At 35.0% G+C, this 72089-nt stretch overlaps 1 long non-coding RNA gene across 11 annotated transcripts; it reads left to right on the top strand.

Moving 5' to 3' along the window:
- The first annotated feature begins 9411 nt into the window (after positions 1-9411).
- Positions 9412-30994, top strand: LOC145101271 (uncharacterized). 11 transcript variants are annotated; one of them, XR_013705563.1, is made up of 17 exons: positions 9413-10045; positions 10288-10348; positions 10473-10662; positions 10753-10858; positions 11030-11131; positions 11524-11911; positions 12007-12049; positions 13606-13826; positions 13921-13983; positions 14424-14515; positions 14687-14813; positions 14953-15056; positions 15835-15906; positions 15978-16020; positions 24112-24213; positions 24704-24774; positions 30645-30994. It is a non-coding gene; the product is annotated as an uncharacterized LOC145101271 (long non-coding RNA). The 11 variants fall into 11 exon arrangements; XR_013705562.1 differs by having other exon boundaries at positions 9414-10045; positions 13686-13826; XR_013705557.1 differs by lacking the exons at positions 13606-13826; positions 30645-30994 and adding an exon at positions 26275-26550 and having other exon boundaries at positions 9412-10045; positions 24155-24213.
- Positions 30995-72089: the final 41095 nt, after the last annotated feature.

Below are 72089 nucleotides of genomic sequence, written 5' to 3' on the forward strand. Positions count from 1 at the left end.
GTTAAGACAAATGGCTATGCCAAAAACACATGGGCAAAAGGCATGGCCATGCCAAAAACACATGGCCTCATGGAATGCACGTGAACATTAATTAAAACAGGAGGAGACGTCATTTTTTTGCAGGGGACGGTTTTTGGAGCAACTAGGGGCGATCTTGGGCGATTTTGGGAGAATTTTAGGAGCTTTTGAGAAGACCTAATCATTGCAAACACTTTTGATTTCATTTTTGTAAGCATTAAAAATTCCAATTCCATCTTTATTCTTGTTTGATTTGTTCTTAGCCATGTGTGGCTAAGAAACGCTAATTTCTAGTTCTTTTTTCAAAACATGTTGATTGCTTGTCTTGAAGCATATGATTTGATTTTTGATTTGTGATTCTACTATAGTGATTATGTTTTTGTTTAAACTAGAATCCTTGAATTTGATTTGTGTTTGATTGGGCACTTTCATGAATTGAATTTGTGTGCAGTTAATTAACTTTTAGGGCACCTAATCATTCTATTGCGTTAATAATTGGTAACAAACAATAAGTTTTCTTATTTTAAAACTTATATCGCATGTTTTCACACTTCCGAGCGTACGAGAAGAAATGAACACTGTTGGGAAGCTTGTACAAAACTTAATGCAATTTTTCAATACAATCTAAGAGCGTGTTTAGGTTAAATTAGTAAAGCTAGGTCTAGTCGAAGAGCGTGTTTTGGTTTGATAATTTGGCAAGCGAGAGGTATTAGAGCGTGTTAATACCTTTCAGTATCAACTTAGAATAGTAATCACAAATTACATCAAGTCACAATCAGGTTAAATGACAACATTGAGAACTAGAACTAGAAGCACTTTTACAACTTGTTTACATATCTATTTCATTTTCTGCACATTCCAAAGTTGATTTTTATTTTCATTATTTGACTTTTGCAAACAAAACCCCCTTTGTGACCAAAGTACCTTGCGCAAAGAGGTATAGACTTTTATCCCGTGTCTCTATGGATCGACCATGCTTGCCTTGTACTACTTTTTAGTGCGTTAAAGCAGTGTATTTGGAGTCTATTGTACCCCTATCATTTGTTGGGTTTGACATGCCTAACATTGAACTCGAGCCACACCTGGAACCCCAACCTGGTTCCCCAAAGCCTTCTATCTAGCACCAAGAGAACGTGACCTCAATGTTTGGTGAGTTTCACGATCTTCCAACTCATATTGTCCTCAATCCAAATAGCGACTTGTGTTGCCTTCCTCCCCGACGGTGATGCAAAACTCATCCTAGATTCAGAACCACTTCTGTTCTTGAATCCCTAAATAGAGCTGACAATGGGTCGACCTAGGTTGGCTTCGTGGTCAACCCATTTATTAATTAGGTTGAAAATATCAACCCAACCCAACCTGTTTATTTAAATGGGTTGATATTTCCAATCCAACCCAACCTTACAGATAAATGGATTGCCACCGGGTTGACCCATTTATGTAGTTCTCGATCAAACCTATTAAATAAATGAGTTAAACTTAGGTTTACTTATTTAAAATCAAAAAATTAAATACATTAACTAAAGATTATACTATATAAATCAGTTTCAAACATAAATAAAATTTCAAAGTACAACAAAAACACAATCACAATTTACAAATTTGAATAAATTGATCAAATAACATAAAAAATATTTAATTTCAAAAGGATTTTGGAGAGTGGCTTGTATTTTTGGGGATAAGAAAAAAAGATGAGAATTAAGATTACATTTTTTTATAACACAAATAATAATACAACATTTTAATTTATAAATTAATACTTCGATTAATACATGATAATATTCAAATAAATATTAAATTAAGCATATACTAAAGTTAAATGGGTTGGAGGGTTGAAAATGGGTTGATAATTTTTACCCAACCCAACCTATTTAATTAAATGGGTTAGAAGGGTTGACCCATTTAACTTAAATGGGTTGAAAATCTTAACCCAACCCGCTAATTTTGGGTTGGGTTGGCAGGTTGGGTCGATTTTTGCCAGCTCTATCCCTGGATGATTCTCCCCCACTTTGATTCGACTAAATTCTCACAACACACGAGAATTGTAGAATTCCCAATCCTTCTCACTTCCCAACTATCGATCCGCTGACAACCAGCGCTTATTCTTTCTAATGATCCCTCACTAGCCAACTCAAAAGATTGTACAACCCCTGAAGACCAGCTAAACACTTCCTGAATCCCTACAACGCTGATGATCCCAGACGCTTAACCTGATATCTCACTCAAATCTTGAAGTCCAAATGACGGATGCTCCAACCAAAATCTCGGCAACAAACCACCTCCCTCAGCAACTCCAAAAACCAATCCAAGCATAATTGCTAAAACCACTAGATCATGCCGATATTATACAACTATCCCGCTGAATCATGCCCATAAACCTTCCACACAATGCCCCCAACTGATTCCGACTACCACCGAGATAACATAGCATAGTCCCAACCTGCTATAAGAGAAACAAACCTTTACAAAAACACTAACGATTCATGGTATGCAAATGGCATATGACATTTCTTGAAGATATAACTCAAACATAAGTAGAGAAATAAACCAGAGATACACTTACCCAAACCGATGCAAGATTCCAATCAACAAAATGCAGAGAAAATTGAAAGAAAGCAAAAGATACATACCCGCAATGTCGCCTGGAGAAACCCCGAATGCCTCTTTTTGCTGAAGTACCTACGATGAAACCTGGGTTGCCCCAACCACTAAGCATTGGTAACTCGCACCTGCCACACTTAGACCTGTTGCACTCATCCCCATGCACCCCTTCGCCCTTTGTGTAACCACTATGACCCCTCAGGCCTCTGACACCAGCAATGGCAGCGACCAACTACTCAGATCGTCGAGCCAGACTGGAAGTCTGCTTCCTCTTTCCCAACTGCCCATCTAAACTAATCTTCTGCTCCTAGGTTACCTCAACCACCCCATGAACCGCCTGAGTAACTGAGGCTCGCTCCTCAAACCTGGTGACCACTCTATCAGTGACACGCCCAATGATGTCGGGTAACTCCTCGCGTAGGGCTTGCGAAACTTCCGCGATAATCCATTCTTGTGGTTGACCCTTCTGAAGACATGGTGCACTATTCAACTCCGATCCCAAATGACAAGAGCTAACAATAGGATCCTCCTGCATGTAGGTTCCTAGGATTCCACAAGCTTTGGGCTCTATGTGAGCCCCCAACTTGTTTCCAGTGTGGACGCTGAAGCGAATCTTGAATGAAGTTGTTGATATGACAAGTCAGTATTGGTTGGAACCGGTTATGTCGTTTGATCTTCAAAATTCTCAAGACTTGCAACTAGACCTTCCAATTACTCCAAAAGCTTTTAAGTTTCGCAGCTTTGTGAAAGTGTTGAATGCCCCTGTGATAGATAGTGATGTTGATCACTTACTCTTCTCCTTCTACCTCAAGCATATGAAGCAACAATATGAGACATGGAGTGCGAGCAAGATTACGGCAGTGAAGGTCACTGGTCCAATCGAAACTGATAGCTTCCCAAATGCGAAGTTTAAGGTTACTAGAGGTTCGTCCAGTCAGGTCTGTGAATTCACTCTTGCTGATCTGCCATGCCTTAGCCCATATGATTGGATCGTGCTTTACTATTATTTGTTGAGGGATGATCAGAAGTATGAACCTATCATTGCTCACCTCAAACATATGATAATTTCTTACATTTATGAGGTTGGGCAGATTGATGTTGAAATAGATGTTGTGTTGCGAAGGAAACCGAGTATTCTTCCCAATGATAACCCCGATGGTTTTGACAAGATAAATCTTGGGAAGATACATAAGAATGGATGGTGCGTGGCCTTTCAACTGCAGGAACGAAATGATGCAAACTTTCAAAAATTTTGTTTCTTTTTGGACGACAAACACTTGTACACCACTTTGTATCTTGAATACGTTTTGGACCTCGTCAACAGATACAAGGGCAACATAAAGGGCGACAAGAAGTGCTTCTCAGATATGATTCAATAGTATATCCAGGTTCGCATGGTTCTGTTGAACATTATTCCGAAAGTCTTTGATATACAGAAGCGAACTTAGCCTTGATGGACTCTCGCCTCAATTGATGCAAAGGGGGAAATTGTTGGGAAATTAGTGTTGCGTTATTGTGTTTTATTAAATGGTCAATTTATGTAAACATGCTTGGGCTTGTCCACCCGTCTTTAATTATTAGGGTTATAGTATTTAAGGTGCATGCATGCACCGTGTTTTTGGAATCTTGGAAATAGCCTTGTAACCTTACACGCCTCTACAGTTGCAATTCTTCATCGAGTTCTTCTGAGGCGTGACTTTGAATCATTAAGCATATTTTGATCAATTCTTGTGTTCTTGTTTTCTATTACCTGTTTGAATCTTTCGATCTTTAAAGATTTTATCTCAAAACTTCTCATATCTCATCTATGTATTTTACTTTGAAAAAATTGCCCTTTACATTTAATTTTCAAAAATTATCCCATTTTTAGCATTTATCTTTAACTTTTTTTTCAGTAACATCATTATTGAAACATCAAACTCCTTTTTTTCTCATTTATGTATTTTACTTTGAAATATCTTACGATTAAAACATTCTGCTTTCAAAAACTTTCCATTTTACATTGATTTTTTTAAAAATCATCACATTTTTAGCATTGTACTTTAACTTTTGCTGAGGCGCCATATCACCTTGCACCACCAAAGATGCAGGATTTGTCCTCTCAGCTTCAGGAGTTGTTGGGCAAGAAGTTTATCAGACCGAGCAGTTCACCATAGGAAGTACCGATTTTGTTTGCGAAGAAGAATGATGGGTCCCATCGTATGTGCATAGATTATCGGGAGTTGAATAAGCTGACGGTAAAGAATCATTACCTACGCCCTAGGATTGATGACCTCTTTGATTAGCTACAAGGTGCATCTTGGTTCTCCAAGATTGAATTGAGGTCAGGTTGCCACCAGATGAGAGTCCGGAAAGAGGATGTGGAGAAGAAAGCGTTCTGAACTTGTTATGGTCATTACGAGTTCGTGGTGATTCCGTTTGGGCTCACCAACGCACCTGCAATGTTCATGGATTTAATAAACTGGGTATGCATGTCGATGCTCAAACGATCGGTTATTGTTTTCATTGATGGCATTTTGGTCTGATCCAAGACTAGGGAGCAGCATAAGGAGCATCTTAGATTAGGGTACCGAGACAGGAGGGGCTTTATGCCAAGTTAAGGAGCAGGATGAGGAGCATCTTAAATTAGGGTATTGAGATAGGTGAGGCTTTATGCCAAGATCTCCAAATGTGAGTTGTAGTTACGAGAGGTCCAGTTTCTAGGACACATTGTCAATCAGAACGAGATTCCGGTCGATCTGGCCAAGATCGAGGCAGTGATGCAGTGGGAGGTCCCGAAGTCTCCGTCTGAGATTAGGAGTTTTCTGGGGTTGGTTGGTTACCATAACATCCCAAAAATCATGGTAATTAAAAAAATAAAAACCATTTTCATAAACCTTACGTCATACAAAACATTATTCCAAAACATAATCATAAAATCAAAGTATCCTCTTCTAGAAAGTGTACGCGTTGTACCTTTGCTGCACACACAAAATTTTATTTTTCTTCTAAAAATCATATATTTTTTATACGACCTCTGTTTTTGACGTTCTTTATATCCACATGTAGCTATCATCAAGTACTACAACTTTCAATTTCTACTTTGTTTTAGACTTTGTTGACTAATTCTCACTTTATTTTTGATTTTATATTTTAAAAGTGATTAGACTGTTAAAACTCGTATAAAAATCATAATTTTTTCATACGAATTCCATTCTCGACTATTTTATATTGATGGAATTGTGTTCACCATATCTTTAACTCTCATTTACATTGTTTTGGATAACACTCAACCAATTTTAGTTTTAATTTCAGTGTCCACACTATTGCACTGAAACTTTGAAAAATCATAACTTCCTCATACGAAGTCAAAATTTGATATTCTCCATATGTACGCTTTCACTTTTATGATTACTACGATTTCATTTAGATTGTTTAGGCTAATAAACAACCTATCTATGATTTGTATTTTACGACACACTTATTCGTAAATGACTGAATGCAAAACTTTAAACAATCATAACTTGTTCATACGAAATCTGATTCGAGCGTTCCTTATATCTTTGGAAACCTAAACAGAAACCCTTTTTGATCATTGAATTAGTTTGTTTTTACGTGTTTTCAGCTTTTTCGTTGAGTAGTCAAGTTGTAGTTAAGTTTCTAGTCTTGCAAAACTAGAGAAACCCTTAATTTATATTACTTGTTTTTAGTTAATTCTAGTTTTTAGTATTAATTTTCCGTTCCCTGAGTTCGATACCCTACTTATTTAGTTTTACCACAATTGATAGGTCCACTGCCTTTGTGTGTCAATTTATAACTAAAAGTAGGATTAAAACTAGTTGAGTAAACACACATCACAATTAGTATGGTAACAACCTCATCACATTATACCTAAATTAAACCATTGGTTTTAAGGTAGTTATTACTTCAGTAGTTAATACAAATAATACTGCACTACACATACATATTCCCATTATATTCAAATTGTGATCTTCTCACATAAAGGGTAATATAAAACTATATTTTGGTAATGATAGTCATATTTAGGAAAAGCATCCACTTTTACAGAGAAACAAACATACAAAATAGTCAGGTCTTGGTAGAAGACTTATTTTTATACTAGTAGAAAATATAGGATTTCTAGGAATTTTCAAACACATAAAGGGTAATATAAAACTATATTTTGGTAATGATAGTGATATTTGGGAAAAGCATCCACTTTTACAGAGAAACAAACATACAAAACAGTCAGGTCTTGGTAGAAGACTTCTTTTTATACTAGTAGAAAATATAGGATTTTCTAGGAATTTTCAAACATATACAAACATTTACATTGAACATTTATAAACGTTTTTAGTAAACTTATACAAATATTGACACTAAATACTTATGAACTCACCAGCTTAAATACTAATATATGCTTTCAAAATAACTTGTATTCTCAGGTCATCAGTAGACAGGTACAATCGACCAGGTTTTGAGAAGACGGAGCATGTTCAAGAGTCATCTTTTATTTTGATCACTTGTTTTGGTGTCTTATTACTATGAATGAACATACTTGTATCAAATTATACTAGTAATGCAATGGATGATGTTGTTGCTTGTTTACTACTTTGCATTGTTACGATACTGTACATGACGTCCTCCGCCCCCGAACGTTTCCGCCGTTCCGGTTTTGGGGTGTGACAGCAGACGTAATAGACGATGTGTGATAAAATGATGAGAGGCCTCGATGTTGTTGTTGTTGATTCTGTCATTTAGCGGAGTATGGATGACGACCATAGACTCTTCTAGACAGTCCAGTGGAACACTAGTAGGCTCGCAACCTGTAGGTGTTTGTGAACGATGCGTTCACCGGTGTACTCCATCCCTCTCATGGTTGCCTTAAGGACATTTATTGCTGAGGAATCCCTTGGTAGTAGTGTCCATCCTGATGATGATCCTTAGGCTAGGTCCCTTATGATAGGTGTTTAGGGATGTAAGGTGAGGATAATGGGAACGGGTAATCGGGTTATTGTTGGTTGATGAATTTAAATAACTTATTTATTGTGGGTTAAAAACCTTATGTGCTCACCAGGCTCCCAAGCCAGACCCACTCAATTTCATGTATTATAGGTAGTGGCGTTCGAGCATAGATGTGATGTTTTGGATGATGGATTGCAGATATAGGCCTGTAGATATGAAAAAATGTGATGTTTTTAATTAGAGCTCTCTGGTTTAGCATTCTCGACATACATCCATCAACCGACATTCCAAGGTAATAGAAAGGGAGAGTCCCTTCCTCACACCCTAAAAAGGTAGCCATATTCATCACCTCTTCCTTATGCACGCCAATACCCATAACTCTACACTTGGCGATGTTGATCTTTAAACCAAAACAAATATGAAAACATCTCAAAAGCCTCATAAGATTTAAGGCGTTTGATATATTCCATTCTCTAAGGAAAAAGTATCGTTCGCAAACTGGATGGTTGAAAGATTGGCATCATTGTTGGTAAGGTTTATGCCTTTGTAAAGGCCTTTGTCCAAAGCTTCCGCCAAAGCAACTTGAAGCCCTTCTGTAGCAATAATAAATCGGAAGAGGGAAAGCGGGTCGCCTTGGCACACTCCCTTTTGAAGTTTGAATTGTTGTGTGGCAACCCCGTTAACTAAAGACTCTTGAAGAAGATATATATAAGCGATATCCATTTTCTCCATTTCTCGCCAAAACGCCATTTGTCTTATCACATCGTCTAAGAAGTTCCAATTTAAAGTATCAAACACCTTCTCAAAATCAACCTTAAAATCAACATTTTTTTTTCTTAGCCCAAGTAATAGCCTCAATGACCATTAGAGGTCCATCAAGAATGCTTCTACCATTGACGAAAGTTGATTGCGCCTTACGAAGGCATGACATTTTTAAGTCGCTCGACAAGGCATTTAGATATAATTTAACTAACACTCCCAATAAGGTTTATAGGATGGAAATCAGAGATGTTAAGAGGGTCATTGCAATTAGGAATCAATGTGATAAAGGATGCATTGCTACCCGAATTCAAAACAGAGTGCCCTGCAAATTAACGAACAATCATGAAAATGTCTTCACCAATCTTATCTCCACACCTTTTTATGAAGGCAAATGTGAACCCATCGGGCCTGTCCAAACAACTTTTTCCGCAATATAGTAACACTTTTAAATTTAATATTTATGTATCAAATTCAAATAAAAGTTTAAGTACAAATTTTTAAAAAAGTAAAACACACTAATTTCAACCGACATATATATTGCAGTTGCAAAAAAAGTGCCACCAAATGATTATATAAGTCTTGGATGTTAAATATGATTATTACGTGATATAAATTATCAAACGAAAATGAATGTCATGAATAGAATGATAAATTTTACAATATAAAAGCCATAAAAAAATTTATTTAAAAAAAATTCCAAAGTTTGATTATAATTACAATTTTCATGCATAAACTTATTTCCTAATCGAGTGTTATTTACTATATAAAATTTTAACCAATCAAAAATATTACTTTTCAATAACTATATAAAATTTTCAATCAAAAAGTATTAGTTTTCAATAGCTGTTTTTTATTAATAAAAAATAAAGTAAAAGATAATTATTAATTTAAAATACCTTCATAAAATAATAAAGTAACCGATCAGAATAAAAGAAAAAGAAAAAACTATTATTAAAAACAAAAATTATTGGTAAATAAAAATAATTCAAAAAATTCAATGTGATCGGCTAATAACAGGAAATTAATTAATGCATAAGATTCTAATTAAACTCATGATCTTGACACGGTTAGTCCCAAACGGTTCATTTGACTACAAATACAAAGTGAGGGCGACTTAATCGTTTGGAGCAAGCTTAATCGTCTTCCTCTTCGCATCAACTTTTCCAATGTGGTTCCTCCGAACACTTGTTTTCCTGACATTAACAGGATCTTAACCGTTTTTCTCTGGTGCTCCAAGAATAAATTAGATTGATTTCCAGAAATTGGTGATAGCGGGAAGAAGACGATGATGTTGGAGGGCAAGCTTCATGGCCGTTCTCCTTCTCATGCTCTCCATTTTTTTCTTCAGTTATCTATTCTACAAACCCACATTATCCCTACTCATAATTTCCATCCGATGATCAATTGCACCTTCACTGTTCATCTCATCCCATCTAGCCTGCTGCTTCCCTTCTTTATCGAACGCTTCACTTGTCTGAGTAGCTTCTCCTCTTCCGTCTTTGTTTCTTGGAACCGAAACCTCTCACCCCCAATATCAACCCCTCTGAAGCGAACACTTGAAATATTCTTTCGTCTGATCTCAGCAAATCAAACGCCCGGAATCTCGAAACAAAGCAGAGAAATCAAGAATGATGTTCTTCGTGGTTTTCCCATATATTAGTGTATTCATCGGCATCTCTGCGTTCACCCTAATCGACACCTTTCTCCTGCTCTTGCGCAGGTGATGACCACAGTGGACAGAGGGTTTCTTTTTTATTTTTTTGTTTGATTCCACTATTTGTTTCCTAATTTCACGATCTTGAGGTATTTTTGAACCCTGTTGGTTTTAATGTAACATTTATTTGAGGTGTGAAGTTCATCTGTTTCATTAAACTTACAGTTTTATTAGGTTTGACCAGTTTTTTTTAATTAGATTATGGATTCGGTTATGTATGAGTTATGTTTTGTGGTATGTGTTTGTAGGACCTGTCATCACATGTTATGGGAAAGAAAGAGAAGAAATTTTGTTTATATTCAGTTCTGGGTATGTTCTGTTGCTGTTATTTTTTTTTTTTTTTTTTTCAATCTGAATTATATCATTGTGATTGTAAGATACAATTGAGTGATACTAAATTCTTGTTGTAACTTCCCATTCTCTGTCATCCGAGTGATGGAACTACTCATGGAAGAACACACACTCTGAACCACAATTCTCAGGGAGTATCATCATTGCTCTCACACACAAAGAATAAAAGCTTTTCTGTATATGAATGAATAATGATTCAGTCAAAAGTAGCAAAATAAACCAGAAAACAGCTGATGGATGAAATAGTTGGAGAAACTTATGAAAAGTGCAAGGTATTCATTGATGGATTTAAATATGGTAGACAAACCTGGAGTAATTAAAAACTGTTTGCTGAAAAACTTATTGATCATTTACTTTTGCAGGGTGCTTCCAATGGTAGTGGATAAGGCAAGGGTATTAAAGAAATAGTTTCTACTATAAATATTGTCGAGAAGAGTGTTTCAAGCAACAATGGCACTTGTTTTAAAGGTGTCATTCTCATTCAGTTAGTTCTTTTTTTTTTTTTGAATCCTCCAAATTCTGATGAGAACTATATCCATACTAGCTTGACATCTGTCTTATATTACTAGCAAGGTTCATTGTTAAACATTTTCTGTTTTGTTCATGTGTGATTGATTGTGTATTATTTTCATTTTTCAGATAAGAAACTCTCAATACCATGGTTTGAATAATGCAAGTGGATCCCTTGAACATGCCTTCATTGAGAAGCTTCTGTTTTGGGTGTTTTATGAATGTCCAAAAGTTAGCTATTTATTTGCTTATAATCGTCTGATAAGTGCTAATATTATTAGACTTCTAAAAACAAAAGTTGTGAATATATTTATTTAACTGTACAAGTTTTTTCCATTTATAATCACAGCTATGGTTTTAACTATTATATGATATGATATGATGCATAGGGGCAACAACATAATCTTTTATCTCTCTTGTTGAAACACTGAAGATGAGTGATGCACAGGGGCAACAACATAATCTTTTATCTCTCTTTTGTTGCATTAAACTTACACTTTTATTGGGTTTGACCTATTTTTTTTTATTAGATTAGGGATTCTGTTATGGAATACTATAATTGTAGGTTGTTTGTGCCTTTTTAATTTTCATGAACACAAACTAATGTTTTACTCTTTTTACAGGATGTTGCCCTGAAAGCATGGTGGGCCCCTTTAAACCCAACCTCATCTTGAAACCAACATCTCCAAAGGTTAATTTCTTGAAACCAATTACATCAATATTTATCCAAATATATAGAAACCAATTTTGATAAGACTTATTAGTTTTCTATTCAAGAAAAAAGATTGCACTGTTGCATTGTGTTTTCAGTTTTTCCCTTATTAAAGTTATGCTTCCAGAACTCTTATTTATTACAACATTTTAATTTAGAAAAGTTTACCCATTACATTGATTATGTACGGCTTTTGACTTATGTTTTGTGGTATGTGCTTGTATGAGCTGTCATCACATGTTATGGGAAAGACAAAGAAGAAATTTTCTTTTACCAATTATATTCATATTAAGTCTAAGGTATGTCATTTCCTGATGCTGTTATTCTTTTTCAATTTCAATTTTCTTTTACCAATTCTGTGATACTAAACATGTGTATATTTCCACTTTTATAGTGGGGATCCAGAAATAGCAAAATACTTTCATTTCTTACTCCAGGTATTTTCCACCACTAAACACTCTATATTTTGTTGTGTGTCATAAATTCAGTGCTCATGCTCATGTTCATGTCCTGCTCCTCTTATTCTTTTACAATTAGCATGGTGCTTTAATTTTATTTTGAAAAAATTTCCCATTAAATCATTGTACATTCAAAAAACATCCGTTTTGCATTGAATGTTCATCAATGCATTTTATTTTTGAAAAAAAATCCGATTAAAGTATTCTTTTGTCCAAAACTTTCATTTTACGTTGATTTTTCAAAAATCATTTCATTTTCAGCATTGCACTTTCACTTTTTCTTTGTTTAACATCATTGAAACTTCACTTTTTTCATCTATGCATTTTATTTTGAAAAAAAAATCCAATTATAGCATAATCATCCTATTTTTAGCATTATACTTTAACTTTTCTTTTTGTAACATCATTAAAATATCAAACTTCACTTTTCTTATCTATGCATTTTACATTGAAAAAAATTGCAATTCAAGCATTTTATTTTCAAAAACTTCCATTTTACATTGAATTTTCAAAAACCATCCTATTTTTAGCATTGGACTTAGGAATGGCAACGGGGCGGGTTCGGGGCGGGACGGCATATCCCATACCCGAACCCGATATTTATATTTGTCCCCGAACCCGACCCGAAACCCGATATAGACCCGAAACCCGACCTGAAAATGGTGGCAGAAAAAATTAGGAAAACTACAATGAAACAATTGAGAAATTAAAACCTTACAAATGCTTAAAATACAAATAAGTTCTTAACATAAGTGAACCAAATAGAAATTACTAAAGTCTAATATCGTAACTAAATTCATCACAATAGTGAGAAATTGGGAATACGTGATGGGATTGAAGGTTAGAGTCTTCGGGTGGCTGAAATGGGTTAGAGGGATGAAATCTCATTTTATATATATATATATATATATATATATATATATATATATATATATATATATAATTTTTCGGGTCGGGGCATGCATACCCCACTCCCTGACCCGAACCCGAACAAAAAACCCGATAATGACCCGAAACCCGATAAGAGTGACCCGACCCGCCCCAAAATCTTCGGGGTTCGGGTTTTCTCGTTGGGTTCGGGTTTTTTTGCCATCCCTAATTGAACTTTAACTTTTCTTTCTGTAACATCATTGAAGCATCAAACTTCTCTTTTACTCGTCGAAGCATTTTACTTTGAAAATCTTCTAATTAAAGTATTCTACATTCATTAACGTCCATTTTATGTTGAGTTTTCAAAATATCATCCCATTTTTAGCATTGTACTTTAACTTTTCTTTCTATTACATCATTGAAACATCACAGTTTTTTTATTAATCTATACATTTTACCTTGAAAAAAACTTCCAATTAAATAATCCTACTCTAAAAACATGCATTTTACATTGAATTCAAAAATCAGCCCATTTTAGCATTGTACTTTAACTTTTTATTAATCTTACGCCCAGCTAGCCTGCTGCTTCCCTCTTCTTTTCCCTTCTTGAAACAACGCTTCACTTAACTTCTCCTCTTCTGCCTTTTTTTTTCTTGAAATCGAAGCCTCACACCCCAAATATCAAACTTATACGCTCCAACCCCACTGAAGAGAAGACTTGAAATATTCTTTGGTTTGATCTCAGCTAATAAAACGTCCAGAATCTTGAAGCAAAGCAGAGAAATAACGAATGATTTTCATCCACTTTTTTCTTCGACATCTCTGCTTTCACCCAAATCGACGCCTCTCACAGGCGATGTCCATAGTGGACGGAGGGTTTCTTTGTGTTAGTCTGATTCCACTCTTTGTTTCCCAATTTCACAATCTTGAGGTATTTTAGAACCCTGTTGGTTTTAATTTGTTATTTGGGAATGCAACAGGTTCTTCTAAGTTCTGAGCTGATACAGATAGGTTCTGAAGAGCGTTTATTGCTAATTATAGAGGTATATTTTTTTTTCATCTTCTTGACTTAGGTGGGATATGGGGATTCTTGGATTAGTTGCTGAAATACATGCAATGCCAAATCTCAATTCTCATGTTTTCAATTGAAGTATGTTTGAATCTATGTATGTGTAGCACATGTACAATTGTGATTTTGTACATATTCTCATGTTGATTTTCCCTTTTAGATGTTGTTTCATCTCAACAAAATACTGTAAATCAAGGTGAATTACCACATATATTATACCAGGTTAATTTGTTGTGTATATACTTTTTTTTGTTTTTAGAGTATTCTAGCTATTTCACCATCTGATTTTCTGGTGTCTTTTATTTTGGTGGACATCATGCATTTCCCTACTTTTCCTTTGGTTGAAGATATGAATATGCTTTTATTTTTCTCTTTTTATTTGCTGAAAAACTTATTGATCCTTTACTTTTGCAGGGTGCTTCCAATGGTAATGGATAAGGCAAGGGTATTAAAGATATATATTGTCCAGAAGAGTGTTTCAAACAACAATGACACTTGTTTTGAAGGTGTCATTCTCATTCAGTTAGTTCTTTTTTTTTAATCCTCCAAATTCTGATGAGAACGATATCCATACTAGCTTGAAATCTGTCTTATATTACTAGCAAAGTTCATTGTTAAACATTTTCTGTTTTGTTCATGTGTGATTGATTGTGTATTATTTTCCTTTTTCATATAAGAAACTCTCAATACCATGGTTTGAATAATGCGAGTGAATCCCTTAATCATGCCATGCAACGTGTTATTGATGACAACCTTGAGACTTGAGTTGTAATGTGCATCAATTGAGAAGCTTCTGTCCAAAAGGTAGCTATTTGCTTATAATCATTTGATAAGTGCTAATATTAGACTTCTAAAAACAAAAGCTTTTAATATATTTATTTAACTGTACAATTTTTTTCCGTTTATAATCACAGCTATGGTTTTAACTATTATATCAACACAGGGGCAACAACATAATCTTTTATCTCTCTTGTTGAAGCACTGAAGATGAGTGATGCAAGAGTAGTATTGTCTGCTCTTCACAATGCCATTCACATTTTATTCAAGGTCATTGATTTTGCTCCTAATTGCTACAATCCACCCGTGTCATCAATTTTTTTTTTACATATGTTCTATGCATATGGTGACATGGGGTCTATGCATTTGACAATTCTATGACCTTTATTATATTTACCTTTGATGACGTGTCAAATACATGCCATGTCACCTCACCGAAACTTACTGGTTAAACTGGGAATAGAGCATTTTCCAGTGGAACCAATTTTCAAACAACCTAAAGAAAGAAAAGCTAAATAGTATATGATTCTTTCTTGTTAATGATATTCACTTTATGCTCTCTAACCTAATACTTATTCTCATCTTATTACATCATATTTCTTCATTTTTAAGACCTTAATTGATCAATCTAATCACTATTATTTCATTCTTGTAAAACCTTAGATTCTATGCTTTATTCGGTTTGACCTATTTTTATTTTTCTTTCGGTTATGGAATACAGTTCTAGGTTGTTTCTGCCTTTTTTTTTCATCACACAAACTAATTTACTCTTTTTACAGGATGTTGCCACCTGAAACCATGGTGTTTAAAAAATTTAATCAATTACATCAACATGTATCCAAATATATATAGAAAGCAATTTTGATAAGACATCTTAGTTTTATATTCAAGAAAAAAGATTGTACTATTGCATTGTGTTTTCAGTTTCTCCCTTATTAAAGTTATGCTTCCAGAACTCTTATTTGTTACAACATTTTATTTTAATTTAAAAAAGTTTACCCATTACATTGATTATGTATGACTTGTGTTTTGTGGTATGTGTTTGTAGGACTTATCACATGCTATGGGCAAAGACAAAGAAGAAATTTCTGCCACCAATTATATTTATATTCAGTGCTGGGTATGTCATTCTTTTTGAATCATTGACAAAATTGTGTGATACTAAACATGTGTATATTTCCACTTTTATAGTGGGGATCCAGAAATAGCAAAATGCTTTCATTTCATACTCCAGGTATGTTTACCACCAAACCACTCTATATTTTGTTGTGTGTCATAAATTCAGTGTTCATGTTCATGTCCTGCTCCTCTTATTCTTTTACAATTAGCATGGTGCTTTAATTTTACTTTGAAAAAACTTTCCCCATTAAATCATTGTACATTCAAAAACATCCATTTTGCATTGAATTCTCATAAATCATCCTATTTTTAGCATCCTACTTTCACTTTTCTTTATCTAACATCAATGAAACATCAAGCTTCTCTTTTTCTCATCTATGCATTTTACTTTGAAAAATTTCCAATTAAAGCATTCTACATTCATTAACGTCCATTTTATGTTGAGTTTTCAAAATATCATCCCATTTTTAGCATTGTACTTTAACTTTTCTTTCTATTACATCATTGAAACATCAAACTTTTTTGTTCATCTATGCATTCTGTTTTCACTTTTCTTTCTATAAACGTCACTGAAACGTCAAACTTGACTTTTCTCATCTATGCATTTTACTTCGAAAAAAAATTACAATTAAAACATTGTACTTTAAAAACTTCTATTTTACATTAAACCTTCAAAAATCGTCTCATTTTTAGCATTGCACTTTAACTTATTTATTTATGTAACATCTTTGAAACATTAAACTTCTCATTTCTCATCTATGCATTTTATTTTGAAAAAACTTTCAATCAAAGCCTTTTATTTTCAAAAATTTCTATTTAACATTCGCTTTTCAAAAATCATTCCTTTTTTAGTATTTTACTTTAACTTTTTTTATATGTAACATCATTGATACATCAAATTTTTCTTTTTCTCATCTACGCATTTTACTTTTAAAAAGCTTCCAATTAAAGCATTCTATTTTCAAAATTGTCCCATATACATTGAATTTTACAAAATCATCCCACTTTTAATATTATACTTCACATTTTTTCGTTCAGTAGCTTTATTAAAACATCATACTTTTTTTTTCTCATCTATGCGTTTTACTTTGAAAAAACCTCCATTTAAAGTATTATATTTTAAAAAAACTTCCATTTTACATTCGATTTTCAAAAATCATCATATTTTTACCATTTTACTTTTGCTTTTCTTTCTATAACATCATTGAAACATCAAACTTCTCATATCTCATCTATGTATTTTATTTTGAAAAAACTTCCAAATAAAGCATTCTACTTTCAAAAATATCCTATTTTTAGCAATGTACTTTACCTTTTTCTTTCTGTAACATCATTGAAGCATCAATTTTTTCTTTTTCTCATTTATGCATTTTACTTTGAAAAAACTTCTAGTTAAAGCATTCTAAGTTCAAACTTATGCACTTTACCTTTCTCTTTTTGTAACATCATTGATATCAAACTTATTTTTTTCTTATATATGCATTTTACTTTGAAAAATCTTGAAATCAAACATTCTACTTTCAATTACTTCTTTTTTACATTAAGCTTTCAAAAACCATCATTCTTTAGCATTGTACTTTCACTTTGCTATCTATATCACCATTGAAACATCAAACCTTTGTTTTTCTCATCTATGCATTTTATTTTGAAAAAACTTCCAACTAAATAATTTTTCTTTCAAAATCTTCCATTTTACATTGAATTTTAAAAATCATCCGATTTTTAACAATGTACTTTCGATTTTCTTCCTGTAACATCAATTAAACGTGAAACCTCTCTTTTTCTCATCTTTGCATTTTATTTTTAAAAAACTTCCAATTAAAACATTTTTCGTTGAATATCTTCAATTTTACACATTGATTTTTCAAAAATGATCAGATTTTTAACATTGTACTTTAGATTTTCTTTATATAACTTCATTGAAACTTCAAACTTCTCATTTCTCATCTATGCATTTTACTTTGAAAAACTTCCAATTAAAGCATTCTCCTTTTAAAATTATCATGTTTTTAGCATTATACTTTAACTTTTTCTTTCTGTAAAATCAGTGAAACATCAAACTTCTCTTTTTCTCATCTATGCACTTTACTTTGAAAGAACTTCTTATTAAAGCATTCTACTATCAAAAACACCCATTTGCATTGAATTTTTAAAAATTCAACCGATTTTTTGCATTGTACTTTAACTTTTCTTTCTGTTTTTCTAATCTATGCATTCAACTTTCAAAAACATCCTGTATACATTAAATTTTTAAAAATCATCCCATTTTATAACATTCTACTTTCAGTTTCTTTTTACTGTCAACACATTGCATTTTCAAAAATCATCCTATTGTTAGCATTGCACTCTCATCTATGCATTTTACTTTGAAAATACTTGCAGTTAAAGCATTATCTCTCAAAAACTTCTATTTTATATTGAATTTCTAAAAATCATCACAAATTTAGCATTATACTTTACCTTTTTCTTTCTATAACATCATTGAAACATCAAACATCTCTTTTTCTCATTTATGCATTTTACATTGAAAAAACTTCCAATTAAAGCATTCTACATTCAAAAACTTTCATTTTACATTCAATTTTCAATAATTATCTAATTTTTAGAATTGTAAGTTACATTTTTCTTTTTGTAACATTTTTGAAACATCTAATATCTTTTATCTCTCATCTATGCATTTTACTTTGAAAAAACTTACAATTAAAACATTGCACTCTCAAAAACTTCCATTTTACATTGAATTTATAAAAATCATCACAAATTTAGCTTTATACTTTAACATTTTCTTTCTATAACATCATTGTGACATCAAACATCTTTTTTTCTCATTCATGCATTTTACAGTGAAAAAACTTTGAAATAAAGCATTCTACATTCAAAAACATCTTTTTTTCTCATTCAAACATCTTTCTTTCTATAACATCATTGTGAACTCAAACATTTTTCTTTTTGTAACGTCTTTGAAACATCAAACATCTCTTTTTCTCATCTATGCATTTTACTTTGAAAAAACTTACAATTAAAGCATTATACTCTCAAAAATTTTCATTTCAATCTGAATTTTTAAAAATCATGGCAACTTTTGCATTATACTTTAGCTTTTTCTTTCTATAACATCATTGAAAGATCAAACATCTCTTTTTCTCATTTATGCATTTTACATTGAAGAACATTCCAATTAAAGTATTTTACAATAAAATACTTCCATTTTGCATTCAATTTTCAAAAATCATGCCATTTTTTGAAATGTACTTTACATTTTTCTTTCGGAATCATTTTTGAAACATCAAACATCTTTTTTTCTCATCTACACATTTTTATTTTGAAAAAACCTACAATTAACTCATTCTAAATTTAACTACTTCCATCTTACATTCAATTTTCATAAATCATCCTATTTTTAGGACTATAGTTGAACTTTCCTTTCTGTTTCATCTTTGAAACATCAAACATTTTTTTTTCATCTATGCATTTTACTTTGAATAAACTTACAATTAAAACATTCGACTCTCAAAAACTTCCATTTTGAATTGAATTTTTAAAAATCGTCACAAATTTAGCGTTTTACTTTACGTTTTTCTTTCTATAACATCATTGAATCATCAAAAATCTCCTTTTCTCGTTTATGCATTTTACATGGAAAAAACTCATTAAAGCATTTTACATTCAAATACTTCCATTTTACATTTAATTATCACAAATATCGCATTTTTAGAATTGTACTTTTCTTTTTTTCTTTTTGTAACATCTTTGAAACATCAAACATCTATGTTTCTCAACTATGCCTTTTACTTTGAAAAAAACTTACAGTTAAAACATTCTACTTTCAAAACCCTCCATTTTACATTCAATTTTCAAAAATCATCTCATTTTTAGAATTGTACTTTACATTTTTCTTTCTGTAACATCTTTGAAACATCAAACATCTTTTTTTTTCTCATCTATGCATTTCACTTTTAATAAACTTACAATTAAGGCATTATACTCTCTAAAACTTCCATTTTACATTGAATTTTTAAAAATCATCACAAATTATACTTTACCTTTTTCTTTCTATAACTTCATTGAAACATCAAACATCTCTTTTTCTCATTTATGCATTTAACATTGAAAAAACTTCCAATTAAAGCATTCTACATTAAAATACTTCCATTTTACATTCAAATTTTAAAAATCATCTCATTTTTAGGACTATATTTTAACTTTCCTTTTTGTAACATCATTGACACATCAACCATCTTTTTTTTTATCATCTATGCATTTTACGTTGAATTTTTTTCCAATTAATGCATTCTACTTTCGAAATTGTCCATTTTATGTTGAATTCTCAAAAATCATCCCATTTTTAGCATTGTACTTTCTTTAAGATAATTGAAACATCAAACATTTTTTTTCTTATCTATGCATTTTACTTTGAAAAAACTTGCTTTTTAAGCATTCATTCTACTTTGATAAACTTTCATTTTACATTCAATTTTCAAAAACCATCATATTTTTAGCATTGTACTTTAACTTTTCTTTGTGTAACATAATTAAAACATCAAACTTTTTTTTCTCATCTATTTGTTTTACTTTGAAAAATCTTACAATTAAAGCATTCTACTTTTAAAAACTTCCATTTTACAATGAGTTTTTTTTTTTTTTTTTTTTAAAATCATCACATTTTTATCATTGTACTTTATTATTTAATATCTTTAAAACATCAAACTTCTCTTTTTCTTATCTATGCATTTTACTTTGAAAAAAACTTACAATTAAAGCATTCTACTTTCAGAAACTTCTATCTTACATTCAATTTTCAAAAACATCTGATTTTTAGCATTGCACTTTAACTTTTTGTTTATGTGACATCATTGAAAGATCAAACGTTTCATTTCTCATCTATGCATTTTACTTTGAAAAAACTTTCAATCAAAGCATTTTATTTTCAAAAATTTCCAGTTTACATTCAAATTCGATTTTCAAAAATCATCCCATTATTAGCATTGTACTGTAACTTTTTCTCATCTATGCATTTTATATTGAAAAAACTTACAATTAAAGCATTGTACTTTCAAAAACAACCATTTCACATTCAATTTTCCAAAATCATCCCATTTTTACCATTTCACTTTAAATTTTTCTGTATGTAACTTTATTGAAACATCAAACTTCTTTTTTTCTTATTTATGTAATTTACCTTGAAAAAACTTCTAATTATAATATTATACTTTCAAAAACTTTCCATTTTACATTGCGTTTTGTAAAATCATCACATTTTTAGCATTGTACTTTGACTTTTTTTATGTAACATCATTAAATCATCAAACCTCTCTTTTTCTCATCTATGCATTTTACTTTGAAAAAGCTTCTAATTATAGCATTCTACATTCAAAAATATCCAATTTTTACCATTGTACTTCACCCTTTTCTCTATATAACATTATTGAAACATCAAACTTTTTTTTCTCAGCTACACATTTTACTTTAAAAAAACTTCGAATTAAAGCATTCTACTTGTAAAAACTTCCACTTTTACATTCAATTTTGAAAATTCATCTCATTTTTAACATTGAATTTAACTTTCTCTTTATGTAACATCATTGAAAAAACTTTCAATCAAAGCATTTTATTTTAAAAAATTTCCATTTTACATTTGATTTCAAAAAATTGTCCCATTTTTAGGATTGTATTTTAACTTTTTCTCATGTAAACATTTTACTTTGAAAAAAACTTACAATTAAAGCAATGTACATTCAAAAACTTCCATCTTACATTCAATTTTCATAAATCATCCTATTTTTAGCATTGCACTTGAACTTTTTCTGTATGTAACCTCATTGAAACATCAAACTTTTTTTTTCTCATCTATGCATTTTACTTTTAAAAAAAACTTACAATTAAAACATTCTACTTTCAAAAGACTTCCAACTTATATTCAATTTTCAAAAATCATCCTTTTTTTTTTGCATTGCATTGTAAATTTTTCTTTATGTTATTATTAGCATATTGCATTTTAAAAATCAATGATATTTTTAGCATTATATGTTAGCGTTTTCTCATATATGCATTTTGGTTTGAAAAATACTTATATGTAAAGCGTTGTACTTTCAAAAATCATCCAATTTTTACCATTGCACTTTAACTTTTTTTGTATGTAACCTCATTGAAACTTTAAACTTCTTTTTTTTATCTATGAATTTTAATTTAAAAAAACTTCCATTTTACATTCAATTTTCATAAATCATCTCATTTTTATCATTGTACGTTAACTCTTTCTTTATTTTACATTTGATTTTCAAAAATCATCTCATTTTTAGCATTGCACTTCAACTTTTTCTTTATATATGCATTTTACTTTCAAAAACTTTCATTTCACATTCAATTTTCATTAATCATCCCAATTTTAGCATTGCATTTCAACTTTTTCTTTTTGTAATATCTTTGAAACATCAAACTTCTAATTTCTCATCTATGCATTTTAATTTGAAAAAACTTCCAATCAAAAGCATTTTATTTTCAAAAACATCCATTTTACATTTGATTTTCAAAAATCATCCCATTTTTAGCATTGTACTTTAACTTTTTCTTTATGTAACATCATTGAAACATCAAACTTATTTTTTTCTCATCTATACATTTTGCTTTGAAAAAACTTCCAATTCAAGCATTCTACTTTCAAAAACTTTCATTTTACGACGTATTTTTAAAAATAATTCCATTTTAAGCATTGTACTTTCTATAACATCATTGAAACATTAAACATCTTTCCGTAACTTCCATTTTACATTTAATTTTAAAAAAATCATCACATTTTTAACATTGGCCTTTACCTTTTTCTTTCTGTAATGTCATTGAAACATCAAACTTATTTTTTTCTCATCTATGCATTTTACTTTGAAAAAACTTCCATTTAACATTGAATTTTCAAAAATCATCCAATTTTTAACACCGTACTTTAACTTTTCTTTTTGTAAACATCATTGAAGCTGATGCATTTTAAAAATTTCCAATTAAAGCTTTCTACTTTCAAAATCGTCCATTTTACATTGAATTTTCAAATATCATCCCACTTTTAGCATTTTACTTTCTGTAACATCTTTGGAACATCAAACATCTTTTTTTTCTCATCTATGCATTTTACTTTGAAAATACTTCCAATTAAAGCATTCTACTTTAAAAAACATCCATTTTTACAATGAATTTTTAAAAATCGTCCCATTTTTAGCATTGTACTTTACCTTTTTCTTTCTGTAACATCAAACATTATTTTTTCTTATTTATGCAATTACTTTGAAAAAACTTCCAATCATTATTAGTATTGTTTTCAAAAACTTCCGTTTTGCATAAGATTTTCAAAAATCATCATAGATTTAGCATTATTAGTATTACACTTTAACATTTTTTTTAATATAACATCATTGAAACATCAAACTTCTCATTTCTCATCTATGCATTTTACTTTTAAAGAACTTCTAATCAAAGGAATTTATTTTCAAAAACTTCCATTTTACATTCAATTTTAAAAAATATCCCATTATTAGCATTGTACTTTAACTTTTTCTTTATGTAACATCATTGAAACATCAAACTTCCCTTTTTCTCATGTATGCATTTTACTTTGAAAAAACTTACAGTTAAAGAATTCTACTTTCAAAAACTTTCGTCTATGTACTTTACCTTGAAAGAAACATGAACCAATCTAAAGATATATTTAGAAAATTTGATATGAGTGAACTTTTAGTGTAAGGATAAGGAGCATAACCTTAATGTAGTAATACATTAGGATTGAAATGATGACACGAAAAGATGAAGTATGATCATGTTCTATGTTTTAAGGATCCCATGATTTTGTTCTATCATTATTACATGTGATATGATCAATGTTTTAAGGATCACATGGTTATGTTTTATCATTATGACAACATAGAAAATAGAAACTCTCTACATGGTTTGATTAATGCAAGGGAATCCCTTGAACATGCCATGCAACGTGTTATTAATGACAACCTTGAGTTGGCTGTGCATCAATTGAGAAGCTTCTTTTTTCTTAATCCTGTTATGGGTGTTCTGTTTTCTTAATCTCTTTTCTTATAATTGTCTAGTAAGTGCTAATGACTTATTAAAATAAAAATTGTGAATATATTTATTTAAGTCTACAAGTTTTTGCATTTAGAATGTCATTCATCACAACTATAGTTTTTCTATTGTATGTATCATGCACAAGGGCAACAACATAATCTTTTATCTCCCTTGCTGAAACACTGAAGATGAGTGATGCAAGAGTATTATTGTCTCTCTTCACAATGTCATTCGCACTTTATCCAAGGTTTGATCTTGCCCCTAATAATTATTCTCATCTTATTACATCATATTTCTGCATTTTTAAGACCTTAGTTTATGAATGTAATCATTATTTCATTCTTGTAACACCTTAGTTTCTATGCTTTATTGGGTTTGATATATATTTTTTTTCTTTCGGTTACGGAATACAATTCTAGGTTGTTTGTGCCTTACTAATTTTCATGAACACAAACTAATAAATTACTCTTTTTATAGAATGTTGCCACCTGAAACCAAATAAATCAATATTTATCCAAATAGAAAGCAGTTTTGATCTAATTTCCTGGGTTTATATGCAACAAAAGAGATTACACTTTCTGTTATTTTCTTGTTTTTAAATTACATTTTCATTTTTTCCTTTATTAAAGTTATGCTTCCAAACTCTTATTTATTACAACATTTTAATTTAAAAAAGTTTACTCATTACATTGATTATGTATGACTTATGAGTTATGTTTTGTGGTATGTGTTTGTAGAAGCTGTCACATGTTTTATGGGAAAGACAGAGAAATTTTCTTTTACCAATTATATTCATATTGAATCCAAGGTATGTCATCTCCTGCTGCTGTTATTCTTTTTCATTAAGTGAATACCAAAAATACCCCTCAACTAAATACATTCACATAAGTGGATGCTTAGAAAATTTTCTCTACTGCAACTTCCATTCTTTTTCATATTAAGGCATTGTATTTTGAATAATCTATCAGTTATAGCATTTTATATTCACTTTTCCTGTTATTAGCACATATGTGTTTTTACAAATCAACCCATTTTTGGCTTTGTACTTTTTTTAATTTTTTTTTTAATGTTAGAACATTGAAACACCTAACTTTTTTTTTCTTCTCAATGCATTTTACTTTAAAATCTTCCAATTATAGCATTCAATTTTCAGTTTTCTTATAATTTGCACATTGCATTTTTAAAATAATCCCATATTTGGTATTGTACGTTTACTTTGAAAGAACTTCCAATTAAAGCATTCCACTTTCAATTTTCTTATTATTAGCACATTGACTTTCCAAAAACATCTCATTATTAGCATTTTATTTTCACTTTTCTTTTTGTTGCAACATTGAAACATCAAACTTCTTTTTTCTCATTTATGCATTTGACTTTGAAAAATCTTGCATTTATAGCTTTCTGCTTCTCATTTTCTTATTAATTAGCGCATTGCATTTTTTATAAATCATCTCATTTTTAGAGTTGTACTCACTTTCCTTTCTGTTAAACATTGAAACATTTGTGTAGTTTACTTTAAAAAATCACCACTTATAGCATTCTTAAGTTTTCTTATTGTTAACATATTGTATTTTAAAAAATCATCCTGTTTTTAGCATTGCACTCTTTTTCCTTTCTGTTACAACATTGAAAGTCAAACTTTTTTTTTTCATATATGCAATTTACGTTGAAAAATCATCCATTTATATAGCATTCTTCTTTCAGTTTTCCTAAATATAAACACTAGGCATTTTTAAAAATCAACTCATTTTTAGCTTTGTGCTTTCACTTTCTTTTCTGTTACAACATTAAAACCTTACACTTTTTTCCCATATATGCAGTTTACTTTGAAAAATCATCATATTATAGCATTCTACTTTCAATTTTCTTATAATTAGCATATTGCATTTTGAAAAAATCATCCTATTTTTAGCAATACTTTCTATTTTCTTTCTTTACAACATTGAAACATGAAACTTCTTTTTTCTCATGCATTTTACTTTGAATGAAACATGAGCCAATCAAGGGGATGCTAAGAATGTAGGGATAATAAAAAAAATGTATTTTGAAATTTTATTTTGAGTGGGCACTTAGTGTAAGGATCTGGAGCATAGTCTTATTGTATGGATACATTAGGATTGGAATGATGACAAGAAAGATGAAATATGTATTACATGTGAAGTGACCAATGTTTTAAGGATCCCATGATTATGTTCTATCATAATAATAACATAGCAAAGAGTTTAATGACAACAAGATTGGATCTTTGTATAAATAAGTACCATTTGAATATTTAAGAATCATATATGTATATGTGCTCTTGCATCAGAAAGTGATTTTAGCAGGTGGATTGAGGATTTGAAGGATATGAATGGATGATACACTTAAGATTATTGATTAAGTCGAGGATTATGTAAGTCGTGGGTGTCATAATTAAACAAGAGAAGTATGACTCTTCTACTTTGATGTTAAATACTTCATAGAAAAAGTATGATCTAGATTTAGTCGTAATGACATGAGATATAATGATCACTTTAGGTATGAATGATAATGCACGATACATGTAGGGACACTTGAAAAAAATCATATCATTTTTAGCATTTTACTATTGCTTGTCTTTCTATAATAACATTGAAACATGAACTCAACTTTTTCTCATCTATGCATTTTACTTCGAAAGGTTTTCTAAATATAGCATCCTACTTTCTGATTTCATATTATTAGTGCATTGCGTTTTTTAAAAATCATCTCATTTTTAGAGTTGTATTCTAAGTATGCATAGCAGGTGTTAGTTTTAGACTTTATTTGGTAATGATTTAGGTTAATGATAATTTATGGGTCGAGGAAAAGAAGGAATTTAGAATGTTAAGTGTATGAATAAGTCATGAAGTGATTTTAGCAGGAAGTCAAGGATCGAGGATTTGAAGGGTATGAATGGATCATAAACTTAAGAATTTTGGTAAGCCGAGGATTATGTAAGCCTTGGGTGTCATATTTAAAATAATTAGACAAGAGAAGTATGATTCTTCTATTTTGATGTTAAACACTTCATATAAAAAGTATAAGATAGATTTAGTCGTAATGTCATTATATATAATGATCGCTTCAGGTGTGAATGATAATACATAATACATATAAGGACATTGTTAAATTTTGGTTTTCTTATTTTTAGCATATTGAATTTCAAAAATTCATCCCATTTTTCGCATTTTAGTTTCACTTGTCTTTTTTACAACATTACTATGAAATAAACATGAACCAATGAAGGGGATGCTAAAAATGAACGGGTGACAAGAAAGATGAAATGTTTATTACATGTTAAACGATCACCATTTTAAGGATCCGATGATTATGATCTATCATAATAAACATAGCAAATTAATGACACCAAGATTGAATCTTTGTACTAATAAGTACCATTTAATTATTTAAGCATCATATGTATATGTGCTTTGAGGATATTTTCAAAAATCGTCCCAAAATTCTTACAACTATGTATATTGTTTTGAAAGAAACAAGAACCAATCAAGGGGATGCTAAGAATGAACAAATGACAAAAGATTTGTTTGCATGAAGTATAACTTTATTGTAGGAATACATTAGGATTAGAATGATGAAAAAAAATGATGAAATATGTAATACATGTGAAATTATAAATGTTTTAAGGATTTCATGATTATGTTATATCATGGTACTACCATAGCAACTAGATAAATGACAACAAGATTGGATCTTTGTAACTCCATTTGAATATTTAAGCATCATATATGTATATGTGCTTTGAGGATATGATTCGTAAGATGAGGTTAAGTATGGATAATAGGTGTTAGTTTTAGACTTATTTTGGTGATGATCTAGGAATATGATGAATTATGGACATATGGATATATATGGACTGAGGAGAAAAGGACATTAGAATGTTAAGCATATTAATAAATCATAAACTGGTCTTAGCAGAAGTCAAGGATTAATGATTTGAAGGTTATGGATAGATCATATAGTTAAGATTTTTGGTAAGTGAGGATTATGTAAGCCTTGGGTATCATGATTAGACAAGAGAAGTACTTTCACTTTTCTTTTCTTTTTGCTACAATATTGAAGCATCAATTTTATTCTTTCTCATCTATGCATTTTACTTTGAAAAATCTTCCAACTATAGCATTCTACTTTAAGTTCCGTATTATTAGCATGTCACAAATTATTAAAAATCATCTCATTTTTAGAATTGTACTCTCACTTTCCTTTCTGTTACAACATCGAAACAACAAACTTTTTTTAATCATATACCTAGTTTACTTTAAAAATTTATCACATTATTATAGGTGTTATTTTAAAACTTTATTTTGTAATGATTTACTAATATGATTAATTATGGACATAAGGTGATATATAGATTAAGGAAAAGAAGGAATTTAGAATGTTAAGTATATGAAAGAATCATAAAGTGGTTTTAGCAGGAAATCAAAGATTAAGAATTTGAAACATGAAACTTATTATTTTTTTCATCTATGCCTTTTACATTGAATTTTTTTTTTCAAATTTTAACATTCTAGTTTTGGTTCTTTATTATTATTAGCACTTTGCATTGTATTTTTTAAAAATCATCATCCCATTTTTAGCATTGTGCTTTCATTTTTCTTTCTTTTACAACATTTAAACATCAAACTTTTTTTCGCTCGTCTATGCATTTTACTTTGAAAATACATCCATTTATTATATTCTACTTTCAGTTTTTTAAATATCAACACATTGCATTTAAAAAAAAATCATCTCATTTTTAGCATTGGGCTTTCACTTTCCTTTCTATAACAACATTGAAACATCAAACTTTTTTTTATCATCTATGTATTTTACTTTGAAAGATCATCCATTTTTAGCATTCTACTTTTAATTTTCTAAATATTAACACATTGCTTTTTTAAAAATCATGCAGTTTGTAGCATTGTGCTTTCAAAATTCTCTTTGCACAACATTGAAACATCAAATTTTTTTTTCTCATCTATGCATTTTACTTTGAAAAATCTTGCAAATATAACATTCTACTTTTTTTTGTAATACTAGCACATTGCATTATAAAAAAATATACGAATTTTTTTGTAATACTTTGAAAAATCCTACAATTATATCGTTCTACATTTCGCTTTCTTTCTATTAGCACATTGCATTTAAAAATACCATCCCTTTTTTTAACATTCTACTATCACTTTTCTCTGTGTTAGAAGATTGAAACATCAACCTTCTTTTTTCTCATCTATGCATTTTATTTTGAAAAGCCTTCTAATTATAGCATTCCACTTTTGGTTTTCTTATAAATTGCACAATGAATTTTCAAAAATCATCCCATTTTTAGGCTTGTACTTTCTCTTTTCTTTCCGTTACAGTATTGAAACATTAAAGCTTCTTTTTTCTCATCTATGCATTTTACTTTGAAAAGACTTCCATATAGAGAATTGTACTTTTAGTTTTCTTATTATGAGAGCTTTACATTTCAAAAATCATCCCTATATTAGCATTGTTCTTTCACTTTTTTTGCTTTTTTTTATTGCATTGTACTTGCCTTTTTTTTTTTCTGTTTAAACTCACAACATTGATACATCAAACTTCCTTTTTCTCATCTATATATTTTACTTTGAAAGAAACATGAACTGATAAAGGGGTTGCTAATAATGAGTGGATGAGAAAAGATATATATAGAAATTTTATTATGAGTAGACATTTAGGCTAACTTTGTTGTAGGAAAGATGAAGTATGTATTACATATGAGATGCCTAATGTTTTATGAGTCTGATTATTTTTTGTCATAATAATAACACAGTAAAGATTAAGGACGACAAGATTGGATCTTTGTACCAATAAGTATTGTTTGTATAATTAAGCATCATATAAGTATATGTGCTTTATGGATATGATTAGTATAATGAGTTTAAGTATGGATAATAGGTGTTAGTTTTAGACTTTATTTAGTAATGATCTAGGAATATGATTAATCATGGATATATGGTGATATATGGATTAAGGAAAAGATGAAATATGTGAAATGACCAATGTTTTAAGGATCCCATGCTTATGTTTTATCATAATAATAACATATCAGATAGATTAATGACAATGAGATTGGATCTTTGTACTAATAAGTATTATTTTAATATTTAAGCATGATTTATGTATATATGTGCTTTGAGGATATGATTAGTATGATGAGGTTAAGTATGGATAATAGATGTTAATTTAAGACTTTATCTGGTAATGATATAGGAATATGATGAATTATAGACATATGATATATAGATTAACGAAAAGAAAGAATTTAAAATGTAAGTATATGAATAAATCATAAAGTGGTCTTAGCATGATGTCAATGATTGAGGATTTGAAGGGTATGGATGTATCATATTCTTAAGATTATTTGTAAGTCGAGGATTATGTAAGCCTTAAGTGTCATAATTAGAATAATTAGACAAGATTAGTATGATTCTTCTACTTTCATGTTAAATACTTCATAGATACAGTAAGAGCTAGATTTAGTCATAATGTCATGAGATATAATGATCACTTTAGGTATGAATGATAATACATGATACATGATGCATATAGGGGCACTGTTAAATTTTGGTTTTCTTATTATTAGCATTATGCATTTCAAAAAGTCATCTCATTTTTAGCATCTTACTTTCACTTGTCTTTTTTTTTTTTGGAAAGGGAACTTCCCTAACGAGGGTTTCCGGGCCAGCTTACGCGCACCGACTAATCCCCCGCTGCAAACATGAGACTTTGCCTCATGCCCTGGAGTCACTGCAGGCGAACCTCCATGGCCACAAGGGCTGAGTAGTGCCAGGATTTGAACATGGGTCAATAGGTTATCCACCATATCTTCCACATGCCTTACCAAGTCACCACAACCCAAGTGGTGACTTCCAATCATTGCATTCTACTTTCTGTTTTATTATTATTAGCACTTTGCATTTAAAAAAAATCAACCCATTTTTAGAAATGTACTCTTACTTTCCAATCTGTTACACTATTGAAACATCAAAGTTTTTTTTTCTTCATCTATGCAGTTTACTTTGAAAAATCAGTACATTATAACATTCTACTTTCTATTTTCTTATTAATAGCCCATGACACTCTCACTTTCCTTTCTGTTGCAACATTGAAACATCAAACATTTTTTTTTTCTTATCCATGCATTTTACATTGAAAAATCATCAAATTACAACATTCTTTTGTTATTATTAGTACATTGCATTTTCAAAAAGCATCCCATTTTTTGCAATGTACTCTTAGTTTTCTTTCTGTTATAACATTTAAACATCAAACTATTTTTTTATCAATGCATTTTACTTTGAAAAATCTTCCAATTATAGCTTTTTGTTTTTTTTATTAGCACATTATTTCTTAAAAAAAAAATACAATGACACGTTTTAGCAAGGACGCTTGGAGGACATACAATATTGCAATTTATAAACTTCAAATTCTGAAAAAGAGGATGTGTGTGTCTTTATTCAAAATAACCTTGAATTCAGCGATGGGTGCTTCCACCTCGACTGACGACTAAAGCAACTGGATTCTTCATTAACTAAGATCAAGTTTAATTTAATCAATTCCATATGAAGTTTATAAAATATGTTGGTGATAGTTTAAAGTCCTATCCCCTGCTTGTTTATCTTTGCATGTAATAAATGGAAGTTGACTTTTGTAAGGTAATAAACTATCATTTTTTAATACATGGTTTACCATTAAACCCACCATAGCTGTTAATTTTTTTGTTTATCTTCATAAACTATTAATGGTTGGTATCTATTTACTCGATATTTGTTTTATTCAGTTTCATCTTGTTGCGTCTGTGTCTGACATTCTTCCTTCCTGAAGGCAAACATGATTAAAGTGTTTTGGACTAAGATATGAATTAATCAATGTTTATTGTTGTATATTTCTTCATAGATTATAACACATCAATAAACTAGATTACTCTGATTTATGTGTGGAATACTCTTGGAAATTTATTATGTAATTTCTATTGGTCTTTAATTCTCCAAAGTAAAAAATTTCTCAAAAAAACTCTCCTTTTGAAGTTTGCAATTTAACTTCTTGTGTGGTGTTTTTGTATCTTGCAATCTTCTATTTGAAACCATAGTTTCTACTTCATCCATTTATGTTGTTTAGATTTTATATCTTGTAATAGGGTTACATTCATGTAAGATCATTATATTTTGTGAGACAGAGATGCAATCTTAACCGCTCATTTTGTAGATAAAAAAACAATTTTAAAATGCAAAATAATTGAAAATTTTCAAAAAACAAATAAATATTATTTTTTGTCATTTTTTCTCCAAAAAAAATAATAAATAAGTAAATAAAGTTACCTTTTTTTGAAATATCTGTGAAAATATTCTAATATTAGAATATTCTAGTATAATATTAGAATATTTTACATATCTGATAAATCTAATAGAATACTAGAATATTCTAACACTCTAAAAATCATATTAGAATATTTATAGGGTAATATTCTATTAGAATACTTCACAACTTTTAGTTATTTATTTGTTAAAGCATTACATAACTACTTAGGGGGTATTTGACTTATCTTTTTGAGAGGCAAAAGTCTTTTTTGGAAAAGTTACAAAAAGGTATGTTTTCCTGACTTTTCCAAAAAGTCGGTTTTTTCTTATATCAAAAATTCAAAAATAGCTTTTAAAATCCTTTTATCAAACATCTTTTATATTTTATCTTTTTCCAAAAAAGACTTTTCCATCTAAAAAAGGACTTTTACAAATTAAATAAATTATATTTACAATTCCAAAAGTGTACCATTAATATGATCATGTGTTATGTTTTTCTGACTTTTCCAAAAAGTCAGTTTTTTCTTATAACAAAAATTCAAAAGTATACCATTAATATGATCATTTGTTATATTTAATAACATATGTAACTTAATAATATAATTACATATTAATTTGAAAGTTGAAAAGTTAAGAATCTTTAAATCATTATGGTGCAAGGAAAATGATTATTCTATGGACATTGAAAGTCTAATATAGCATAAAAAGGAGAATTTCATTTATATCCTTACAAACTTTATATATTACGTCTATATCCTTATAAATTTTGAAATTACGTATATATATCTGTTTCAAACTATAATACTACATTTATATCATAACTCATAATTTAATTTGGATTATATCAATTTACTTTAAAAAATTATCTAAACTTTAAAATCCTATAAGATTTTACCAAAATACCCTTCACAAATTGATAATTAGCCAACACCAACACTAATTCGCTTCCCTTCATCTTCCTTGTCGCACCCAAACTGTCTTTGAAATTAATTGGTTTTTCTTAGTAACAGAAAACCTCATGATTATTCTATGGACTTTGAAACCCTCATGCACAAAACTCACTAATCAATAAGCACATGTGTCATGACCTTCTATATATGCCCTTAATTTTTTATTAAATAAACTAATTTTTCCAAAAAAAAAAAAAAACATGTGCTTAGCCTCGTTGACGAAGTATTCCATGAGCAACCAAAAATTAAACCATGTATATTCCAACGTACAAACATAAACTAAACCAACTTCTACGCTGATAGTGCTTAAATTTATTTATGTATGCATGAAATATCCAAAATATTACATCATAAGCCATTTACGAAATTAGAGACCTTGCCACAATAGAACACAAAAAGAAATTGGAAAACGATCAACATGTCCATTCCTTTGTTTTGTAGGTTATAATGATTAAGGAAAGTGATATTAAAGGACTCGCAACAAAAACGATAAGGAAGAAGGAAGGATATATCATGCCTAATCTTTAATTTAGTATTTAACTTAAGAGGGGTATTATGGTAAACTCACATCAAATTTTGAATTTTAGATAAGTAATTTAAAATTAAATTGATATAGTTCAAATTAAATTTTAATTTTGGATATAAATGTGAATTTTATAATTAGAAAATGATATATATGTAATTTCAAAATTTTTAAAGACACTGAAGCAATATTTAAAGTTTGTAAGAATAAAGAATTTTTTTTCCCTAAATAAAAATATACTAGCCAAATTAAAATTATGTACTTAACGTTTTAAGAAATATATAATGTTGAGAATTTATGTCATTAACAGAGGTGGTTGTAGTGGTGGTGGCGATATAGGTGACTAAGGTGGCAATGGTTGGGGCAATTGGTCGTAGATGTGGTTGTAATGGTGGTGTGGTGACAGTGGATGTTGTGGTGGTGGGAAGCTGGCAAGGAAAAAGTGGGCAACACTGAATAATAATTTATGATTATAACTCTCCCGTCTCCGATACGCCCGAAGTGCTAGAGCAACAAATTAGAAATATGCGACTAAGATTGAATCTTAAGATCTCTATTTTTTGTGGGACCCAATAACTAAAGATGGAGTGTTAGATCAAAACTAACTCATGAAGGGCATGGTCGACATCTTACCAATATCATTTAATGTTTCATTTTTTGTGTTATTGGAAATATTAATAAATATATCTAAAAGTTTAAATAATAAATCAAATTTTCGAAAATAAAAAAAAGGTACAAATTTTAAAAAATATGTAGGTTTTTCAAAGTTTTTTTTAGAAAATATGATTTTTTTAAAAAAATTAAAAATTTTAATCAAAACAATCAACGTTTTAGGTACATATATCAATATTTTTTCAATTATATATATATATATATATATATATATATATATATATATATATATATATATATATTTCTTATACTATAATATTTATAAGTAAATCATAAAAAATCTCATTTTTATTTACGAATCCATAAATACTATTAATATAAGTATTTTATTCGATAAAAAATAAAATATAAAAAACAAAAATTGTTAGAAAGATTCATAGTGTTATTATTTCTTCGTGTCACGACTTCCATATGTTCTTCAATTTATCACTTTTCACATGTTCAATAATTTCCACAAAATTTTCCAAATCTACAAGAAAAATAATTTTTTTTGATTAATGCATGAACACTCACAAAAACATGGGAGGGGGACTTGCTCTCGTGTAAAAAATGCGTAAAATCATATACCTAGGTTCCCAGCCAAGAACTTCAGCCATTCCAGTAAATGACATAAGGAATGGAGTGCCTGCTTTTGCTGCTTGGATAGCAAGCTTGTGATGACATATGTGTAAGGCATCAAACTTTCCCAATGCTACTATGCCTGCTACAATACAACATCAAATTAAATTCTTTAAAATAATAAACAAAACTAACATAACATAGTGTAATCTAAATATCTAATAATAAAAAATATCGGAGTTGAAACCGAAGTTTGAATCATGCCTCAAAAGCTTAAACAAATCAAGTTTTTTCAGTCCAATGTTCAAATTCCAATGATTATAGGATGGAATGGAATTGACATAGCAAAAGATAATGTTGAAATAAAAGAAAAAAATATGTATTGATAATTGTAAAACGGGTTATCAATCGAAAACGAGAAATTATTACTTAAGTTAGGCAAAAATCTATGGTTTCCTCCGTCAACTTTCTCCCCTATTCAAGTGTGCATATATAAGTAATTCATATGTGATTTACATGTGAATCACATGTAATTCATATGTGATTACTTGTTATTTATATGTGAATTACATGATATTCATATGTGAATTACATGTGAATCATATGTGATTCACTTGTGATTTATATGTGAGTTACATGAGATTCATATGTAAATTACATGTGATTTACATGTGAATCGCATGTAATTCATATGTGATCTATATGTCAATTACATGAGGTTCATATGTTAGTTACATGTGAATCCTATGTAATTCATATGTGATTTACATGTGAATCACATGTAATTCATATGTGATTCACTTATGATTTATATGTGAATTACATGAGATTCATATGTAAATTACATGTGAATCTGTAGCAGCCTAAAAATCCAAGGTAAAAATTTCATTTTTATTATAATCAAAACATTATTGTAACTTTGTTCAAAACATTGAAAAGTATTTCAAGTAATACAATTATCAGAGTTCAATCCTAAAGATCACATATTGCGGAAAACACGGGTGTATGCGCTGCGATCGTCCCGAACTCTATCATTTGAAAACTGGAGTACCTGAAACAAAACTGCAATCCATAAGCACAAAGCTTAGTGAGTTCCCTCAAAATGGCCTCAAAAGGGTAAAGTTTCCAACTTTACCCCCTAAGAACCACGAAAATGGGTTCAAAACCCAAACCCTAAACTTAAAAGGGTAAGGACTTAATCATTAAGCACTTATTCTACAAGGACACAACTCCAAGATGCAGATCTGACCATATGAGGCTAGATAGCCATGTAAACTTTCCAACTTTACACTTATTCATGATTAGAAGAAGCTCAAAGGCTTAAAAGAGACCAAAAGAAGGACTAACTGAATGCATGAAGCGCTTAAGATCATAAAGTTGGCACCTTTATGCCAAAAGAGCTCATAATGATCATGGATCTGCAAAGGATAAACACTTCGGACTTCTACTTCCTCAACAACCACACATCCGTAGCTAAAAGCATACAAATAAACCCAAGAAGAGATCTAAGCCAATACTAAGCAAGGTTAGAGCTTTATACCCAAAATTTGATGAAAATTAAACAGAGAACCAAGATCTGAAAGCTCCTACTTGAACCACCACCTTGCACCAAGCTTCTCTTCCTTCAATGAGCCTTAAACACACCAAAACACACCCACAATGAGCTCACAACACTCAAGGAGGCTATAGGGTTTCAAGATTAAGATTAGGGGCTATGGAGGTTGGAAATGAGGCAAACACCTGGAACTTAAGGTGTTTAAATAGGGTGCAAAACCCCAAAATTAGGGTTTCCTAAATAGCGCCCAACTCGTTGAGTTGGCTCCTCCAAATCACCGAGTTATCTCATTAACCTCGTGACCAAAACAACCTCTACTCGCCATCGCTGAGTTAAGGCTCCTCAGCTCGTCTACTAGACCAATTAAATCCTCATGATTCTTCATCTTCAACTCGCAGGGTGTTACAACCCTACCCCACTTAAATTAGATTTTGTCCTCGAAATCGCTCGTTATTAACACTCATACCAAAACGACAAACCTGACAATTATAAACAAAAATTTTACGCACAAAATAATCTTCCCAAGGGAACTGAAACCAAAACCGAAACTTTTATCCCGAGGACGTCATCCAAACCTTCAGCCCCTACAAACACTTCTACCTTTCTGAGACTAGAATCTATAAGGGTCTAACTCCCTGGCATACCGCTGATGCTGAAACAACTCCATGCCCAAATCTCAACGAATAACCGACCAAACATAACACTTTTAATTCTAAACATACCACGACCTATCCAAATTTACTGAAACCTCCCTTAAAATAGTTGTTCAAGCCCGATGAAGAACGAATTCTCAATCTCTCAAATAAAACCAATCCTATCTCACCTGAAATCCAAAAACTAAGTCTCAATGGTCTGACTCACTGTCAGACCTCCCACGCCGAACCACCATCGTGCCAGCCTCATAGAGTTTCATACCAAACAAATGCTTCCAACCCCCGATCACATTACCGCTTCAAAGGGAAACAAAGTCACTGACCATAAACAACTACAAAACACTTATACTCGACAGAAGGCTCAGATAATCCTTCGAGTAGAAGATTCATTCCTACAACGGTTAGACTCAGACAAGAGCTGTGCAACAGGGTCAAATCCATTACTCTGAGATTATTTAATCCCACTGCGAGTGACTTAGCATTTCCCAATCCACCAGTTACTCCACACACACACGAGACCCAAATCACTAATACCGCCCGAAACACCAATACTACCTGAAACATTGAAACTACCCAAAACAGCCTGCTGCCTCCCGAATGCTTTCCAAAATCCATCGAGACCTCCCTGGTCCTAATTCGCCAGCCAGTCATCTGAAATACCGGGTTTCATCCCGGTTGCTGAGCAAAAAGAGCCCCACACAGTCGCCCCTCGTGACTTCCGACAGAAAGCCTCATAGGCACTAACTATCTAAACCATCTCGACACTAACCTGATGCTAAACTGAACGCTGCAGGACCAACTGTAGTCTTTCCTCATACCCCGGTCTCCCACGACCTACCATAACCTGATTCCAAACATATTGTGGCCCTCCTACAACCTTGCGACCTGACCTATCCTGGCCTAAACCATCCGAAGAAAACCACGACCAAAACACATGTTTGCCATAATCTCACCGTTGAATGCTACGGGCCACCCCACAGTCTTACAACACTTCTACACCAACTGACCACTAGTAAATGCTATGGGCCACCCCGCAGTCTTACAACACCTCTACACCAATTGACCACTAGTGAATGCTACGGGCCACCCCACAGTCTTACAACACTTCTACACTAATCATAATTGCGGCCCACTACCTTACCCTAATCTATCAAATCGAACGCACCCAGAGTGGAGCACACACTCGACCGAACTCCCAAGTTGAATGATAGGTGCATTTTATACACCTATTTTGCATGTTATTTTTGTCATTTCATAGTATTCTACTTAATAATTCTTGCATTTTGTTAATTATTTGGGAAATTGCATATTTCATTAAGAATGCCTGGTACTTCACCATTTTTGATTTATTTTGCAGGCATTATGGACCGTGGAGCTTGGAGCATGGAGGATGGAACTTGGAGGCATGGAGCTTTTGAGCATGAAGAGAAGATGAACCGGTCATTCCTTGGCAGAAAATATGAAGACATAACCTGACTCATTGTTGCATTGCCATCATAGTAAAGGACTACATTTGAAACACGGTTCTTGTCACACCGACACGGGTCGTGTTTGTCCTTTATCATGTCATACTTGAGCAACATGACTCGTGGTGAAGTTTGACCGAAGATGGAGCCAACAGTGAAGACTTATTTGTGTTTTAGCAAAAAGCATGGGCCATGCCAAAAACACATGGTCAAGACAAATGGCCATGCCAAAAACACATGGGCAAAAGGCATGGCCATGCCAAAAACGCATGGCCTCATGGCATGCACGTGAACATTAATTAAAACAGGAGGAGACGTCATTTTTTTGCAGGGGACGGTTTCTGGAGCAACTAGGGGCGATCTTGGGTGATTTTGGGAGAATTCTAGGAGCTTTTGAGAAGACCTAATCATTGCAAACACTTTTGATTTCATTTTTGTAAGCAATAAAAATTTCAATTCCATCTTTATTCTTGTTTGATTTGTTCTTAGCCATATGTGGCTAAGAAACGCTAATTTCTAGTTCTTTTTTCAAAACATGTTGATTGCTTGACTTGAAGCATATGATTTGATGTTTGATTTGTGATTCTACTATAGTGATTATGTTTTTGTTTAAACTAGAATCCTTGAATTTGATTTGTGTTTGATTGGCCACTTTCATGAATTGAATTTTTGTGCAGTTAATTAACTTTTAGGGAACCTAATCGTTCTATTGCGTTAATAATTGGTAAAAAGCAAGAAGTTTTCTTATTGTAAAACATATATCACATGTTTTCACACTTCTGAGCGTATGAGAAGAAATGAACATTGTTGGGAAGCTTGTACAAAACTTAATGCAGTTTTTCAATACAATCTAAGAGCGTATTTAGGTTGAATTAGTAAAGCTAGGTCTAGTCGAAGAGCATGTTTTGGTTTGATAATTTGGCAAGCGAGAGGTATTAGAGCGTGTTAATACCTTTCAGTACCAACTTAGAATAGTAATCACAAATTACATCAAGTCACAATCAGGTTAAATGACAACATTGAGAACTAGAACTAGAACCGCTTTTACAACTTGTTTACGAATCTATTTCATTTTCTGCACGTTCCAAAATTGATTTTTATTTTCATTATTTGAATTTTGAAAACAAAACCCCCCTTTGTGACCAAAGTACCTTGCGCAAAGAGGTATAGACTTTTATCCCGTGTCTCCGTGGTTCGACCCTGCTTGCCTTGTACTACTTTTTAGTGCATTAAAGCAATGTATTTGGAGTCTATTGTACCCCTATCATTTGTTGGGTTTGACACGCCTAACACTGAACTCGAGCCACACCTAGAACCCCATCCTGGTTCCCCAAAGCCTTATATCTAGCACCAAGAGAACTCGACCTCAATGTTTGGTGAGTTTCATGATCTTCCAACTCATACAATCCTCAATCCAAATAGCGACTTGTGTTGCCTTCCTCCCCGACGGTGATGCAAAAGTCATCCTAGATTTAGAACCACTTCTGTTCCTGAATCCCTAAATAGAGCTGACAATGGGTCGACCTAGGTTGGCTTCGGGGTCAACCTATTTATTAATTAGGTTGAAAATATCAACCCAACCCAACTTGTTTATTTAAATGGGTTGATATTTCCAATCCAACCCAACCTTATAGATAAATGGATTGCCACCGGGTTGACCCATTTATGTAGTTCTCGATCCAACCTATTAAATAAATGAGTTAAACTTAGGTTTACTTATTTAAAATCAAAAAATTAAATACATTAACTAATGATTATACTATATAAATCAGTTTCAAACATAAATAAAATTTCAATGTACAACAAAAACACAATCACAATTTACAAATTTGAATAAATTGATCAAATAACATAAAAAATATTTAATTTCAAAAGGATTTTGGAGAGTGGCTTGTATTTTTGGGGATAAGAAAAAAAGATGAGAATTAAGATTACATTTTTTTAAAACTCAAATAATAATACAACATTTTAATTTATAAATTAATACTTCGATTAATACATGATAATATTCAAATAAATATTAAATTAAGCATATACTAAAGTTAAATGGGTTGGTGGGTTGAAAACGAGTTGATAATTTTTACCCAACCCAACCTATTTAATCAAATGGGTTAGAGGGGTTGACCCATTTAACTTAAATGGGTTGAAAATCTTAACCCAACCCGCTAATTTTGGGTTGGGTTGGCGGGTTGGGTTGATTTTTGCCAGCTCTATCCCTGGATGATTCTCCCCCACTTTGATTCGACTAAATTCTCACAACACACGAGAATTGAAGAATTCCCAATCCTTCTCACTTCCCAACTATCGATCCGCTGACAACCAGCGCTTATTCTTTCTAATGATCCCTCACTAGCCAACTCAAAAGATTGTACAACCCTTGAAGACCAGCTAAACACTTCCTGAATCCCTACAACGCTGATGATCCCAGACGCTTAACCTGATATCTCACTCAAATCTTGAAGTCCAAATGACGGATGCTCCAACCAAAATCTCGGCAACAAACCACCTCCCTCAGCAACTCCAAAAACCAATCCAAGCATAATTGCTAAAACCACTAGATCATGCCGATATTATACAACTATCCCGCTGAATCATGCCCATAAACCTTCCACACAATGCCCCCAACTGATTCCGACTACCACCGAGATAACATAGAATAGTCCCAACCTGCTATAAGAGAAACAAACCTTTACAAAAACACTAACGATTCATGGTATGCAAATGGCATATGACATTTCTTGAAGATATAACTCAAACATAAGTAGAGAAATAAACCAGAGATACACTTACCCAAACCGATGCAAGATTCCAATCAACAAAATGCAGAGAAAATTGAAAGAAAGCAAAAGATACATACCCGCAATGTCGCCTGGAGAAACCCCGAATGCCTCTTTTTGCTGAAGTACCTACGATGAAACCTGGGTTGCCCCAACCACTAAGCATTGGTAACTCGCACCTGCCACACTTAGACCTGTTGCACTCATCCCCATGCACCCCTTCGCCCTTTGTGTAACCACTATGACCCCTCAGGCCTCTGACACCAGCAATGGCAGCGACCAACTACTCAGATCGCCGAGCCAGACTGGAAGTCTGCTTCCTCTTTCCCAACTGCCTATCTAAACTAATCTTCTGCTCCTAGGTTACCTCAACCAGCCCATGAACCGCCTGAGTAACTGAGGCTCACTCCTCGAACCTAGTGACCACTCTATCAATGACATGCCCAATGATGTCGGGTAACTCCTCGCGTAGGGCTTGCGAAACTTCCGCGACAATCATTTCTTGTGGTTGACCCTTCTGAAGACATGGTGCACTATTCAACTCCGATCCCAAATGACAAGAGCTAACAATAGGATCCTCCTGCCTGTAGGTTCCTAGGATTCCACAAGCTTTGGGCTCTATGTGAGCCCCCAACTTGTTTCCACAGTGGACGCTGAAGCGAATCTTGAATGAAGTTGTTGATATGACAAGTCAGTATAGGTTGGAACCGGTTATGTCGTTTGATCTTCAAAATTCTCAAGACTTGCAACTAGACCTTCCAATTAATCCAAAATCTTTTAAGTTTAGTAGCTTTGTGAAAGTGTTGAATGCCCCTGTAACAGATAGTGGTGTTGATCACTTACTCTTCTCCTTCTACCTCAAGCATATGAAGCAACAATATGAGACGTGGAGTGCGATCAAGATTACGGCAGTGAAGGTCACTGGTCCAATCGAAACTGATAGCTTCCCAAATGCGAAGTTTAAGGTTGCGATAGGTTCGTCCAGTCAGGTCTGCGAATTCACTCTTGCTGATCTGCCATGCCTTAACCCATATGATTGGATCTTGCTTTACTATTAGTTGCTGAGGGATGGTCAGAAGTATGAACCTATCATTGCTTACCTCAAACATATGATAATTTCTTACATTTATGAGGTTGGGAAGATGGATGTTGAAATAGATTTTGTGTTGCGAAGGAAACCGAGTATTCTTCCCAATGATAACCCCGATGGTTTTGACAAGATGAAGCTTGGGAAGATACATAAGAACGGATGGTGCGTGGCCTTTCTACCACAGGAACGAAATGATGCAGACTTTCAAAAATTTTGTTTCTTTTTGGACGACAAACACTTATACACCACTTTATGTCTTGAATATGTTTTGGACCTCGTCAACAGATACAAGGGCAACGTAAAGGGCGACAAGAAGTGCTTCTTGGATATGATTCAATAGTATATCCAGGTTCGCATGGTTCTGCTGAACATTATTTTGAAAGTCTTTGATATACATAAGCGAACATAGCCTTGATGGACTCTCGCCTCAATTGACGCAAAGGGGGAGATTGTTGGGAAATTAGTGTTGCGTTATTGTTTTTTATTAAATAGTCAATTTATGTAAACGGGCTTGGGCTTGTCCACCCGTCTTTAATTATTAGGGTTATAGTATTTAAGGTGCATGCATGCACCATGTTTTTGGAATCTTGGAAATAGCCTTGTAACCCTACACGCCTCTACAGTTGCAATTCTTCATCGAGTTCTTCTGAGGCGTGACTTTGAATCATTAAGCATATTTTGATCCATTCTTGTGTTCTTGTTTTCTATTACCTGTTTGAATCTTTTGATCTTTAGAGATTTTATCTCAAAACTTCTCATATCTCATCTATGTATTTTACTTTGAAAAAACTGCCCTTTACATTTAATTTTCAAAAATTATCCCATTTTTAGCATTTATCTTTAACTTTTCTTTCAGTAACATCATTATTGAAACATCAAACTTCTTTTTTTCTCATTTATGTATTTTACTTTGAAATATCTTACAATTAAAACATTCTACTTTCAAAAACTTTCCATTTCACATTGATTTTTTTAAAATCATCACATTTTTAGCATTGTACTTTAACTTTTGCTCAGGCGCCATATCGCCTTGCACCACCAAAGATGCAGGAGTTGTCCTCTCAGCTTCAGGAGTTGTTGGGCAAGAAGTTTATCAGAACGAGCAGTTCACCCTAGGAAGTATCGATTTTGTTTGCGAAGAAGAATGATGGGTCGCATCGTATGTGCATAGATTATCGGGAGTTGAATAAGCTGACAGTAAAGAATCGTTACCCATGTCCTAGTATCGATGACCTCTTTGATTAGCTACAGGGTGCATGTTGGTTCTCCAAGATTGAATTGAGGTCAGGTTACCACCAGATGAGAGTCCGGAAGGAGGATGTGGAGAAGAAAGCATTTTGAACTCGTTATGGTCATTACGAGTTCGTGGTGATTCTGTTTGGGCTCACCAACGTACCTGTAATATTCATGGATTTGATGAACTGGGTATGCATGCCGATGCTCAAACGGTCGGTTATTGTTTTCATTGATGACATTTTGGTCTGATCCAAGACTAGGGAGCAGCATAAGGAGCATCTTAGATTAGGGTACCAAGACAGGAGGGGCTTTATGCCAAGTTAAGGAGCAGGATGAGGAGCATCTTAAATTAGGGTATTGAGATAGGAGAGGCTTTATGCCAAGTTCTCCAAATGTGAGTTGTAGTTACGAGAGGTCCAGTTTCTAGGACACATTGTCAATCAGAACGAGATTCTGGTCGATCTGGCCAAGATCGAGGCAGTGATGCAGTGGGAGGTCCCGAAGTCTCCGTCTGAGATTATGAGTTTTCTGGGGTTGCTTGGTTACCGTAACATCCCAAAAATCATGGTAATTTAAAAAAAAACCATTTTCATAAACCTTACGTCATACAAAACATTATTCCAAAACATAATCATAAAATCAAAGTATCCTCTTCTAGAAGGTGTACGCGTTGTACACGTGCCGCGCACACAAATTTTTATTTTTCTTCTAAAAATCATATATTTTTTATACGACCTCTGTTTTTGACGTTCTTTATATCCACATGTAGTTATCATCGAGTACTACAACTTTCAATTTCTACTTTGTTTTAGACTTTGTTGACTAATTCTCACTTTATTTTTGATTTTATATTTTTAAAGTGATTAGACTATTAAAACTCGTATAAAAATCATAACCTTTTCATACGAATTCCGTTCTCGACTATTTTATATTGATGGAATTGTGTTCACCATATCTTTACTCTCATTTACATTGTTTTGGATAACACTCAACCAATTTTAGTTTCAATTTCAGTGTCCACACTATTGCACTGAAATTTTGAAAAATCATAACTTCCTCATACGAAGTCAAAATTTGATATTCTCCATATGCACACTTTCGCTTTTATGATTACTATGATTTCATTTAGATTGTTTAGGCTAATAAACAACCTATTGATGATTTGTATTTTACGACACACTTATTCGTAAATGACTGAATGCAAAACTTTAAACAATCATAACTTGTTCATACGAAATCTGATTTGAGTGTCCCTTATATCTTTGGAATCATCATCATGATTGCTACAACTTTATGAAGATTATTGATCCTAAATAATCCTCTACCATAAACGTTACTTTTATCACTTAATGAAAAATGACCTTTATAGTCTTGTAACACACACCACTAACAATTATCCTATCCGATGATTAAATTATTTAATAAAATGAATAAATTTTATTATAGTTACTCAAATAATCAAGCCCTAACTGTAACATCCCAAAATACGAAGGTAAAATATAATTTTTAAAGCATAATCAAAACACTCATTTATCCTTTATTCAAACATTTAGAGTATTTCAAAATAAAAACAGTTATCAGAGTTCATTCCCAAAATCACTAATTGTGGAAAACGCGGGTGTATACGTTGCGATTAAGTCGGGTCCTTCACTTTTGAACCAGAAGTACCTCAAACCATAAACCACAAACTATAAGCACAAAGATTGGTGAGTTCCTCAAAATACCACATACCATACATAACATACGAGCCATACATATCATGCATACAATAAGAGGTGTTATGTGCCAACCATAGTCTTGTCATTATGTCACGAGCCGTATCATGGTATTTCCTTGCTAATTCGGGGTCCAAAACCTTGGGTCTTATAGACAAGTGACAAGAGCCACCTCCTGGTCTTCCATGCAAGCATCACAAAGACAACTAGCATACAATCTACAACTACTTATCTAATTAACTGCCAAAGTCCAAACTCGGGCCTTGCATACATATTTCTAGGAGCCACCTCCTGGTCTTTCATACAAATACCAAGGGCCACCCCTTGGTCTTCCTACTATACATAAACCAAATGGGCTGGCATTGGTGCCTTCAACCCATAATATAGTGAGGAGACTCACCTCGACAGCTGAACCCATAATAAATCTCTTACTGTTGATCCGCTAGAATCTCCGCGCTATCAAACAAATAACACCCAATTAACAATTGGGTTCCAAACCGAATCCAATAATCCATGTAACACCCCTGAGTTAGGGTTAGACGTTTAAGGGGTAATAATAATATTAAATATTTGTTTTATCGAACAACTAAAATCCTCAAATATGATAAACGTTCTTCGTATGCGTTACAAGTTATATAAATACTTATTTATTATATAGTGTTATATGGACACATATAATATCAATTTAAAATTCATTGATATATATTTACATATTGGAAAGTTGTATTACGTTAAACAATATATATATATATATATATATATATATATATATATATATATATATATATATATATATATTTAATTTAATTTCAAAGGTTTTAATAACTGAAGAAATGTATGAATACATTTTGTGAATATAGTGTATATTGATCGGAAGCTACTGGATTAGGAATAGATATATATTTACTAAAATAGATCAATTATTAATATAAAAACGTGGGTGTAGATTATTGGGTCAAAATAGAGACTTGATAGTTTCATGACACATATCTATAGAAGCCTACGTGTAGTGATTATAGCTTTCACGCATATTAACTTCAAATTTTCCTTAGACACCAAGCAAATTTTGATTTGCCGGATAGCATCTACGCATGACTATAAATAGAGTTCTCTTTTCATCATAACATGTATGAATTCAAAATTCAAAGCATACGACTCAAAACATAATTCTAGAAAGAGTATAAGATATTATCTTTTTTGAAAATAAGAGGGCAATTTTAAATCGAAGAGTTATTATCAGAATTATTACGATCTGAGTCTTACACTCGTTATATCAGGTGGGTGTATAGTCACTTTCATCTTACACATAGATATGAAGTATTTTATATAAAATACGTGCTATGTGTATATATGTTGTTTGTTTATGGATATTGAATGAATGTTTTATACAGATTTTATATTGTATATGTATTTTTATCTACAAATATGTTGGGTATAACATGGGTAGATGAAATAGTTGATGTGTGATGAAACAAAATGATGAGATGTCTCGATGTTGACGATGTTCCAGTCATCTAGCAGAATATAGATGATGACCACAGACTTTTCTAGATAGTCAAGTGGAACGTTAATAAGTTTGTAATATGTAGGTGTTTTTTTTGAACTATTTGTTCATCCGGTGTTTTTGAACTATGTGATCGTCAGGTATTTTTGAACTATATGCTCATTAGGTATTTTGAACTAAGTGTTCACTATGTGTTTTCAAACTAGGTGCTCATTAGGTATTTTGAACTTAGTGTTCACTCGGTGTTTTTGAACTAAGTGTATTCATTAATTATTTTTGAACTAAGTGTGTTTAGTATGTATTTTTGAACTAAGTGTGTTCACCCGATATTTTTGAACAACGTATTTACCAGATGTTTTAAACTACGTGTTCACCAGTTGTAATTTAAGAACCCTGGCAGCGATGGACTTCGCGCCTATTCCTTAGGATAATCCTTACGAATGAATGAATGAAGGACAAATGATTCTTAAGATCTTTAAGAATAAAGAAGATAATGGGGATGAGAATTTGGGTTGATTGTTTGATGTTTAAACATAATAAATTTATTTATTGTGGGTTAAAACTCTATATGCTCACCAGGCTCCCAAGCCTGACCCACTCAGTTATCTATATTACAGGTAGAGGAACAAGGGCATAGTTGGATGATGATGAGAGATTTTGGATGATAGTCCAGCAGATGTAAATAATTGCTGTAAGGCCTATTTTATATTGTTTATGGTTTTGGTCTATATCGATGTTGACATCCCGAGTTTTGTAAGGAAAATGAAAATACATTTCTTTAAGAAATGATTTGATAAATGTATATCATATTTTGTTTTTGGGACAAATTTCGCAACACTTTTCGAAAGATTACTCTGATTTTATTTTAAAAGCATAAACGAAATCAGTGTTTTCTGGCCGTGAAAATGGGGATGTTACAATCCATATATGGGGTAAAAGACCATTTTACTCCTCACCCAGTTTGGTTCAAGACTAAGGCCCAAATAGGTAATGATTCAGAACATGGCGTTACACTAACTTACAGGAGTTACAACCAATAATAAAGATTAAATAAAATTATGAACAATAAATGATAACAATAGCAATATGTATGCATGGCTTGTTAAGAGCTAAGATCACAATCCACAATGGACATACCAACCAACATAAAATTCGGCACTGCATTCATAATATCACACCCAACATGTCAAATATGTGAAGTTCAATAAAAAAACGTAGACTCAACAATAAGGTGTACCTAATTTTACAAAATAATTTTGAACACACCATGGTGTGACAAATCCTAAACCAAATGAGGACTAAATTTTCATGTGGGGTTGTAAGGCACTACACGACACTTAGGGATACTTTTGGTTCTATCACAAAACATAAAACGCCCAAAGTAGAACATACTACCTTCCCGTTATTCCATTTCTCCACATTTACGTGACACTTTCATGGGTGAAATAAGTATAATATAGCAACGCTTTTTTTTTTTTGAAAAACAAGAAATTTATTAAAGCAACACAAGCAAGATGTTAAAGGAAATTCAAGGCAAATTGGGACTGATGTTCTAGCTATCCCATGACAAAAATCTATCTTTCCTAACTCTACTTTTTATCCACCAAAAGGAGGTGGTTTTAATTTCCCATAAAATGGAATTACAATTCATGATCATGCCCTTGAAAATCTTACTTTTTATATACCACCATAAAACCCATATGAAAGCCAATAGAATCACTCAAAGTCTATTGCTTTTATCCTTATTATCTGCATCTCTCTTCTGAATAGTTTGGAACATATCTTCGATGGTAACCTTGTTAGTTGGGAACTCATGACTCCACATATTAATAAGAGCGATAACTTCCTTATCTGTCGAACACTTAGTAAACATATGGTTCTCCGTCTCCTCATAACTATGCCACAAAGGGTAATGCGTGTGTAACGACCAAAAATTTCAACCAATTTAAAACATTTTATTTCATTCAAAAACCATTAAGTTCATACATCTTGTTTTCAAAATAGTTTAAACATCAGAGTATCCCCCCAGAACCATATCACATAGATCATAAAACATGAGGAGCGGTACGATCACACATTCGCCTTGCCACGATCTCCTGAAGCACCTGAAACAATAAACCACAACTATAAGCCCAAAAGCTTAGTGAGTTCCCCCAAAGTACCCATACACACATAAACATACGCATACAGCAAAGAAAAACATACTACGGTTCCAATCAACCTTCTGGTTGGAATACCCCTGGCCCTCAGCTATCGGGTTGGAATGCCTATGTACTACGAGCCCAATCATCCTACTGGGATGGAATACTCTCAGCCTATAACCATCGGGTTGGAATGCCCATACACCTATACGTAAAACAATAACTACTATGGGTCCAATCATCCCTCATGATGGAATACCCCAGGCCCCTTAACCATCGGGTTGGAATGCCAACATACTATGAGTCCAATCATCCTACCGGGATGGAATACTCCTGGCCCACAACCATTGGGTTGGAATGCCCCACTTCCAATACATACAACAATAACTACTATGGGTCCAATCATCCCTCAGGATGGAATACCCCAGGCCCCTCAACCATCAGGTTGGAATGCCAACATACTATGAGTCTAATCATCCTACCGGGATGGAATACTCCTGGCCCACAACTATCGGGTTGGAATGCCCCACTTCCTATACATACAGTAACTACTACTACTATGGGTCCAATCATCCCTTAGGATGGAATACCCCATGCCCCTCAACCATCGGGTTGGAATGCCAACCTACTATGAGTCCAATCATCCTATCGGGATGGAATACTCCTGGCCCACAACCATCGGGTTGGATTTCCAATCTACACTAGCAAACATGTATACATAACAGGCAACCACATAACACTCTAAAGAATCAACATACTAGGGCCCTATCATCCTACCGGGATGGAATACCCTCTGCTACTGCTCAACATACATATACCACAGGTAACCTCCTACCAGCGTACATAAGGCAAGACCAACTACAGGTCTATACTCATAACCACTACTCAACTACCAGGGTGCTGACCCAACAGAACTAGCCATCACTAAACTATCCATTCCTCTAGGATACTAAGCTAACAAAGCCTATCCTCATATCATCATCCTATCTACCAGGATATTAGCAAACATATCATCACATAAACATAACAAGCTCTAAACAACAATTCAAAGGGCCGGCCTTGGTGCCTTAGAGCCTTGAGTACAATGAGGATAACTCACCTGAAATGAAGAACCGAACCACGGAAGCACACACCCGAAGCGCTACTCCAAACTCCAACACCTCCAATATAGGCTCCAACTGAAGTAGATCCTGGATCTACACCATTCCTTTGCAGCAAGCCTCTTGATCTTCAAGCCCCTCTCCAATATTTTCTCCTCCAAATCTTTATTATCTCTTTTAATGGAGGCTCACTCGATTCTAGGGTTTTTGGATCTCAAAAGGGTAGCAAAGAGGCTGAGGGTGGGTTATAATGTGCTTTATATAGGGCACAACCCCCGGGATTAGGGTTTTCTCTCTTCAGCACCAACTCGTCGAGTCCAAGCCGCCGACTCGGCGAGTTGGCCACTTAGTCTACGACCCAATCCCGCTCCGACTCGGCGAGTAAGAAGACCTACTTGTCGAGTCCCTTCTTTTATTTACACTTTTGGCCCTTCATTGAACTTCTGAAATTTCAGGATGTTATAACTCTCCCCCACTTAAATTAGGCTTCTTCCTCGAAGCCTAATGCAACATACGTTCCAGAACAAACCCTACTTCTGCATCTCTCTTAAAATGGCTTATTCTCGCGTGGCATCCTTGCCACTACTCCAAGCCAACCATTGGCCTTTCAACTCAATAGCACCACCTATTAACCACGAATCACCCGATAATACTAACCCTTCATATCATGGACACACTTCCACGCCCTGCGAATGCTAGAATCCACAAACACCCACTGAGCATTGCCAAGACACTAATCCATCTTCCTACGCCCAAAAATTGGCGATAACCCTGATAACTTGCAACATGGACGAGGAAACACTTTGACCAGGTGTTGGAATCACATGTGATTTAATAAAAGGGAGTGTACGACCACTTGGAGGAGTGTACGGCCACTTTGAGGAATGTACGGACATGGGTGTGCGTCCAGGGAGTGTACGGCCGCACACTCATGGTAATGAGTCTACAAAAGCTCTATTTCATTATATTCCATCCATATCCCAATTCCATTCATTTAATATCCTTTTAGTGTCATTAACATAACAGATGTCATTTCTAGTCTATCTCTTTCTATTTCTATATATGGAAAGTTTCAAAATCATCATATAATAATCCATAAATTGCAATAGAAAAGAAAAAGGGAGGTTTGTGATGATTTTGAAATCTTTTCTACTAGGTAATCTAGTATCCTTATGCATGAAGATAATCAATTCGGTCGTTGTGGTCGGACTCTATTATGGATTTCTGACCACATTCTCCATAGGTCCCTCCTATCTCTTCTTTCTCCGAGCTCACATTATGGAAGAAGGAGAAGAAGGAACCGAGAAGAAGGTATCAACAACAACTGGATTTATTACGGGACAACTCATAATGTTCATATCGATCTATTATGCGCCTCTGCATCTAGCACTGGGTAGACCTCATACAATAACTGTCCTAGCTCTACCGTATCTTTTGTTTCATTTCTTCTGCAATACTCACAAACACTTCTTTGATTATGGATCTACTAACAAAAATTCAATGCGTAATCTCAGCATTCAATGTGTATTCCTAAATAATCTCATTTTTCAATTATTCAATCATTTCATTTTACCAAGTTCAATGTTAGCGAGATTAGTCAACAAGATTCAAACATTGAAAAAATAGTAAATTAATAAAAAAATTGCTACATAAGAAAAATAAAAGGAAAGATAAGAAGAAATACGCCCACCCCCTACCGATTGAATAACCTCTGCTCCAAAGAAACTCAAAAGACCAACTCCATTTGGAATTGCATCAATTATTCGTCTATCAAAAAAATGAGCAAAGTTGGCCAATTTTCTAATCCCCGCAGTTAAGAATCTTCCATAAAAGGCATCTATGTAACCCCGATTATATGACCAATCATATATAGAATTTTTTATTTTGTCATAAAAAATTCTATTAGGACCCAAATTTTGAAAAGATGAATAAACAGGTTTATATAAAAAAAGGCTATAAATATTCCGAAAGGGGCTATACTGACTGAAAAAAAATGCATCTTTACTAAATTCATACCAATCTATCGAATTATTTGAATTTTGATGTAAAAGATTTATAGACGGGTTTAACCATTTGGATAATATATCAACGTCTTGATTGAAAGGAATTCCTAAGAATCCAACGAACAAAGTAAATAGAATCAATATAAGTATTGGGAATAACATAGTATTATTCGATTCATAAGGATACGAATACGTCTTGGTATTGCCAAAATGCGGAATAGAAAGAAAGGGTTGTATCATATTTCTTACATTCTCATCAATTTTATATACTTTATTATTTGAAAAAAAAGAATGACGTGGATTCTTCTTCATTTTTAATAAAGTTACCAAACTAAAGTTTTTGTTGCTTATTTTCGAACCTTCTTTACCCCATAGAGACATTGAATAGAAGGGGGTATTCCTTTTTCCATTATAATTTTGAAAATGAACGTTTAAATGTCCTTCAAAAGTAAGTAAATAGATCCGACACATATAAAATGCGGTTAATCCCGCCGTAGACCAAGCTATTATTCCAAAAATAGGTGAATACAACCAACTATCATTAAGATCTATTCCAAAGGTAGGGATGCTTGTGGGACAATTGCTTATTAAGTGGTGAAGCTAAAAAGGCACTTTGGAGGCCCTTAAGCACTAAACAAAGGGGTGTACGACCACATGGAGTGTGTGCGGCCGCACACTCCTTGATAAACATGGTTTGGACGTTTTATAAGGATCATATCTAGTAAGTAACAAGCTTAGGGAATGGTACTTACAATATAGAAGCCTTTAGGGGAGTTTTAATGGTGTTTTGAGGGGTGTACGGCCACACCTTTGTATGCGGCCGCACACAACATATGATTATGAGTTCTGGGCATTTTCTAGGACTAAATTACATGTTCTAAGAAAGATTCAAGCAAAGGGAAAGAGTACCTACGATCTGGAGGCTCAAGAAGGCTCAAAATCACCAAGAACAAGTGTGTTTTCTTGGTGTTCTTGGTGAAATGGATGAAGATTTGAAGATCTAGCCAAAACATGATTTCAAATGGATGAAATCAAAGGATGTAACTAGTTTAAGAAGATTAACAACAAATCAAGGGAAGAACACTTACGTTCTTGAAGATCTAGGCTGAAAATCGGATGCTAGTTGCGAGAGAAATCGAGTTCTAGACTTGGGAGGGTGAAAAGGGATGAACGAAGGCTGAGTTCTATACTAACACACATGAGTGTGCGGCCAGGAGAGGGGTGTGTGGCCGCACACCCATGTGTGCGGCCGTACACTCCTTATGTTGGAGTGTAAGGCGCGATTTTGGTGCTAGAAGTGTACGCGATCCATTCCTATGCTCAATGCTTGAATGTACGGAGCTTTGAACCTTCGAACGGACTCTAAACAAGGTTAAATGATGGCAGAAATGAGTCTGGCACTCAGTTATTGTAACAACCAGAATCAGAAAGACTAAGAAAGGAAAGGAAAACCCTAAGTCAAGGGGTCAACTCGTTGAGTCCATAGGTGAACTCGACGAGTCGGAGTGGGATCCGAGTTATGGAATAAGTGACCGACTCAGCGAGTCGGCAAGTGGACTCGGCGAGTCTGGTCTGAGCAAGGAAATCCCTAATCCGAGGGTTTCCACCCTATTTAAAGGACCTTATGTCCTCTCCTTAGTCCCCTTTGTCGGCCAGAAGCTGCTATACACGATTCTAAACCCTAAGTTGAGTGAGAGAAGGAAGAAAGTGAGTTTGAGGCTTTGCAAGAGGAAGATTTGGAGGATTTCATCACTAAGGAGCTGGAGGATCCAACCCTTTTGTTGTAAGCATCAGTTTGAAGGTAACAATATGTCACCTTGCCTTTGTTGCTTCTAGATCTTCTCATGGATGATGTTTTGGGGCCATTTTGGTATGATAAGGAGCCTTTTTGAGTTAGAAGTCCATATCTGAGGTTGCTACTTCAGATCTAGGTGTATTTTGGTTCAAAGATCCATAAAGTATCAGTGTTTGGTGTGTTGGTTAAGCATGTTTGCCCCAAACCCTAGCCCTAGAGTGTTTTAAGCCCGTAGCTCCTTGGTTTCACGTAAAGTTTGCAACTTTACGTGAGGAATATACTTTGGAAGAGTGGATCTATGAGTTGGAGCCCCTGCATGGCTCGAAAAGCCACTGTATGGATTAAGAACTGAAGCTACTCGGCGATTTGGATGAAGATAGGCAGGAACCCGACAAGTTGGAAGAACAACTCGACGAGTCTGTTCTTCGACTCGATGAGTTGGATCGCAGAACCTCAACCTTTTCTGGTTAAGACTTAGATCGATGAGTTGAGTGGTGACTCAGTGAGTTGGACAGGATGGGACTCGGAGATCGTCGAACTTGACGAGTCGATGGGGTGACTCGGCGAGTTGAGGCGTATTGTGTGAGTTTCTGAGTTTAAGGACTCGACGAGTCAACGGGTTGGCTCGGCGAGTAGGGTCGGTCAGGAAGGTTGACTTTGACCGGGACTCTGACTCTGTCAAGAGTGGACTTAGTTGGCTTCTAGAGTTCTATTTGGATCTAAGTGTTATGTATATTGATATTGGTAGCTCGGGGAGCTAGTGTAGCAGCGGTTCAGAGAATTGTCGGTCAGCAGTCAGAGGGTTATCAGCAAAAGTTCAGCAGTGCATGTGAGTTTTCCCTTTGTGCGAATGGGTCTAAGGCCACAATGCCGGACCATGTAGATATGAGTAGGAAGACCTAGGGGTTAGCCCTAGGCACTGTATGCCAGTATGATATTTAGGACCAAGGTCCATTGATAGCGGGCAGGTGCCCAAGGAATGGTTTGCATGATAGAGTACACTTATTGTCTGTGTGATACTTGTATGTGCTTGGTAGGGAGGTGAGTGTGGGCGAGGTCCCGTATCTCACCAATAGAAGAGTGTGGACGGTGCTCCACATCTCATTAGCAGCAGAACAGGGGCGAGGCCCAAGTTAGGGAAGAGTGAGTGTGGGTTGGGTCCGTATCTCACTATCAGTAGGAGCATGGACGGGGTTCCATGACTCATCAGTAGCAAGACAAGGGCGAGGCCCAAGATAAGCGAGGCCTCAGGACAGGATTCATTAGTATATGTTAGCTTGTGTGCTGTGATATGTTTATGTGTTAGTATGTGTTAGCGGGCGAGGCTCAGTGACATGCGAGGCCTAAGTGAAACATATATGTATCCGAGCGGGGCTCGAAGCAAGGCGGGGCATGGAGCGGTGGGGCCGTTGTAGCGGGCGAGGCCCGGAATAACGTGCGTGGCCCAGTATGTGCAATATGTGTTTATACAGGGTATGTGGTAGGTTGGGGGAACTCACTAAGCTTCATGCTTACGTTTTTCAGTTTTGGTTTCAGGTACTTCTGGTAGCGGAGGTAAGAGCTCGGGGTGATCGCATGGCACACACCATTGATTAGTTAGCCTGGGATGTTTTACTCTGATAATGAAAATATGTTTTGGAAATGATACTCTGAATTCATGTTATGACTTATGATATGTTTTTATGAATATGGCTTTGGTAATGATTTAAAGAAAAATTTTTGGCACGGATTTTTGGGACGTTACAAGTTGGTATCAGAGCCTTGGTTCGAGGGATTTGGACATACCCATGGGTGTGTCTGAACTCAAACTAAGGGATTGGTATAAAGGTTTTCAAAAGGAAAAGAAAATTTTTTAAAAAGAGTTTTGAGAAAGAAAACAGTTTTAGTAAAGCAAAAAGAATTCAAAAGGAAAATAATTTTGATAAGAAAAAAGGTCTGGTGCATGCAATCAGCCGAACTCAAGTAAGTACCCCAAAATACCGATACAAGTTTATGTTATGATTATCAGTTAGTAGGACAGCATGCTAGATTAGGACTAAGGATCTAGGGAGGATGCCTTATGTGCCTGTTATATGTGCTTTGAGCTGCATGATAGTGCTGATTATACAGTAGTAGGATAGCCTGTTTAGGTTATGCCTGAGTTTATGAGCTTATGTCGCATGCCAGTACAGATTCTTGCTATGAGATTATGATTGCTTGAGTATGTTATGGTTAGATTTTCCCTTGTCTGAATGTTGCTTGCTTTGTGCATTGTGGGATTCTGAGTGATGGGAGTTAGCCATTAGGTGAATACGTCACGTCACATGAGATCAGGGTTGAATAATCTCAGAGTGTTGGATTTGGCCCTATTGCACAGCTCTTGTTTGAGTCTAACCGTTGTAGGGACGAGTCTTTTACTCGAAGGATTATATGAGCCTCGTCACATGTTATGGTATTCAGGTGATGGCTAATTGGCATCACAAGGAGGCCTTCTGCAGCTGAGGACTGGTTTGAGTTGAGTCAGAGGTTTCCCTAGGGTAAGCCTAGGATGGGATAGTGCTGGGAGCTGTTGTAGTAGAAAAAGGGACCCGGTGGAGTCGAAGCAGTTCTTGAGGAAAGTACGGATAGATGTGGAAGGTAGTATGGGCCTGTACTACTAAAAGCAGAGGATCCATACTCGATTCGGGAAAGGCCGAGATGAGACCAGGAAACTTGTAGTGTGTGTGTATGATCCCTCAGCAGTGATGAGTATTCTGATAGTTATTGCGATATGTTTTCAGCATCGTGACATTGCGAGAGAGACCAGTGGGCGGATTAGGCGCCGAAGAGGGATCAAGCTCGGGTTCAGGGGCCGAGCGGCTCGAGGAGCGGATGAGGGAGTTGATATCAGCTGAGGTTATGCGCAGTATCCTAGATCAGACTCCTGTGATATTTGGCACGGTCAAGGAGGGTATGCGGAAGATCTTGGATGAGAGGCTGAGAGCCTTTCGTACCGAGATAATGGCTTTGATTGGAGCGCGTACTATGACATTCCGAGAGTTTAGAGCTTGCGAAGAGCCAGATTATCATGGGGCTAGGGACCCCATCGTTAGCAGCAGGTGGTTGGCCGATGTTGCCAACACATTTCGTATGAGCCGGTGTCCCGAGGGGGACAAGGTCAGAATCGCCTCCTGTCTTCTGAAGAACAGAGCGAGGGATTGGTGGGAGGAGGTTGGTCATGCCATTGGTGATGATGCCGCATTGGACGCGATGTCATGGAGCGATGTCTCGGCTAAGTTTAGGGCTGAGTTTTCACCGATTATTGAGGTGCAACAGTTGGCACGGGAGTTTCAGGATTTGACGCAGACAACTGAGACGGTGGCGGAGATCGCCGCCAAGTTCAGGGAGAGGGCCCTTCTTGTTCCGCAGTATGTCGCAGATGAGGAGATGAAGAAGGCCTGATACCACGAGATGTTGATAGACGACATCGAGGGATTACCAGAGTCGCGGCCGATGCAGGAGGTGCGGCAGGACGCACGAGGGTGCGTGTAGGAGTGGTAGTGGTGGAGATTCAGGCTGCTTCAAGTGCGGCCGGACTGGTCATCTTAGCAGGGATTGTACTGCTACCACCACACATGGATTAGACCTGATATGTTTTCACTGCAGTCAGCGAGGCCACAAGAAGGCCCAGTGCCCCAGTTTGTTTTCGGCAGGACGGGTGATAGCACCTGCCCCTACAACTCTGAGGATCACAGACGGCCGTCAGGGCCGAGCAGAGGCGTCTGCGGTAGGAGGCATGGCTTTTCAGATGACTACCATGGAGACGTGAGCAGCTCTGGACATTGCAGGTATGTGTCTTCCGTTTTCTGCTTTCTTTATTCATGTTTATATTGTTATGGATCTGCATCGTTTGTGGTATAAGTATTTTAGAATTGAGCGGCTTGCTTGTGATTTAGTTATATGCCATCTACATACCTTGGATAATAAAGTGGTAGTTAGGGGGTGGTGCCTTAGGGAAGCAGGTTACTTAGGATGCAGTAACTATAGCATGCTGGTGTGGAACTCAGTAGTCACCCGCTGGATTCAGAAAGGTGTTATTGAGTGATGGATCGGTTAGACCCCTAGCTATGGAAAGCTTGGTTCTTTAGCGGATTGATTGCGGTATAGCAGAGAAGATTTGGAATTCTTCTCAAGCATTGAGCAGTGAGGTATAAGCAGGATCAAAGTGGGGGAGAACCCTCTGAGTGTACAAGGGTAAGAGCACGCAGATGCAGAATGAGTACAAGACCTTTGAGAAGGAAAAGAAGTAGCACATCGACTAATGCGTTGAGGAGTTCAGCGTTGGGAGTTTGAGAGACTTCCCAACAGTAGTTCATGTAATCGAGATGGTTAGTATCTGGTTGGGAATTCGGGTTGGAGGGTCGCCTGTAGGACTCGAGAAAGTTGGAAGGAGGATTTTGAGAATGGTTAGAATGGGATGCTTTCGTGTTAATATTCAGTGGCAGAGACAGCATGTAGAGCATGGTAGAGTGGCAAGAAAGCCGCAACATTTTTCGTCAGCGAGCCAGAGGTGGAAAGTGTTGTAAGACTACGGGGTAGCGGTAGCAGCCAGTGAGTATGGAAGGTGTGCAAGGCTACAGGTAAGCAGTGGCATTCCCTAGCAGCTTAGTTAGCGGAGTGTGGGCGGAGGCCCGTATCTCCTAGTTAGTGGATTTTGGGTGAGGCCCTTATCTCCTAAGTGATCAAGGTGGGGATCAGGAATGGGTAGTAAATGAGAATAGTATGGAGCTAGCCTGCATAGCCCTAGAAAAGTGAGACCGTGGGCGAGGCCCGTATGTGAGTAGCAGTATAGGTGAGACCTGAGAGCAGGGTTGCTTAGTAGTTTAAGCGGGTGAGACCCGTGGGCGAGGCCCATGAGTTTTAGTAGCACAGGTGGGACCTGGTAAGGACCTTAAGGTCGAGTTAAGGGATCGAGTACCCTAGGACTTGTAGCGCCATAGTGGCAGAGTAGATGGGGTAGTAATAGGTAGCCTAAGTTTCCTCGGAAGTCGCTAGGAGCGACTAGAAGTTTGTGTTGGGGCTAGCGACCGGTGGGAGCCAGTAATCCAGATATTGATAGATCAATAGGGACCAGGGTGGTTTCGGTTCATCCGGAAGGCGGATAAGGGACGACATAAATTTTTAGTCAGTGGCAGTGATGGTAAGCAGACTATGGTAGAATACAGTTAGTTGATCGAGGGGTGCCATGCACATCACAACAGGTTGGATAATCTCAGAGGGAAGGGTTTGACCCAGTTGCACAGCTCTCGTCTGAGTCTAACCGTTGCGGGGATGAATCTTTTACTCGAAGGATTATCCGAACCATTCGTTGGAAGGGGTGCTCAGGACTAAGTTATAGTAGTGAGAAGTGTCCAGTGGATACTGGCGGTAATGACCCGTACTGGAAGTAGCGGGGGTAATGGAGTTGGTGAAGGATAGGACCTTCACAGTGTTAGAGGAAGTAGTTGGTTATGGAACGTTGCCTTGGGGAGGCCAGAAAAGCACAATGAACAGGGGGTGAACCCATAGGGTGTCCAGCATAAGTACTCGGGGAGTACCAGAAGGTTTGTTAGTTGAGTAAGTTTTGTTCCTAGGATGGTCACGGTTAGGGTTGACCCGAGAATATTATCTGCAAGGATTAATGTTAGTTAGAATGACCGGGCTGAAGGCCAGCGAAGGTAGTCAACGGGTGTTAGGTCTACCAAGCAGAGTGTTGAAAGCAGATTGCAGGGTGATTGGCCGTAGAGAAACTTCGAGGATGAAGTTTAGCTTAAGTGGGGGAGAGTTGTAACACCCAGAATCAGAAAGATTAAGAAAGGAAAGGAAAACCCTAAGTCAAGGGGTCAACTCGTCGAGTCCATAGGTGAACTCGACGAGTCGGAGCGGGATCCGAGTTATGGAATAAGTGACCGACTCAGCGAGTCGGCGAGTCTGGTCTGAGCGAGGAAAGCCCTAATCCGAGGGTTTCCACCCTATTTAAAGGACCTTATGTCCTCTCCTTAGTCCCCCTTGTCGGCCAGAAGCTGCTATACACGATTCTAAACCCTAAGTTGAGTGAGAGAAGGAAGAAAGTGAGTTTGGGGCTTTGCAAGAGGAAGATTTGGAGGATTTCAACACTAAGGAGATGGAGGACCAACGCTTTTGTTGTGAGCATCAGTTTGAAGGTAACAATATGTCACCTTGCCTTTGTTGCTTCTAGATCTTCTCATGGATGATGTTTTGGGGCCATTTTGGTATGATAAGGAGCCTTTTTGAGTTAGAAGTCTAGATCTGAGGTTGCTACTTCAGATCTAGGTGTATTTTGGTCCAGAGATCCATAAAGTATTAGTGTTTGGTGTGTTGGTTAAGCATGTTTGCCCGAAACGCTAGCCCTAGAGTATTTTAAGCCCATAGCTCCTTGGTTTCACGTAAAGTTTGCAACTTTACGTGAGGAATATACTTTGGAAGAGTGGATATATGAGTTGGAGCCCCTGCATGGCTCGAAAAGCCACTGTATGGATTAAGAACTGAAGCTACTCGGCGAGTCACATGGGTGGACTCGGCGAGTTGGATGAAGATAGGCAGGAACTCGACGAGTTGGAAGAGCAACTCGGCGAGTCTGTTGAATATTTCCTTGGACTCGGCAAGTCTGTTCTTGGACTTGACGAGTTGGATCGCAGAACCTCAACCTTTTTTGGTTAAGACTTAGATCGGTGAGTTGAGTGGTGACTCAGTGAGTTAGACAGGATGGGACTCGGAGATCGTCGAACTCGACGAGTCGACGGGGTGACTCGGCAAGTTGAGGCGTATTGTGTGAGTTTCTGAGTATAAGGACTTGACGAGTCAACGGGTTGACTCGACAAGTAGGCTCAGTCAGGAAGGTTGACTTTGACCAGGACTTTGACTCTGTTAAGAGTGGACTTAGTTGGCTTCTAGAGTTCTCTTTGGATCTAAGTGTTATGTATATTGATATTGGTAGCTCGGGGAGCTAGTGGAGCAGCGATTCAGAGAATTTTCGGTCAGCAGTCAGAGGGTTATCAGCAAAAGTTTAGCAGTGCAAGTGAGTTTTCCCTTTGTGTGAATGGGTCTAAGGCCACAATGCCGGCCCATGTAGATATGAGTAGGAAGACCCAGGGGTTAGCCCTAGGCACTGTATGCCAGTATGATATTTAGGACCAAGGTCCATTGATAGCGGGCGGGTGCCCAAGGAATGGTTTGCATGATAGAGTATACTTGTTTTCTGTGTGATACTTGTATGTGCCTGGTAGGGAGGTGAGTGTGGGCGAGGTCTCGTATCTCACCAATAGCAGAGTGTGGATGGTGTTCCATATCTCATTAGCAGCAGAACAGGGGCGAGGCCCAAGTTAGGGAAGAGTGAGTGTGGGTTGGGCCCGTATCTCACTATCAGTAGGAGCGTGGATGGGGTTCCATGACTCATCAGTAGCAGCACAAGGGCGAGGCCCAAGACGAGGCCTCAGGACAGGATTCATTAGTATATGTTAGCTTGTGTGTTGTGATATGTTTATGTGTTAGTATATGTTAGCGGGTGAGGCCCATTGACAGGCGAGGCCTAAGTGAAACATATATGTATCAGAGCGGGGCTCGAAGCCAGGGGGGCCTGGAGCGGAGGGGCTGTTGTAGCGGGCGAGGCTCGGAATAGCGGGCGTGGCCCAGTATATGTAGTATGTGTTTATGCAGGGTATGTGGTAGGTTGGGGGAACTCACTAAGCTTCGTGCTTACGTTTTTCAGTTTTGGTTTCAGGTACTTCCGGTAGCGGAGGGTAGAGCTCGGGGTGATCGCATGACACACATCATTGATTAGTCAGCCTGGGATGTTTTACTCTGATAATGAAAATATGTTTTGGAAATGATACTCTGAATTCATGTTATGACTTATGATATGTTTTTATGAATATGGCTTTGGTAATGATTTAAAGAAAAATTTTTGGCAGTGATTTTTGGGACGTTACAGTTTTGTTGACTGGCTGGGCTTTACAAGGCAAAAAAATTTTAAAAAAAATTATGGGTTGTCACAGGTTTCGACGTCGTTCTAGGAATAGATTGGCTTAGCGCCAACGATGTTGAGATTCTTTGCAGGAAGAAGATAGTAAGGGTGAACCTACTCGGAAAAGAGTCATTTATGGTGTATGAGGACAAACGCAGAGTGAATTCTGGAATCATCTCCCTGATGAAAACCAGGAAATGCTTGTCCAAGGGATGCACATCGTATTTGGCATTTATGATCGATGCTAAGATGGAAAAGGAGGTGCAGAATATACCAGTGGTGTGTGATTATCCAGAAGTCTTTCCCGAAGATCTTCCCGAATTACCGCCTGATAGATAAGTAGAGTTCCGAATAGACTTGTTACCAGGGACGACACCAATAGCAAAATCATCGTACCGATTAGCACCGACGGAGATGAAGGAGCTTATGACGCAACTTTAGGAGTTGTTGGACAACGATTTTATTCGACCAAGTTCATCACCCTGGGGAGCTTCGGTGCTATTCGTGAAGAATAAAGATGGAAGCATGCGAATGTGCATAGATTACAAAGAATTAAACAAGGCATCGGTGAAGAACAAGTACCCATTGCCAAGAATTGATGACCTATTCGATTAGCTGCAAGGTTCGAGTTATTTCTCAAACATCGATCTTAGGTCAGGATATCATCAGCTGAAGGTGAGAGAGCAGGATATTGAGAAAACTATGTTCAGGACGAGATATGGACACTACAAGTTCTTGGTTATGTCGTTTAGACTTACCAATGCTCCAGCAACATTCATGGATTTGATGGACAGGGTTTGTAAACCATTCCTCGACAAATCCGTGATAGTGTTCATAGATATGAACATTCTCATCTAATCGAAAAGCCAGGAGGAGCATGGAAAACATCTATAAGAAGTGTTGGAAGTGTTGAAGAGGGAGAAACTTTATGCAAAGTTCTCCAAATGCGATTTTTGGATCCGAGAAGTCCAATTCTTGGGTCATGTGGTTAACCAAGAAGGGATAATGGTTGACCCAACAAAAATCAAAGCGGTGATGAAGTGGGAACGACTGAAAAGTCCCACGGAGATTCGACGCTTTCTGGGATTAACTAGATACTACCAACGATTTATCCAAGGATTTTCTTCGATAGTTGCTCTATTAACAGATTTGACCCACAAAGGAGCTACTTATACATGGAGTGAGAAGCACGAAGAAGCATTCAAGAAGCTAAAGAAGAAGTTGTGTGAAACACCAATTCTTTCTCTACCCGATGGAGTTGAAGACTTCGCAGTGTATAGCAATGCGTCAGGAGTCGGGTTGGGTTGTGTTCTGACCCAAAGAGAAAAGGTGGTAGCATACGCATCTCGTCAATTGAAGGAGCATGAAAAGAACTACCCCACTCATGATCTGGAGTTGGCAGCCGTAGTTTTTGCCGTAAAGATATGGATACATTACCTCTATGGCACGAAGTGCAAACTTTTCATTGATCATAAGAGTCTCCGGTATCTCTTTAATCAGAAGGAATTGAACATGAGACAACGAGGCTGGCTAGAGATACTCAAGGACTACGATTGTGAGATACTTTACCACCCCGGTAAAGCAAATGTTGTTGCTGATGCTCTCAGTTGAAAAGTCAACCTTGAGAGAAAAAGGCCAAGAGCATTGAGGATAGAAGTTGTCTCGACGATTGTGGAAAGTATCAGGAAAGCTCAAGAAGAAGCTTCAGAGAAAGATGACCGAAAGGAATAACGTTTGGGCAAAATGTTAGTGTTCGGTACAAACAGTCAAGGACTGAAGGTATTCCAAGATCGGATTTTGGTACCTAAATAAGAGATCTTCTGATGGAAGAAGGGCACAAGACCATGTACTTAATTCATCCCGGCAGCACAAAAATATAAAGGGACCTTAAACCCTACTATTGGTGGCCGACGATGAAGCTCGATGTTGCAAACTATGTGGTCGAGTGTGTAACCTGTGCAAGAGTTAAGGCACAACATCAAAAACCGTATGGGAGTTTAGAAACTTTACCTGTACCCATGGGTAAATGGGAAGACATCACCATGGATTTTGTGACTAAACTGTCCAGGACGAAGAACAGTCACGACATGATTTGGGTAGTCGTGGATCGTTTCACCAAAAGTGCACAAGTCATACCAGTCAACGAAAGGTGGTCTATGGATAAGCTCGCAAATGATTATGTGAAGGAAGTGTTAAGACTTCACGGTGTTCCTCTAACGATTGTATCATATCGTGATAGTCGTTTCACCTCACGGTTTTGGAGAAATCTACAAGAAGAAATTGGTACGAAGTTGTGTTTGAATACAACTTACCATCCGCAGACTGATGGTCAGAGCAAAAGAAAGATACAAACACTGGACGATATGCTGAGAGCATGTACCCTAGAGTTCCAAGGGAATTGGGACGAGCACTTACCTCTGGTAGAGTTTTCTTATAACAATAGTTTCCACTCGAGCATCAAGATGGCACCTTATCAAGCTTTGTACGGACAGAAGTGTCATACGCCATCTTGTTGGCTTGAGGTTGGAGAAAAGCAGTTTATGGGCCCCGAGATAGTCCATGAGATTGCTGAGAAGCTGAAGGTGATTAGGTAAAGAATGTTAGTAGCTCATTATCGTCAGAAGAGCTATGCTGACAAGAAAAGATGATCGATGACTTTTGAAATTGGAGATTCAGTTTTGCTTAAAGTCTCACTGTGGAAGGGACTTATAAGATTTGGGAAATGAGGAAAGTTGAGTCCAAGGTTTATTGGACCGTTCAAAGTTCTTCATAGGATTGGGAACCAAGCTTACAAGCTCGAATTACCCGAAGAACTATATGGTATTCATAACACTTTTTATGTGTGTTTTTTGAGGAAGTTTACAGGAGAAGTTCCCAACGTAATTCCAATCTCAGAGTTAAGAATGGATGAGAATAAGAGCCTAATCGAAGAGCCCGAGGCAATCGTTGACCGTAAGACTAAGAAGTTACGACGCAAGATGGTCGATTTAGTGCTAGTATTTTAGAAATATGCAAATGGGCCGAATCTCACATGGGAGACAGATAATGACATGATGAGTCGCTATCCACATCTGTTTGTTGATGCATGGTTCCAGGACGGAATCATCCTAAGGGGGAGAGAATTGTAACGTCCGTGTTTCGGGGATAAGCAGTAGTAAATGATGTAATAGTCTAGGTCAACTATTGTAATACTTTTTGAAGTAATAAAGATGAATTATTTGAGTAATACGTGAACTATATGAATTTATGTGCTTATTACTTGTTTATAATGAAATAATAAATAAAGGATAAAAATAAGCATAAAAAATAAAGTGTTAGATAAACCCAATATCGATGAAGAAAGTTGTATTGGTCGTGACAAGGATTTCGGACATATAAAGAACGTTGAAATCCGAGTTATAACGAAGAAGTTATGACTTGTCGAAGTTTCACGACAAAACCGGCACGACGTTGTGTGACGTAAATAGTTAATTTACGATAGAGGACTTTTTTTCCTTAGTAATCTAAACCAAAGTTGTAGTATACATTAAACTGAGAACGTGCATAAAAAGAACGCCCAAATCTGACTTCGTATGAGGAAGTTATGAATTTTCTAAGATTTGGCTTAGCAGTGCACAGCCCGAAACTCAAATTTTAGATCGAACAGTTTTTGTCCTATGCGACCTAAATGAGAATTGAAGATCTCATTAATAGGAACTCAACGGTAAAAAGACAGACGGAAACGGAGTCCGTATGTAGAAGTTATGAATTTTACGCGGACATTTAACAGTATAATCTCCTCGTACTGTTAAATTTAAGATTGGTCGAGAATTAGCCGACAGAGTAAAAATGAAAGTTGTAGATCTTATTTTTACGTATGCGTTGATATAAAGAACGTCAAAAATGGAGCTCGTATGTGAAAGTTACGAATTATAGAAGTCGGAAGTGTGCGCGAAAATGGGTGCGCGACACAATCTTGGCCATTGCTTTCTCCCAAAGTCTTGCCACCAGATGGTGACATGTGGCACCAAGTTCAGCCATATTTCATCCTAAAAATATAACCTCTTTCACCCTCATTTTCTTCACACCTTTCCCATTCTTTCTTCTCTCTACTCTCTCTCTAAACCCCCCCCCCCCCTTAAGCCCTAAGGAGCTCCCTTAGCGCTAGAAGAAAGCCCCAGAGTGCTCGACGGCTCCGAGAAGAAGAGATTTTCGGCTCGGGAACACTGCTCCAAGCGAAGCCCGATTTTCGAGAAAAACTGTTGTAAGTAAGCTACGCCTACACTATTTTTAATATAGCTGTTAATTAAATATAGTAACGTTATTAGGACCTTATAATAATTATTTGGGCTATTATTATGAGTTATATAAGTGTCATTATAATATTTTTTAACTACTCGCGGTACAGGGAATCTAATTTAAAGGGCCGCATATGGTTGTTGGATTTCAGAAGTGCTATATGCCAAAATGGTCATGCCCTCCGGTGTTTTATGTCTGGACCTTGTCTGTACATAGTGGTTGGAAAATGTTGTTTAAACGCTTATATAATAATAATAATAATAATAATAATAATAATAATAATAATAATAATAATAATAATAATAGTAATAGTAATAATAATAGTAGTAGTAGTAGTAATAATAATAACAACAACAACAACAACAACAACAACAATAATAATAATAATAATAATAATAATAATAATAATAATAATAATAATAATAAGACTAATAAGACTACTAATTAGTCACGGTAAATATTAGACTAAAATCTAGTGGTAATAATACTAGGTTTCGTCGAAGGAAATTATTTTTAAGAAGTGAAGCGCTGTCTGAGTTTGGAATCACCACCTTTTCAGGTGAGTGCATAGTCACTTTCATCTTACACATAAATATGAAGTATTTTATATAAATTACGTGCTATGTGTGCATATTATCTTTATACTTGCTATCTATGTTGGATGAACGATTTTTATACATGTTTTAAATGATTTAAATTGTATATGTATTTTATATCTACAAAAATGTTGGGGTAAAACATGGGTAGATGTGACAACCCTAAATTTCTATCTTGTACAAACCATTCACTTCAATCAAATTCAGACTTGTTTCTGCTAACTTTTAGCATTGTTTAGAGTCTGTTTAAGCATTCTGAGCCTAGTACACCAAAGGAATGAGTGAAAGGAAGTGTCAATTGAAGTTGTAAACCATCAAATAAGCCATAAAACCTCAAATGAGGAGTTTACGGCCAAGACCCATGAGTTTACGGCCGTAAACTCATGATGGTCGTAAACTCCATCCTATAAGTATGAACCTTGGCCATTTTTCTTCACTTTTACTAATTCCAAGTCTAGAAATCGGTTTTTCTCTCAACTATCTTCAAGAGTTCTTCATTTTTCTTCAAGAATGTAAGTGATTTACTTACTTTGTGAGATTATACTCCTCTTATCCTTGATAACCCATTGATTCATACATAGATTTCATCTTTAAGACTAGATCTTCAAAGATTCTCAAGAACATCAAGAACACTTAAGTGTTTTGGGCCGAAAACACCCTCCTTTTGCCTTCAAATCGTAAGTATCTACCTCCTATACTTGTTAGTTAGTTAGGATGTTTGGATTAATGCCTTGAAAGCAAACTTTTCCAAGAACATGAGGTGTTTACGGACAAGAGCATCTCCCTTGGCCGTGAACCCTAATTGTTGGTGCGTAAGAACCATAACTTCCTCCTAAGGCTTGGACATGAACCTAGAAGCCTTCCTCAATGCTTGAAAGCCCTTTAAAACACCATTTGGCACCTTTCACCATGAGTTTACGGCCGTAAACTCATGTAGCCGTAAACTCATGGCCGTAAACTCCCATGGAGCATACCACTTGGATGTAAACACTAGTGTGTAGCCATACACCCCTTAGATGCAACCCTTTGTACTTCTAACACTTGAATATAAGTGTTTTCCATGTCCTAGGATGTCTTTACTTGAATAATTATTTGTTATAAACACTAATTAGATGCATATATGTGTCATTATACGCTAAATAGGATCCGTGTGTGCTCAAGTCTTCACTTAACACTTAGCATCCTTTACCGATCTTACATTCGCATCACTCACTACAGGTGAGTTCATACCCCTTAATCTATCTTTTAAATGATTTTAAATGATTTTAAAGGGGGAATACAAGTAGAAAACATATTAGTTATATAATCAATCACATGTGATTTATAAACTGTGTTTCAAACAAAGGATTTCATATACTTCAAAATGTGTTTCAAACAAAGGATTTCTTATGCTTTAACTGTGTTTCAAACAAATGATTTCTCATACTTTAAACTTTCTTGTCAACCAAACTGCTTTTAAATCGTTTTATAAATTGACATCAATTCATCAAAATTTATTATTAAACTCTTCAAATGTTTTACAAAACTTCTTTTTAAAATTATATATTGTCAAATGCATGTCTATATATGTATAGTTATATAATTAATGTTTAAAGGACTTAGGACTAATAACTCGCTTTATTTCCTTTTCCTTGTTTGGATGTGGCCTGAGAGTATTGGTTATTTGTCCGAATGTCGTTTAAATATCAGTTATATATTATGTATATATATAGATATAAAAGTACTATCAATCAGTTCAACACCTTTGGGTAGCAAAGGTATACCTTCATTTATTCAATTATAGAAATCACTAGTAAACTATAATAGGTATAGTTTACGAGAATACTATCATATACAAATACTAGACAAAGAATACTATAACAAAGAATACTAGACAGAGAATACTATAACAGAGAATACTAGACATGGAATACTATAACAGAGAATACTATATAACAGAGAATACTAGACAGAGAATACTATAACAGAGAATACTATAACAGAGAATAGTAGACAGAGAATACTATAACAGAGGATACTATAACATAGAATACTATAAAAGAAATACTATACATAGAATACTATTACTATATCAAGTATACTATAACAAGATTTACAGATAACATAATGTGAGATACTACTTCATGACACAACAACCATTTCGTTGTGTCACGTTTTGTAACCAGAATCTCCTGGAGGGAGAGCGTGAGTTTGCATATAGATCTATACTGGATTGACTATCCTACACCTTGTTGTTCGCTACAGTGGGACTTGCAAGTCTACGGGTGCCAAATGTCATTTCTTTCGACATCTTTCATCGTCGTGTTTTAGTTAGTTTGATATTTGCATTTTTAGCTATATTTCTATGTTTGATTTTTATCCTTTATTGGCTAATTAATTGCATATCGTGGACAAAAGATACTTAATATTGTTCAAATTATGTTTTCAGTTCTAAAAAGAATCTCGGAAGGAAAAGGAAGCAGGAGATATGAAAGGAAGCTTGGGAAAGAAAGAAAGAAGAAAAAAGGCTAATTCTGAAGCTACTCGGTGAGTAGGATCGTCTACTCGATGAGTCGACACGAAGATTCACGAAGCGAAACGTGGAGCCCTTGCCGTATACGGATTCCTCAAGGGGGACTCGGCGAGTCTGTTGGCTACTCGACGAGTAGCCCCTGTTTTGAGAAAACTATAAATAAACTTCATAACCCCGAATTGAGGACTCTCTCTGGATCTTTGGTGGAACACTTGGCGATCAAGAAACCCTTGGAGCTCTGGAAAACGATTGAAGAACCCTAATCCTTCATTCTTAATAGATTAAGGCACTTTAGGTTTAATATTCCACTTTTCTTTTGCATTGAATTATGTTGGGATTATTTGAATTTGTCTTTGAGCTTTCACATACTGAATTCATGAACTAATTTCGTTAGTTTCTGTTTAGGGAAACAATTTTGCTCCTATGGTTTAATTTATTTGTTTTTGATTAATTGTTGGTTGGTGATATTGTTAAATTAAGCTTGTTAAAGACCCTCATGTATTAACCATAACCGTTTTCTGTTAATTGCTAAGTAATGAAGCTGCATGAACATCTCTTAATTGCTTATCTCATATAATTTATGTGAACACAATACTATATGCCTAGGAATAATGAACATGAAACTAGGATTAATTAGAGAATGGGTAAATTAATGTGTGAGCTTGTGTGATACACCATCAACAAGAGGTTAATTGAATCACCAAATTTAATTAGCTAGTTACAAGTCTTATTCAACCCAAATAATAAACCTAGAAAATCTATTAGTTTAATCAACTGGACATTGCTTGAATTGGTAAGTTTTCAAAGGATTAGTAATAGTGACTGCAAATCTAATCACCAGAGTCGGTAACCAATAACAATTAATCTATCATATTATCATAAAATTGACCATAGGAGTAAAAGAGTTGAACCTAAACAGAAACCCTTTTTGATCATTGAATTAGTTTGTTTTTACGTGTTTTCAGTTTTTCATTGAGTAGTCAAGTTGTAGTTAAATTTATAGTCTTGCAAAACTAGAGAAACCCCTTATTTATATTACTTGTTTTTAGTTAATTCTAGTTTTTAGTATTAATTTTTTGTTCCTTAAGTTCGATACCCTACTTATTTAGTTTTACCACAATTGATAAGTCAACTGCCTTTGTGTGTCAATTTATAATTAAAAGTAGGATTAAAACTAGTTGAGTAAACACACATTAAGTTTTTGGCACCGTTGCCGGTGAACAGTTCAAAAGTTAGCACTAATTTCTAGTTTTATCGATCCTTTGTGTGAGATTTATCTTGCACAAAGTTATTTTTAAGTAATTTAGTTATTAGGTTTAGTTTTAATAGTTTTCTGTTTTAGAATTTTAATTAGATTTTTTTTTTGTTTCTGCCTTGAACTTGCCGAATGCAGTCGAAGCTACTCGGCAAAGTCCGTCGCAGTTTCACACTTTTGTTTTTTATTTACTTTTTGTTCTTTTTACGCATTTTTCTTACTTTGGTTGCAGTTATTACATGACCCGAGGATCCAATACGCCTTTAGTCCCTCCACTTGAAGACCCGGAGTCCGCCGTAAAGAAGAATAAAGGAAAAGTCGTTGGAGAATTCGCTTCTTCGAAGAGCTCGCCTTTGAAGAATCTAAAGTCCGTTTTCAGCAAGAAGAAGAGCAGCAAATCAGGAGCATCCATCAATGCTTCCTTGGCAAACGAAGACCCAATCAAGGAAGACACCGTGAACGAGTAAAGGGAAGAAAGCGAATTTGGAGAAGACAGCGATCTAGAAGGTGAATTTGACAACACCATGGCGAACATTGATGAAGTTCCCATGGGCGAATGGAAGAAGAGGATACAAGATGACACCGGCCCGGGACTTGTGCAACCCACAATTCCTGCGACTGCCACTTTTGAGCTCAAGGGTCACATACTTGCTCAACTCAAGGAGATCCCCTTTTTACGGAAAAGACCACGAAGATGATTATAAACACGTGGATGAAGTCAATGATGTAGCTGATTACTCTAATGTTCCAAATGTGCCTCGTGAAACCCAGCTGCTTCGTATGCTTCCAGTTACCTTCAAAGGTGCTGCAAAAGATTGGCTCAAGTCACTCCCTCCCGGATCCATCACTACATGGGCTAAGATGAAAGAAGAATTCATTAACCAGTTTTGCCCACCTTCTAAAATAGCCAAGTTGAAGAAAGCTATAGCCAACTTTGAACAACAACCCGGAGAGTCCATTTATGAGGCGTGGGAGATGTACAAAAGTCTACTAAGGAATTGCCCACACCATGACCTTAATAGCCAACAAGAAATCTCCGTCTTCTATGATGGAGTCAATGTTACAACTCAACAGCTCCTTGACTCGCAAGGACCCCTCACAAAGAAGGCACCCCCGGTGATCAAGGAATTGATTGAGGAGTTCTCTAACCAATCTATAGAATATCACAACCCACGAAATGAAGTAAGTAGGTGGGTAGTGAACACGGTTAACGATGACATGGAGGCAATGATGGCCAAACTAGATAGTTTAGATAGGAGGATGACAAAGATGTATCAAACAATCCATGCTATTCGGGTAAGATGTGAGAATTGTAGAGGACCTCACCTCACAAGGTATTGTGACTTGGATGAGAATGGAAACAAGAAGGCTCAAGTATTCTATTCAAGTGGCGACAGATTTGATGATAATTCGCGAAAACCAAAGAAGGAATGGGTCCCGTA

The sequence above is a fragment of the Lactuca serriola genome, chromosome 4 (assembly GCF_051521515.1).
Source record: "Lactuca serriola cultivar US96UC23 chromosome 4, Lser_US96UC23_V15, whole genome shotgun sequence".
Lineage (NCBI taxonomy): Eukaryota > Viridiplantae > Streptophyta > Magnoliopsida > Asterales > Asteraceae > Lactuca > Lactuca serriola.